The 60,948-nt window shown below is 42.3% G+C and overlaps 2 protein-coding genes across 3 annotated transcripts; one reads left to right on the top strand and one right to left on the bottom strand.

The window, feature by feature from the left end:
* The first annotated feature begins 22,073 nt into the window (after window positions 1-22,073).
* Window positions 22,074-42,920, top strand: CTSB (cathepsin B). The gene is made up of 10 exons (XM_083348457.1): window positions 22,074-22,207; window positions 30,797-30,949; window positions 33,351-33,436; window positions 34,367-34,481; window positions 34,812-34,930; window positions 35,776-35,861; window positions 36,638-36,784; window positions 37,791-37,907; window positions 40,196-40,324; window positions 41,728-42,920. Exons 2-10 carry the CDS (start codon window positions 30,824-30,826, stop codon window positions 41,823-41,825), a joined length of 1,023 nt encoding a protein of 340 aa, XP_083204583.1. The 5' UTR covers window positions 22,074-22,207; window positions 30,797-30,823; the 3' UTR covers window positions 41,826-42,920.
* Window positions 42,921-44,874: 1,954 nt separating this feature from the next.
* Window positions 44,875-60,616, bottom strand: FDFT1 (farnesyl-diphosphate farnesyltransferase 1). Of its 2 annotated transcripts, XM_083350742.1 has the most exons (9): window positions 60,493-60,616; window positions 60,143-60,260; window positions 57,472-57,569; window positions 54,850-55,033; window positions 53,726-53,854; window positions 52,875-53,066; window positions 51,276-51,452; window positions 49,521-49,673; window positions 44,876-48,223 (listed from the first exon to the last, which is right to left on the bottom strand). In XM_083350742.1, exons 2-9 carry the CDS (start codon window positions 60,242-60,244, stop codon window positions 48,005-48,007), a joined length of 1,254 nt encoding a protein of 417 aa, XP_083206868.1. In that variant the 5' UTR covers window positions 60,245-60,260; window positions 60,493-60,616; the 3' UTR covers window positions 44,876-48,004. The 2 variants fall into 2 exon arrangements, with proteins under 2 accessions (XP_083206867.1, XP_083206868.1); XM_083350741.1 differs by lacking the exons at window positions 60,143-60,260; window positions 60,493-60,616 and adding an exon at window positions 58,319-59,045 and having other exon boundaries at window positions 44,875-48,223; window positions 57,472-58,154.
* Between the last annotated feature and the right edge of the window lie 332 nt (window positions 60,617-60,948).

A 60,948-nucleotide genomic window follows, 5' to 3' on the forward strand; every position in this document is an offset into this window, starting at 1 on the left:
AAAAAATTAAGGAAAGAGATGTTGAATTATTTTTTGGCCATGGAATTCAGTAGTAAATCTTGCATTGTCAACTATAGTCCCTTCCAATTCTATGTTTTTTTAACAAACTATGTTTTCTAACAAACTATGATTTTGGTAGTCTCAATTTGCACAAGACACCAAATACTTGACACATGGGATTTGCCCAATATGTTAGGCTAAAACATGGCTGCCCTCTTTGTGGTTCCCTATCATGCAAACAAGTCTCTCGGTTCTTACCTTATAATGCAAAGTTGCACTTTTATTTAATGTACAACTCCATGGAAAGCCATGCAAACTGTTGCTACTGAGTACTATAAAACATTATGCATATAGTTTATTTTATGGAAAATAATTAAGATATGAAGTAGCTTTGAACACATTCAACCAGTTATTTGAAAGGCTTCTATTCTGCTTTAATTTCCAGTTACATGACCCGTGGACCTCACCACCATCACCCCTGTTCTAGTTACAGCAGCCTGCCTGACTTCATGGCCAAGAAATAACACAGATGTAAATTTGACATTGGGATGCATGGGAGGGGATGGGGGAATGGAAGAGTGGGGCAGTAGAGAAGTAATTTTCTGAATGGAAACTTATCAGCTTGTTCCTGTCTAGGGCATTCAGTTATCAGCATTGCTATTTCAGTAAGAAAGAGTGGAGCCTCCCCTGAATCCATGCCAGATTGTAAGGACCTGGATGGGAGGGAAAAAGGAGGCAGAAGACCAGGAGGGCAGTGGGAAAGGGAGGTCTCTGCCGTCAGAAAACTGGGATTCCTGCCAGTATCCTGGAAAGTCACAAAGACAGGAGTCAGTTTCGACCTACTGGTTCCACTTCAGTCCCCGGGTTGAGCAGGAAGGGTGAAAAGTTACACCAGTGGAGATAAGAATGGGAAAGGGTAGCCAAACTCCCACGGCCTTTTTTAGCATCACTGTGTCATCCAAGGGATGACATGGACAAATCAATCTGTGGGTAGCCTTATCTACATCACAGTATTACTGAGTATAAGGTCTAATTCAAGCACCTTTCTTAATATGACTTTCAAAAAAAATAGCAACAAAATTGGGCATTGAGAGCTCAATCTTTCGTTAAATTGAACATGCTGTTTCAGTAAGTGTGTTGTTTTAAAAACCCAACCTGTTTCTAGATGACTGAGGCAAGCTCACAACGTAATTTAAAAACTATTCTGCCATGAACCAAGAAAGCCAATACATGTGTTTTACATTTAAATCAGAGACAATTTGAAGAAAGCCTTTTTGTCCTTCTTCAATAAAAGAGACATTTTATTTAAAAAGGAAGTGTTGCAAATATATATATATAACACCACATCACATCACCACCACACAACCATTCAAAAAGCAAATCCGAACCCACAATGATAACGAGACACAACCACAAAACAGAAATCTAACTACAGCTGCAACATCAGCCACTTTAAACCCCTCCAAACCACACAATAAGCAAACTGACACCCACTATAAAAACATGGCACCACCACAAACACGAAGCCAAACAAAAGCAGCACAACTCACCAGCTCAGGTCTAAGGCTGGCAGCTGAGACCAGCCCATACACTCAAAACACACCTCCACCCAATCAGAACACACCCACCATTCAAAACACACTCCCACCCAATCAGAACACACTTAAACTCCCACCCAATCAGAGCACACCTCCACCCACTGGCAGTTTAAAAAAGAGGAACAAACAGCCACATGCTTCTCCCAGAAGAAGGAAGCAGAAGCCACCAGCCTGATGATGACGGATGGGATTCCGTCGAAACGTCGCCCCTACACCTTTAGTTCTACGCGGGGAAAAACCCGAATAACCAAAGATCCATATATATATGTGTGTGTGTGTGTGTGTGTGTGTGTGTGTGTGTGTGTAAATTTTTTAGATTGCTAACAAAGAATTAAAGGGAGACTGATATGCATTTCAAACTTATTTGTTTTCATCAGTCAGCCATACCCTTCTGAGATTCGAACCTCAGAACCTTAGGCAGTTGTTTTTACCTCTAGGCCACAAGCTCCATCTCAGTTTGTTAGCTGAGAAGCAAGGGAGATATGTGTTAACCAAAAAAAATTTACACAAATATGAGCTGTCACTGTTGTGACTACTGCCTGTCGATGGCCTTCGGTTAGGCTGAAACAGGAAATAAAGATTTGTCCCATGTTTGGGGCCTAGCAAGGTAATCTAAATAGTTAACAAGCATTTCACACACACACACACACACACACACACACACACACACACACACACATATATATGTGTGTGTGTGTGTGTGTGTGTGTGTGTGTGTATGTATACAGATATAGTATTAGGAGCTATGGTGGTGTAGTGGTTTTAATGTAGTATTGCAGGCTAATTCTGGTGACTCCCAGCAGTTCAATTTCCACCAGCATAAAGTTGACACAACCTTCCATCCTTCCAAGGTCAGTAAAATGAAGACCCAGATTGTTGGGGGAAATATGCTGACTCTATAAACCACTTAGAGAGGGCTGTAAAGCACTATGAAGCAGTGTATAAGACTAAGTGCTATTGTTATTAGGGTTGCAATTACATACTTTACTTTTATTTTATTGTATTACACCTTATCATTACAACTCTGGGTAGTGTATAATATACAATTTTTTGAATAAACAATAGTGTACATACAATACAAAAAGAATGTCCAAAGGCAAAGTTACCATGTCATACACCACATAATTCACAAGGGGTTCACTACCACTCTAGTGTAGTCCAAAGCTCAGGAAAAGAGCCAGGTCTTCAGGGATCATCCAACAAAGTTAATATGGGAACTTATAAATAACTGAGACACTGTCATTCTACAGGACAGTCACACAGTAGAGAAGACCCACTCCCTGAACCTAGCAGGTGGCATTGTTTAATCAATGGGACCCAGAGCAGGCCGACTCTCCTAGATTGTACAGGATAGGCAACCATTCTGGAAGGCAGGCAGTCTCCCAAGAATCTATTGCATTAAGCTTTCAAGATGATCGTCAGCACCGTGAACTGCACATAGAAGCCCACTGATAACCAATGCAGCCCCCAGAAAGGGGAGTTTGATGGACATATCAAGGCATGCCCATAACTCATTAAGCTGTTGTGTTCTAGGCCAGTTGCAGCTTCTGGGAGGCCTTCAAGAGTAGCCCACATACAGTGTATTATGGGGGAGGGTGTTCACATGCATGTGCACAATTAGGTCTGTGCTGTGAGAAAGTTTTAAATTTGCCTCTCTTTTAGATACCTGGGCGTGAATCTCATTTTGTAGATACAGGTGGAGTTGGGAGCCTAATATTTCCTTGACCCATCTAAGTCGTCTTGACTGTTTCCTCCAACATCACTATGTCTGCCCTGCAAAATGCAAGAATTTTGGTGTCTCTCTTCATTGTAAACTATCTCCTCCAGGCACTTTTCCTTATCTTCTTTCACTTTCCTGTTTTGCTTCCTACATGGTCACCCTTAAGCTGCACAAAGAACTCTCATTGGCTCCAACCAACACATTTCCTCTAGGGATGGATGAGTTCACTGATACAGCCACCGACAGGCAGTCTGAGGACAGAGTTCTAGTGATTCCTCCATCAACATCCCATTGGCCACTGACAGAGCCTTGAAGGAAATGGGTTCTGGCCAAAGGCTACTGTACATCAGTAGGAAAGCCACATGAATTAGGTCAAAGGTTTGGGAACTCAGAATATCCCTGCAAAAAAAAATAGTGGGTATGTGTATAAATACATACACAAGCACACATATATGGAGCACAGGGTCTAGGGTAGAAAATGATGGATTCCAGAAAGAATATGAATCTTTATGCTGGTTTCTTAAGATAACATTGCTTCCTGTTCCTGAATCAATCTGGCTCAAATTAATAAATCATCTTCCTGGTGGTAGTGCCTAATATTAGAGTTGTTTTGAGTGCTACATGCCTTTTCTGGTTAATGGCACTTAAATCCATTCATGTTTTGACCACTGACTTGCTACCATAATGATGCATTCTGCTGTTTGTCAGTGCTTTGCAGTATGGAAACAAGTTCCACCTGTGTAAATCATGAGTTAGGAATGAAACAAGTTGTAAAAATGTGATTACCAGGTGATTCTAGTGACAAGGTAACTAAAGCCACTTCTAGGAAAATTATTCCAAGATAGTCATAAGAGAGTTGTGCTAACCTCATAGTTTCACAGAGTTTAGGCTGTCTTTCAGGAGTATCTTTTGTGCAGTTGATTGCAGGACTCCATATTATAATGGAAGAATTGAGTCATTCTGTGCCATCAGGTTAGTTTTAACTCTTAGCAGCAACCCAGATGGACTTCCACAGGAATACCATATTCAGAGTTGCAGCTACGAATCTAAGCTAACACAAAGATGTTCTGCAGATGGAAAAAATGTACAGTGATGTAGTCTTATCAATTTGGAATCTATATGAATCAATCCTTATGCACACATAGAATCATCTTACAGATTTCATTAGGATCATGAAGGGACAAGATGGGTGACCTTGATGATAATGTACCCATTTCCTATATTGAGTGTTTGGAGATGTACAGACCAATACCCAGAATTCGGGATGGGGAATTCTGGCACAGGAAATCCACATATCTGGAGTCTGCCCTGCACAAAAGCACGTATGCACAATGTATGATCCTTTGAAACAACTGTGATAGTAATGGAAAATGAATCACAACTGTCAAACGTACCACTAGATGTCACCACTTATTAATCTGAAAGAAAATGATATAGTACAGGTAGTCCTGAATTTACAACTATTCATTTAGTGATCGTTTGAAGTTACAACAGCAATGAAAAAAAAGAGACTTATGACTTTTTTTCACACTTACAATCATTGCAACATCTCCATGGTCACAATGATCAAAATTTGGATGCTTGGCAGCTGGCATGTACTTATGATGGTTGCAGTGTCCTAGAATTATGTGATCACCTTTTGCAACCTTCTGACAAAGAAAATCAATGAGGAAGCCAGATTCATTTAACAACCATCTTACTAACCTTAACAACTGTAGTGATTCACTTAACAACCTTTGTAAGAAAGGTCATAAAAGGGGTTAAAAACTCACTTAACAACTGCTCACTTACCAACAGAAATTTTGGACTCAGTTGTGGTCGTATGTCAAAGCTTTACAGCTTTAACATCCAAAAGGGGTGCACAGCTACCATTTGCAGCACCAAGTCATTCATGCTTGTGCATGTGTGTGTCTATAATTTCAAGGTACAAACTGATTTCTTCACTATCAATTGTTTTCCTCACTGGTGTACAGATAGCCATATACTGTAACTTCAAAATTATAAGGATGAAAATATATTAGCTAAAAGTAACAAACTTTATTTATTGATTGATTGTTCACATTTTTGAACCACCCATCTCCCTCAGAGTGGGACTCTGAGCAGTATACAGATAAAACATCAAAATATAAAAAGTATATTACATTTAAAAGATGAGGATGAATTAAAAATCAATGTGAAAATAAATTAAAAGGCAGCAAGGAGGTTTTTGGGCTATTAGCCAACCCTATGGCAGCATAGTCCTATGTGAGCCCCAAGCAAGGAGGGCCCCAGAGCCATATTTTACCCTTTTCTGGATGGCCAGGACAATGGAGGCCCACCTCACTTCTGGGAGAAGAATGTTTCACAGAGATGAATGAGAAGGTTCTGTTCTTGGACCCCACCAATTGGAATTCTTTAGCTGACTGGGTCACAAACACCTTCTCTGCCTAAGAGGACAGGACAAGTCAATGTAATGGGACAAAAATGGTTCTGCAGATAACCTGACCCATGAGCTTTATAACTCATAATAAACACCTTGAATTGGACACAAAGCAAATGATAATGCTCAAAGTAAATTCTTAAATACAACTTTAGTTCAGTGTAGCAGTTTTTCTTCATCTCATGGATGAAAGATCTTATAAAAATAAAAACAAAGAAAAATACAATGAATTGCAGAAAACAATTAGAAGAAAAATTTGACTGGCAAAAGAAAAGTGGTTTACAAAGAGATGCAAGGAAATAGAAGAGACAGAATGTATGCATGATAATTTCAATTTACACAAAAATAAAGTGAAGGAAGCAGTAGGCCTCTACAAAAAGAAAACCAACAACTTAGTTGACAAAGAGGGGGAAATTATCTTAGATGAGGACAAAAAACTAAAAAGATGGAAGGAATATATTGAAGAAATTTTGAGGACACTAGGGATAATATAGATATGGGAAGTATAACAACTGGATCAAACATCACTATGGAGGTGGTTGAACATGCAATAAAAATAGCAAAAACAAGAAAAGCCACAGGACCTGATGATATCCCAGTAGAAATTTTAAAATTGCTGGAAGACAATGGGAAGAATTTTTTACTGCAGCTCTGCAAGTGAGTATATGAAACAGGAAAGATACCAAATGATTGGCTAAAATCAACATTTGTGACAATCCCCCCAAAAAATAAATGCAAAGAACTGTACTGAATACAGAACAATAAGTTTAATGAGTCATGCCCTGAAAATATTCCTGAGAATAATTCACACAAGAATATACAAAATTGAGGAGCGGCTAGGTAACACACAATTTGGTTTCAGAAACAATTTTGGTACACGAGATGCGCTATTCAGCATCCAAGTACAGCATTGTAGAGATGTCAATCACAGTGTTTACATGTGCTTCATTGATTTTGAAAAACACAGCAAACTATTAGAAATCCTGAAACAAGGGGGACTAGATGACAAAGACATCCAAATCAGACATCAGGTAGCAAATGTGAGGCTAGGCCAAAAATACTCAGCTGATGCAGACATGTGAAGAGGGGTCAGACAGGGATATATTCTGTCTCCACTGTTGTTACAATAATAAGTAAGTTGGAAGGTACCTTGGAGGTCATCTAATCCAACCCCCTGCTCAGGCAGGAAACTCTATACCATTTCAGGCAAATGGCTGTCCACTCTTAAAAACTTCTAGTGTTGGAGCATTCACCACTTCTGGAGGCAGGTTGTTCCACTGGTTAATTGTTCTAACTGTCAGGAAGTTTCTCCTTAGTTCTAGGTTGCTTCTCTCTTTGACTAGTTTCCATCCATTGCTTCTTGTCCTGCTTTCAGGTGCTTTGGAGAATAGCTTGACTCCCTCTTCTTTGTGGCAGCCCCTGAGATATTGGAAGCCCCTGAGATATTGGAACACTGCTATCATGTCACCCCTCACCCTTCTCTTCATTAAACTACACATACCCAATTCCAGCAACCGTTCCCTACAGTATATGTTTTAGCCTCCAGTCAATATCTACTCTGAATCAACCTTCAATGAGGCACTGGAGAACATAGATGCTGGCATCAAAGTAAACAGTGTTTGGATCAACAATTTAAGATATGCTGACGATACAGTTCTGCTTTCCAGTAAGCATGAAGACCTTCAGCTCCTCATCAACAGAGTCACAGAAATATCTGAAAAATACGGCTTGATCATGGTAATCAGCAAACAACCCAATAAATTCAGAAGGAATACCATTAGAAAAAGTTGAAAGGATCCCGCACCTCAGTTCTAATTTACATGAAAGCTGGGACATGACCACTGAAGTAAAGACAAGGATAGAGAAAGCTTGAACAATATTCTTCAAAATGAAAAAGGTCTTCTGCAGTCAGAACATAAGCCTAAGATTAAAAATCAGCCTTGTCAGATGTTATATTTTTTCTATCCTGCTCTATGGAGTAGAGAGTTGGTCTCTGACAGAAGGCCACCTGAAGAGATTAGAAGCATTTGAAATGTGGATTTACAGACGGCTGTTACATATAAGCTGGATTGACAAGATCAGAAATGAGGGGATGATAAGCCACCTGGGAAAGCCAAGGGAAATCATCAAAACAATTAAAAATGAAAATTAGAATATTTCAGACATGTGATACCACACCCAGAAAAATATGGCATACTCCATTTAATCCTCCAGGAAAAGATTGAAGGCTAATGAGGTCCAGGCAGAAGAAGAACATCATGGCTTCAAAATCTAAGGAACTGGTTTGGACAAAACTCAGCAGCACTTTTTTGTGTGCCTGCTGATAAAAACAAGATCACCAACATGATCACCAACGTCCGATAATGGATATGGCACAAGAAGAAGAAGAAGCCATTTGTCCCTCCTGTACCCTCCCTCCATTCTGCTTAATGCACTCTACTATATATCATTTGCTAATCAAGGATCTATCATTATTTGATTAAGCTCCTGGAACAGAACTTCTTGCCTTTCCTATCTAGTGGTAAGGTCTGCCAGGCAGACAAAAATGCCAGAGTCAGCAAATAATTGAGGCAGGATTAAAGTAATCTTAGTGCCATAGATTGGCTTGCATTTATTTTAAAATAGGATTCTTTTAATCCATGGCCTGCTGAGCAACTCCAATTGTGTAGTTTGCACCATGGTACAAATGCAATTGTTGGGTTCACATCAAAAACATAACTTGATCAATCCACATAGAGTAATGGTAAAGTGAGATTTGTGGTCAGACCCATATTGTGCTTGACTGCCTTAATATTTTGTTAATGGGCTATATCACTAAGATTGACCTCATCCACCTGATCTCCTAACAGGGACAAGATCTGGAATATCTTTGTAACCTCTCAACCATCAATATGAAGGAGGAAAACTAGAAGAGAGATGGACAAAGATAAACAGCTTTCAAATTTCCAAATGCTTTACAATAAAATATCATACCTACCAATAAGGCCCTGGTCACCATCCAGTTCTGGTTTTCAAATTTAGATTCCTGAGATCAGATTTTTAAAAGTTGAATCATGCGTCATTAACATCAAGGTCATAGATTAGGGTCTTGAGAAAGGAAGTAAAAGCAAAGAGAACAAGGCTAAAATCTGAACAGACTTTAGACAGGCAGTCACTGGGATTTGAGGTATGTAGAATAAAAGTTTTAACATGGAATTGGGTTTTGTTGGGTTCCTGTTCTCTCCCAATAGGTATTAGAGACATGGATATTTGTTGCTATGGTGTAGGTCTAAGCAGGTACAAGCAGTCTGGGACTCAAATCCATTCTCAACCACACAAAAAATAACTGGATGACTTTGAGCTGACCACCCATTTGATCAGGAAAATAATGGTGCTATGTATGATACCATGAGCTCCTGGAAAAAAAGCAGAATCTAATCTCAATCAATCAATCAATCAAATAAATTAGGAATATATTAAATCCTTAATAACAATAACAACAATAATAATACTATTATGATTTACTATTATGATTATAATAATAATAAAAAGTTGGAAGGCACCTTGGAGATCATCTAGTAGTCCAACCGCCTGCTCAGGCAGGAAACCCTATACCATTTTAGACAAATGGCTGTCCAGTGTCTTCTTAAAAACTTCCATGTTGGAGCATTCACTGCTTCTGGAGGCAGGTTGTTCCACTGGTTAATTGTTCTAACTGTCAGGAAGTTTCTCCTTAGTTCTAGGTTGCCTCTCTCCTTGATTAGTTTCCATCTGTTACTTCTTGTCCTGCCTTCAGGTGCTTTGGAGAATAGCTTGATGCCCTCTTCTTTGTGGCAACCCCTGAGATATTGGAATACTGCTATCATGTCACCCCCTAGTCCAGGGGTCGGCAACCTAAAAAAGAAAAAGAGCCACTGGGAACCGGTTCCATCACAAATTAAAAAAAGAGGGAGCCGCGTGCGTGTGTCCATGCACGCGCATGCGCAAAAAGGTTTTTTGCGCATGCGCGGACGCACGCGGCTGCCATTTTTTAAAAAATGAGATGGAACCGGTTCCCGGTTGCCCGATGGCGACGGCCCGTCTGCAAAGCTGCCGCTTTCGGCAGCTTTGCAGACGGGCCGTGGCAGCTTCCGCAAAGAGCGGCGCCCCTGCCCATTCCGAGAGGTGCGCGCGCACCTCTCCGAACGACCGGAGGTGCGCGCGTACCTCCGCGCGAATGGGCAGCGGTGCCGCTCTTTCAGGAAGCCCGCCGCAGCCCGTCTGTGAAGCTGCCGAAAGCGGCAGCTTAGCAAACGGGCTGCGGCAGCTTCCGCAAAGAGCGGCGCCCCTGCCCATTCCGAGAGGTGCGCGCGCACCTCTCCGAACGACCGGAGTTGCACGCGCACCTCCGTGCGAAGGGGCAGCGGCGCCGCTCTTTCAGGAAGCTGCCGAAAGCGAAGGGGCAGCGGCGCCGCTCTTTCAGGAAGCTGCCGAAAGCGGCAGCTTCCTGAAAGAGCGGCCCGCTGCCCGTTCGCGCGGAGGTACGCGCGCACCTCCCCAAAGGTTTGGGGAGGTGCGCGCGCACCTCCGGTCGTTCGGAGAGGTGCGCACGCACCTCTCGGAATGGGCAGGGGCGCCGCTCTTTGCGGAAGCTGCCGCGGGCCCGTCTGCTAAGCTGCCGCTTTCGGCAGCTTCACAGACGGGCCGCGGCGGGCTTCCTGAAAGAGCGGCACCGCTGCCCGTTCGCGCAGAGGTACGCGCGCACCTCCCCAAAGGTTTGGGGAGGTGCACGCGCACCTCCGGTCGTTCGGAGAGGTGCGCACGCACCTCTCGGAATGGGCAGGGGCGCCGCTCTTTGCGGAAGCTGCCGCGGCCCGTCTGCTAAGCTGCCGCTTTCGGCAGCTTCACAGATGGGCCACGGCGGGCTTCCTGAAAGAGCGGCACCGCTGCCCATTCGCGCGGAGGTACGCGCGCACCTCTCCAAAGGTTTGGGGAGGTGCGCGCGCACCTCCGCCCATTCGGGGAGGTGCGCGTGCACCTCTCCAAATGGGCGGTGCCACTCTCCATTTGGAGAGGTGCGCGCGCACCACTGCCCGTTGGAAGAGGTGCGCGCGCACCGGGCGGCTGGGAGCCGCAAGAGACGGCTCAAAGAGCCGCATGCGGCTCCGGAGCCGCAGGTTGCCGACCTGTGCCCTAGTCCTTCTTTTCATTAAACTACACATACCCAATTCCAGCAATCGTTCCTTATATGTTTTAGCCTCCAGTCCTCTAATCATCTTTGTTGCTCTTCTCTGTACTCTTTCTAGAGTCTCAACATCTATTTTACATCATAATGACCAAAAGTGGATGCAGTATTCCAAGTGTGGCCTTACCAAGGCATTATAAAGTGATATTAATACTTCACGTGATCCTAGACATTACACTGCATGGGAAAGTGGATGTGTACACATGCCCCCATTCTATTATCTTTACATTGCTCTGTTTTTTTCTTTCCATCCCTTGAGAGAATAAAACAAAACATGCTTATTGCTTTTCTTATCAATCATAGCTGACTGCTCTCTATTTGTCCACACCAAAAAGTATGATTAATGTAATAATGCAGGCTTGTATCCCTCTGTAATACTGATCACAAAGATTTTTTTGCTTTGCACACAGTTTGTGTTGGATTAGGCGTCAGTTATTTTAGTTATTTTTCTGATTCACACAGCTTCCCCTGTACCCAAAAGTACTTCTCAGAACTGCTGTGTTAGCACTGAGTGCAACAATGTCACAACTGTTAACTATTTACCATGGAGCAATATCTAAAGAACAAGTCAGCAACATTGTTGTCTTAAGCTGAAACTTTGTCAGCTGAGAGTGTCTTGTGCTCCAGATTTCTTGCTCTCAGTTCCTCTCTATAGACTTCAAAGATCTGCTTGGTCACCAAGAAAAAAAAAGAGGCAGGATTTATCAGCATTGATCTTCTCACAAGAGAACTCAGAAATGCAACATGTGTGATTGCAATACTGCCCATAAGTACTGAATGTCATGTTAGCTCTCCAGGAAACATTTACATACTGAGAGACGCTTTGTTTTGCCTTCTTGCCTAATTTGTGCTCTTAAGTAAAAAGAGTCAACATGCTTCTCACTCGGTTACATTTCAAATGAGTTTTCCCATTTTCTTTCCAAAGAGCTCCTTTGAAAAGAAATCTGAAAACTTTTCCTTCTCCAATTTCATGATTCAAGCAATGCCTTGGACTTGAATTACTGACTAGAGGCCAGATTTCCTAGCTTGGGTGATGAAAGGTCTTCAAGAAAACAAGCAAGCTCAGAGAGAGCACCAAGGACCTCTCAGATTTCTATCTTACCGCTTCTCTAGTTGCACATGCCAGTTTACACGGGGAATCTCTCTTTTTTCACCCAATGGGAATTCTCTGAATTTTATTCCCAAAATAACAAACCTATGAATAAACTGGGATGAAAGGAAGTGGCTTACAGGGGCTTGCTTCAGTTCTTTCCCAAATAAAGGAAAGAGGAGGTAGAAGAAAGAGAGTTGCAGTTAAGGCTAGATCTAACTAAGCAGAGGAACCACATAGAAAATATGTAAAATGTGTGTTTTCAATTCCCTTTTAAATTCTGGCTTTTAAATTATCTCATCTGCTTTCATAATAGTTATTGAAGATGAAAATAAACTTAAGGACAATAAAATACAAAGGAAGGTAAATTAGACATGTTTTCTTTATGTTTCCAGAAGCTGAGCCACAATCCAAACCAGAATTAAATGCACTAAACCAGGGGTGTCAAACTCAATTTCATTGAGGGCCGCATCAGCATTGCGGTTGCCCTCAGGGGGCCGGGTGGGTGTGGCCTGGGTGGGTGTGGCCTACTGGGTGGGCGTGGCTAGAGTGTGTATGGCCTACTGGGTGGGCATGGCCAGCTCTACATCGTTCGCATCAAGGGTGCCTATTTGGGACCTGGGCAGCAGTGGGACAGATCTGAGGGTCTCTGGCAGGAGGAGGGTCTCTGGGCCAGGGCCAAGGCAGTGGGGGCCGTTCCATCACTGTTTCCAGGATGGCTTCGCGGGCCGCATGAAACCACTTCGCGGGCCGGATCCGGGCCCCGGGCCTTGAGTTTGACATGTCTGCACTAAACAGTGGCCTGAACTGTACTTTCTTCAGGGTTGAATCTGCAGTTGCCAACTGAAGGGGGCAAGGAGGGCATTTGTCATGTGCATCATGTCACCATGGAAATGCTGCAACTTACATACTCTGCTGTTGAAGGAAAAGTCTTCATCGTAGTTCAGTCCAAGCCAGGAATAAACAACATGGCGACTGCTTTAGAAAGAAGCTTGCAGTTTATTGAAGAGGAGAGCCAGACAGAAAGATGGCTCTGGAAAAAAGAGAGAGCATATGTAGGGAGTGGGTTTTTAGAACCTCTGGGGCTTTTGTTTGGAGTTGTTTCCTGTTCCTGTTTGAGGCTTTGTATTTCCTGTGTCATGTATTCTGACCTGAGTCTGGGTGTGCCCTTTGGCATCTGTGGGTTAATCCTATTATGTCCTGTCTTAGAGTTTGCTGGGGTATGTAGATTTTAGGTGTCTTTGTCTTCTTAATCTTTGAGCTGGGGGCCTCCAACCTTCCTGGATTTATATCTGCATTTGTACAGAGCTGGTTTCTGCTTGGGGGAGGGAGACTTGGGGCTATTAAGAAAACTGGACATGCTTTTCTGCCTCTTTAAGATCCTTCGAGGAAAAATAATAATAATAATAATAATAATAATAATAATAATAATAATAATAATAATAATAATAATAATAATAATAATAATAAATAAATAATAAAGTTGGAAGGGACCTTGGAGGTCATCTAGTCCAACCCCCTGCTTAGGCATTAAACCCTATACCATTTCAGGCAAATGGCTGTCCAGTCTCTTCTTAAAAACCTCCAGTGTTGGAGCATTCACCACCTCTGGAGGCAGGTTGTTCCACTGGTTAATTGTTCTAACTGTCAGGAAGTTTCTCCTTAGTTCTAGGTTGCTTCTCTCCTTGACTAGTTTCCATCTGTTGCTTCTTGTCCTGCTTTCAGGTGCTTTGGAGAATAGCTTGACTCCCTCTTCTTTGTGGTAGCCCCTGAGATATTGGAACACTGCTATCATGTCACCCCTCACTTTTCTCTTCATTAAAATACACATACCCAATTCCAGCAACCATTCCCTATATGTTTTAGCCTCCAGCCCCCTAATCATTGTTGCTCTTCTCTGTACCCTTTCTAGAGTCTCAACATCTTTTTTACATCGTGGTGACAAAAACTGGATGCAGTATTCCAGGTGTGGCCTTACCAAAGCATTGTAAAGTGGTATTAGTACTTCACTTGATCTTGATTCTATCCCTCTGTTAATGCAGCCTAGCACTGTGTTGGCTTTTTTGGCAGCTGCAGCACACTGCTGGCTCATATTGAGGTGATTGTCTACTAGGACTCCGAGATCCCTCTCACAGTTACTACTATTGAGCAAGGTACCACCTATACTATACCTGTGCATTTGATTTTTCCTGCCTAAATGTAGAACCTTACTTTTTTCACCATTGAATTTCATTTTGTTAGATAGTGCCCAGTGTTCGAGTCTGTCCAGATCCTTCTGTATCTTAAGCCTATCTTCTGGAGTATTGGCTATTCCTGCCAGCTTGGTGTCGTCTGCAAATTTGATGAGTTCCCCATCTATCCCCTCATCCAAATCGTTAATGAAGATATTGAAGAGCACTGGGCCCAGAACAGAGCCCTGGGGCACCCCACTACACACTTCCTTCCATGTAGATGCAGTTCCATTGAGGACCACACGCTGAGTACGGCCTGTCAGCCAGCTATTTTTCTGCCCTTTTAATATTTCCTTCTCAGGGAGGGGGGGTGACTTTCCACACTGCGTGATGTGACTGACACGTTTATAGAATTCCCACCATCTGTGAAATGTCATGATATATATGACAACATCATAGCTTCTATCAAAAGTCTGTGGCTGGCCTTACCTGCTTCTGCAAGCATTTGATTTCAGTAGAAATTTTTTAATTTTAATCCTACTATCTATCTCCTTTAACTAAGGAAACTATTTAAAATGGAAGAGATTTAATTCACTTGCTAAATCATGGCATATTATGACTTAGAGTGATGTTAAAACCCAGATTCTAGATGAAAATATGACAGCCAGAGTACCTATATAGTATGGTGAATTTTATGTGAATTTACCAAACATGATTTCCATAGAATGTTCAGTACACTTCCTTTGATTATAGAGCAAGAAGGCAGGAAGACCTGCAGAATAGGACTTCTTCATTGCATTACTTCAAATGTTTTGGGCTTTACTTACTTCCCTCTTGTGGATGCACCTGGCAGAGCATGTTTTTGTGATGTAATGAAAGATGATTGGGATGCATTAAAAACATATTTCTCTTTGCTTTGCCTTTTATAATCTGAACAAGCATCCTTAGATTGTTTCTTGCACAGAAATTACAACTCTTAAAAATGCATAATTAAAAAATACTATCTATTCCAGAGACTGCTATAAAAACCTGAGACAGATAAAACGTGAGCCACCTGTTATGAAAATAAACACTATTAACAGATAATAGAGTTCAGACTCTGTCTATCGCAAAATTAGGATGGCCCACAGAAAAGGTTCTTTTCCCACAACTTCTTTACAAAGCATCTCACTGGGAATTAGTTGCAAACACTTCAAGAAGACCGAGAGCCATATTGCTAAAGGCATTGTTGGAAAAAAGCCGTTTTGTTTTTGTTTGTTATTTACAAAATGTATATAGCTACCCATCTCACATACATGAGATTAGCTAAGAATTGGAAGGAATCATTTTATTATAAGATATAAGCTTTCTTGACATACAGTTCCTTTGTATCTGATGAAGTGTAACTTACTGAAATATTACGCCTTTTAATAAAAATTCTTACTCTATATTGATTAAAAGGGGAATGTTTTCTATCTCCCTCCCTTAACAAGGAGAAGGGGTCAAGCACTCTTAAAAGAAATCAAAAGAGCAAGGATCTAGTTTGAAAAACATTAAGGACTGGGGAGAAAGAGGGGAACCTTTAAATTATCTTACCTACAGAATTTTAGGATTCTCTAATTCCCTCCTTCAGTGCTGTAGGAACGGTGAACTTTGGCTGTTTGTTGGATGTTTGTGTTTTGAACTCTCTTGTGATTTGGTAGATAAACAAAGGGTTGGAAAGCACATTAGCTGCATTTCAAATAGACTTCCTAAAAATAATGGGATTCAATTGCTAACCAGTTTCATTCATTCAGCGGGTCTACTGTAACTAAGGCTGTGTTTGGATACAAAATAAATATTTCAAAATATCAAGACGTTTTCACTTTCTCAAAACATATTATTATTATTTATTTATTAATTTAATTTCTATACTGCCCTTCTCCCAAAGGACTCAGGGCGGTGTACAGGGCAATGCAATAAAAATACAATATACAAAAATTAGAATGAGAATTAAATAGAATAGCCCAATTGCAGTAAAAAGTTAATTAAAATTACAATTAAAATACCCCAAACCCATCAGACCAGGCCGGCTGGTTCAAATAGGTGAGTTTTCAGGTCACGGCAGAAAGAGCGAAGGTCAGGAGCCATCCAGAGCTCAACCAGTAATTGATTCCAAAGGTCTGGCGCACCCACAGAGAACGCCCTCCCCCTGGGGGCCGACAGCCGACACTCTCTGACCGACGGCACCCTGAGAAGGCCCTCCCTGTGGGAGCGCACAGGACGAAGGGAACTTGATGCCGGCAGCAGGTGTTCCCTCAGATATCCTGGACTCAAGCCATTTAGGGCTTTATAGGTCATCACCAGCACCTTGAATCTCACCCGGAGGGCAACCGGAAGCCAATGCAGCTCACGGAGTAAAGGTGTTACATGGGAGTATCGGGAGACCCCCAACACAACTCGCGCAGCCGCATTCTGCACCAGCTGAAGCCTCCAAGTGGTCCTCAAGGGCAGCCCCATGTACAGAGTATTGCAGTAGTCTAAACGAGAGGTCACGAGTGCATGAGTGACTGTACGCAAGGCATCCCGGTCCAGATAGGGTCGCAACTGGCGCACCATATGCTGCTTTCCATTCCTTTGGTTTATAAAATTGACAGTGATACTCTGTAGTTCACAGAGCAGGTATTTCCCTACTGTTCGTTGTGCTGTTTCCTATGGCATTTAGTCATACCCCTTCACTCACTGTGTTTTAAGATTCTAAGAGAGCAGGATGATTTTTTACAAGAGTGTGTCCTAAAAATAGCTCTACAGTAACCTGCATCTGAAATTATTAAACTAACTGCTACAAAGTGCTTTCCAATTTAACAATAGGACATTATTTAGAATGAATAACTAGAATGAAAGCCTCCATACCTGTTTTACTGACAAGGCACTGATGCTACACTGGCTCATTTGCAAAGATGGGGGCCTTATAAAGGATTTCAGAGCTGACCTTGGGGAAGATATGAAAGAGCTTTTAAAGAGAGACTTGGATAAGAGATTGCAGGAAGAGTAAAAAAAATAAAAATAATCCCATCTTGATTTTTTTTAATATGACACGAGAAAAAAAAAAGAACAGATTTTCAGAATTTTGTTATTATACCATACAATATGGTAGCATTTCTGAAATCTCTATTTTTCTTAACCTAGCTTAACCTGAAAGTCTGGCAAGCCTTCTGGAGTTAGGGTAGGGACACTTATGAAATGGTCTATTCCTGAGTTTCACACACATACACACACACACACACACACACCACACATACACATACAAATGTCCTGGCCCAGGTTACCCATTGATTCAGACAAAGCATAGTGGTAAAGACATAATAACAGTGACAGCACCACACTAATAGGGCTATCATATTTGGATTGAAAGAATCCATATAGTCATAAAATGGCAGCAAACACAGGCTCCCAATTCTTCACTTCCATCAACTAATTTTATGTGAGATTTGTAGTGTAAGATACAGTACTTCTACAAGAGAGGAAAAAGAAGCCTAGGAAATTTTTTTAAAGGAGGGGAAAAAAGTGAGTCCACCAGAGATTGGAAGTGGACAGAAGGCAACCTTTAAAAAATCCAGAATGTCAGACATAATTCGTAACACTACTCTGGTTTTCAAGATGCAATGGCTGGTTGCACATAGACCACTTAGACAAATCATACAAGAGCTAAAACAGTTGAGTCTTACTTCTGAAGACAAATATACTTGTGCAGTGTTACAGTTGCTGTTGACTTATAATAGTCTGAAACACTGTTCAAAACTGTACAACTTGGCACAGTTTAAACAAAGTATAAATAAAATTTAACAATAGCTCTGACTTTTTCTGTTACCAATAACTTAGTGGGGACTGAATAATAAAGAGTCTCATTAGGGTAGACAACCTGTAGTGGTACAAGGCAGGATTTTGGGGGAATGTTGTGGGACATTGTCTGTATGCCACATGAAATGACAACCCAAATGAGTGGGACTGCTGGAGTTTCTAGGTCACTGTTTCTTGAACTTCACAACTTTAAGATGTTAGCTGAGGAATTCTGGGAGTTAAAGTCCACACATCTAAAAGTTGCAAAGATGGAAAAAACATTGTTCTAAGGAGATGTTTGCAAATTATATATGTTTGGATGTCATTCCTTTTTTTTGCCAAAAGAACATTGAAAAATTATGCCTCCATTTCTTAAAAAAAGTTCTGAAAACTATTTAAAAAAATAGAATCTGGGCCACATGCATCCTATGAGCTAATGAATATTCTGTTCTAAGTTCTTAATGAATGAATATCATCATCATCCATTTTAGATTTCACAAAATCCGAATCCAAACTCTTAAGGGATCAAATTAGCTCCCATCTGCCCAGGGCAGCAAGAAGAGTCCCCCTGTTACAAGACAGGCTTATTCTCTGTATCCAATCAAGTAAAAACTGAATTCTCCTAATAATCAGTTCTTCTTTCTATTATTGAAAAAGGGAAGCAGCATCAACAATAGAGTTGCTCAGTCTAAAATTAGATTATCAGATACAGAGCAAAACCACCAACCAGCCCAAGCTTTTTCCACATTAATGACTTTTTCCCCATTCAACATCTGCATAGATCTGCACCTGACAGTACTTACAGACTGTAAATAAACCATCATCTAATGTAATTTAGCTGCCATGGACCCTGGGCCAAATTAGTGACCTTGTCAAAAAATCATGTGATCCATAAGCAATTTGAAAGCAAAACCAATTCTTACAGAAGAACTAGCAAACACAACATTATTTGTTTTGTACTAGTTCACAAACAACCTACCAGCCATTCCTCATGATGCCAGGACAATTAACTAAAAAGACATGAGAGTTCAAAAGTTTTACTGTGTTTTAAAATCCAAATTCTACTTTACAGAAATAATCTAATTGATCTCTTGGGGATCTATCTTCCCTTGATACTTTATCTAGAGGCCAGTTATACCCAGCATGTTTCTGCAGAAGTAGTTGGTAGGAACAGATGTCATCTCTATTCTGCTTTCAAAAATTCTGCAGATGTTGAAATTCATTAAGAGGAAATGTATGCTTGGATGATGTTTTCTTAGGCTGTTTCAGTTCATATGAGTAAGAACATGAAAGTGGTCCTGTAGTCCTATTGCAGGATAACTACAAATCTCCTTCATTTTATCCAGTGAAATCACTTGTTTGATAATTAGGATCCAATTTACATTCTTATTTATTGGACAATTGTTAGCCATAGTTCAGGAGTTCATAACATTTCATTTTTAAAAAGGCACTTCTTCAAGACCGTGGCTACAGCTGGACTTTGATGGGCATGCTGGTGGCCTTATTATAAAATTTATGCAAAATCAGAACATTTTTTATTTAATTTCATTTAAATTTAATAAAATATTATTTACGTAATTATTCCCAGTTAAACACATTAAACTGTGTTTAATATACCTTTCTTTCAGTCATATTAAACATTACACCTCATTAGCAAATTTCTGATTGGTTCAGCCTCTGGGGCATCATAAACAAAGGGATTATGAGTCATGCTGCCCTTTGGCTTATATGCTTAAAAGATATGCTGCCTTTTAAAGTATCATTCTCACAAGGTGGCTGATGTTGTAAAAGTATAAGCTAACAAGAAGATAAGAAGATAAGAAACAAAGCAACACAATAGCATTTGAAAAAGAATAAAGTAATTCCCAATCAAATCAAAGGCAGAGTTGATTGAATCTGGACCTTAACAGTAGAAGAGGCATCAGGCAATGGACTGGGAGATAATATTACAAAATATTCAGTTGTATTTTTCCTCAGGCACAGCCAAAGTATCATCAAAAAGATACTATATTTACACACAGCTTTTGTACAGCAAAAATGGTCATTGATTGAACAAAGCCATAGTGTCCTTGTCAGTCACACATTATGTAAACTAAAAGTAGACAAAGTATTGAATGGCATAACAGGATACATCAAGCAGGCTAGTGAGCAAGCATTGCTTAAAGTTCCCTCTAAGCTATGGAGCAGGGGAGTCAAACTGCCAGCCCGCAGGCCGGTTGCATCATGCGGAGGCCGCGCCCACCCCAGCTCCCGCAATGCGAAAACAGTCGCGATATGTCAGGACACATCACTGCAGGCAGAATGAATTTGTACATGGTTTTTGTAGGCATCAGGTTACACCTATGGTTTTGGGACATAGGAGCAATGGCAAAAATTTTTTTTAAAAAAAGTAATAATCTGAGAGCATTTCATTTATTTATTAAGAGACCACACTCCAAAAACTAGGAGGAACCAGGATATAAAAGTGGTTGTGCCTAGGTCAGGGGTGTCAAACTGCCAGCCCGCAGGCCAGATGCATCATGGCGAAACTGCGTCCACCCCATTGCTAGCAATGGGGAAAAAGTCACGATATGTCATGACATGTCACATGACATTGGGCGTTTGACACCCCTGGCCTAGGTTAAAAACTAATGTTATTCTGTTGTAATTTAAAATGAATTTAATTATTGCCTTTGCATTTAATAATTTCCTCCATCCATCTTAATTTTAAATAGGTGGCATCTTTAGAAGACCCCTGGATTCGCAGGCAGGGCAACTTTGCTACAGATTCACCTTGATTAGGCAGAAAAGGCGAAAGTATAGGAAAATGTTCCTTATATTATCAAAATATTGTGCCCTTCCCAGGTTTTCCTTCCTGAAAAACATGGTTGCCATAGAAGCTTTTGTTCAGGTCCTTGTAAAATCTCATGTCTCAGGCAAGGAAACTGTGCAATGAAAGCTTCGCTTAGCAGTGATACAAATACAGATGCTGGAGCAATCTGGTTAAGGAGTGCAGCGGTTAGAGCAATAAGATGGAAGAGATGTGGCTACATCATACATATGGGGTTTTCCTTGCCTTTTTTCCATTAAGAGATTTTTGAAAAAACGTTTGTTCAGATGCTTACAAACACCAAGTGTCTGTGGGTTTTCCATTTAAGCGGCTGCGGCTTTTGACAACACAGCAACATTTGGCAGAAATCAGATTGCACTTCTGTTGGTCATACACATTTCTCGCTTACCACTTAAAGGAAAAGTTCACAAACACCCAAAAGGTTTAATAAAATGTTTTTATCAAAAATCCCCAAATCGCAAATTGGCTCACTCTTGTTAAAAAAGAGACACTAAAAAACCCTATGGCAGCTGTGGGAGCTTCATCACTGGAGGTTTTTAAGAAGAGACTGGACAGTCACATAAATTAAATAGATAGATAGATAGATAGATAGATAGATAGATAGATAGATAGATAGATAGATAGATAGATAGATAGATAAAACAAATAAATAAATAAATAAATAAATAAATAAATAAATAAATAAATAAACAAACAAACCTTTATTGTCAAAGTACAACATGTGTACATTGAGATTAGCTGAGCCTCCCCCTGTGCTCTCTCCCCCCAACACACAGTGACAACAAACCCTCCATCCCACCACACCATGTGAACCAACTACACCACACACCGGCCTCCCAGTCACATGTCTGAAATGGTACAGGGTCTCCTGCTTGAGCAGAGGGCTGGACTAGAAGACCTCCAAGGTCCCTCCCAGCTCTGATTCTGACTCTTAGATTTACATTGGTCCCAGTCGGGCAAGGTGGAAAGCAGCACGATTGTCTAACTTAAATTCACCATTTCCCCACCTCACCCGACCCCCGGCGAACCTCCCGAAAACAGATTTGCCGGGTTAAAGGAGGCCGTGTGCGTGTGTGTGTGTGTGTGTGTTTGTGTGTGTGTCTGTGTGTTTGTGTGTTTGTGTGTGTGTGTGTGTTGGGGGTGCAATGGATCAGGTGATTCAGGGAAGTGGGAGGGAATCACGTGGCCCAGGATCAGGCGCTGCTGTTGCGGCTGTCTCTGGCGGAGCGGAGCAGCCACGTGGGGGTGAGTCAGCGCGGGGAGGAGCGGCTGAGGGCAGGGCTGTGGAGACGCGGCTTTCGGGGGGGGCGGGGAGCGTAGATAAGGCGAGCAGAGCGGGCACAGCTGAGGCCTTTGGTGACTCTTCCAGTGGTGGAAGGTAAGGAAAGGAAAGGAAGGGAAGGGTTTTATTGTATTCCGGGAAGCCGGAATCCAAGGTTAAACTTACTTAGAATCTGGAACGAAGGTTCTTCACACGTTTACAGGAAAGGGAGAAGGAGGGGACGCGGCCGATACGGTGGCTTTTCCTTCCCCCCCCCTCCCAAGTCTGGTGCCCCTAGATCAGGGGTAGGCAACCTCGGCTCTTTTATGACTCATGGACTTCAACTCCCAGAATTCCTGAGCCAGCTTGGCTGGCTCAGGAATTCTGGGAGTTGAAGTCCATGAGTCATAAAAGAGCCGAGGTTGCCTACCCCTGCCCTAGATAAGTTTTTTTGGGGGGGCGGGAATAGGGCCCCGTTGTTTTCCAGAGCCAGTCGTCGCCGCCGCTGATTTTCAAAGGTGGCCAAGGAAGGGATGGACCGGGTTCGCACGTCGCGCTCTTCCCAGGCTTTTTCAAAATTGTTGTTATTCTTCTCGCGATCTTCACCGCTAAAGAGGAGGTCTTCTTTTTTTCACGACCCTCGCGGCTAAAAACGAATAGCTTGTCTTTTTGCACGAACAGAGCCGTTTTCTGGGTAATTGGCTCGAAAAGGAAGTTCTTTGATTTCTGCTTAATAGGAATAGAGCAATTAGGGAAAGATTTCCTGTTCCTGGGCGAGCTGGGACGAAAGGAGGCAAGCAGAGTCCGTTTGGTTGAAGTGCAGACGAGATCTGTTATGGATCTTGCAAAATCTTGGCCAGAATTTTTGAAGACAGCCCGTTTTTGTGTCTGTGTGTGGGTTTGCATAGTCGCCCACTAGTTTTGCCCCAGATTCCACTCGATGGGCCTTGGCTTATGGGTTTATGTTTGTGGGTATAAGCTTTCAAGTACCTTCTTTTCTGCCCTGTTCAGATTATGTCAACCATATGGATTGACTCATCAAAGGGATTGCAGTGGAGGATAACCATCCTCCATCCTGGCCACTTCAGATCGGATAGGAGTAAAACTCCTGTAGCCCCAAACCAGTGCAGCGATTAGTGTGTGTTTGTATGTGGGTGGGTGGGTCCCATGGAGGAATGAAGGAGGAACAAGTTCATTGCTATGCTGGACTCAAAATTGAAATCAAAACCAGTAATCTACTCCTAGCCAAAGCTTATTTATAAGGAAATCCCCAATGACATCCATATGCTGGTAAAGTACCTTAAATTGCATCAGCTGAAAAAAGATGTAAGATGCTTCATTTATCCAAAAGGTTTTGGATCTTTTTGTGGTCAGAATGGCACCAGAGGTCAGAAGTACAGAAGGGGAAGTGGAAATGGCATCAGTTCTTCATGGCATTTCAGAAAGAGTTGACCCCTTTCTGGAGAAGTTTCATGCATTCTTAAACTGGCAGAAAAATATACTTGGGGAAGAATTTGCTTCCTCACTATTGATACCTATCTTGCTTTTTCTGAATTGGTGCCAAATGAGATCATCCTTATTTACTATGTGTGCAGAACATATAAAAAAAACTAGATGGATGCCCTGCCCATGGCTTTGCTTCCCTCTCCTTCCCTCCCATCAAGCACCACCAGCCAATGGAAACCATACATCAGCTGACCAGCTCAGATGGGGGGGGGAGAGAGAGACACAGAGAGAGAGAGAGAGAGAGAGAGAGAGAAGATGAAAGTAGATGAAAGGTGGATTGATTCCACCACTCCTAGGGATCACCTGACTGCTGTTGACAAAGCAGGGAAGTGTGTCAATTTGTATTAGGTGTAAACACTATTAGGGAAATAGTGGGCAATATTTCTTCAACACTTAAACTTTGAAGTGTGAGTTGAGGATCAGATGAGCAATGCCATGTGGATGTGCCAGGAAAAAAAGCTGCTCAGGAACATTTGTTCTTTGGTTAGGTGCAAGTACTGTAAGGAAAAGTCCTTAGCACGACTCTAATAACAGAAAGAAATTTGTGTCTTTTGCTTTTCTACAGAGACTTGAATTAGAGATTGAATTGGTGCTTTGCCATATAAGCAAACTCTAATGCAATTTCCCTGAAATAAGAGACTCGACAACAGAAAGAGACTGGATATTTTAACAGTGTTCCTTTTTGAAGTGGTCTCCTAATAATATATGCAAGCATGTTATCCCTTTAAAATGAATAATGACTTGTATTTTTTATCATTATGGAAGCTGGAATACGACTATGGATGGCCTGGGGAAATAAAGGAAAATTGACTTCAGTGGTTTTAAGTATAGTAAAATGTAGGGAAATCCAATTGGAATGTTCAGTACTTGGGCTGTAAGAGTTGAATTCTGGGTTGACTTATACATCTCTAAGGGAATGTTCTTTCAAACAGAAATGTACTGTGGAGAAATAGGCCAGAGTTTATTTGGGAATGTAGGCACCTAATATTTTTTAGATTGCTAATCAAGCTCATTTAAAAAATACCTCTAGTGTTGTAACATGTTAAACTTCTTGCAATATCAATTCTGTCTTTGTTGTAAATATTGGTTTGTTTCTTATGGTCTGCAGAAGAAATAGTAATCTTAGAATGCAGGACTGAACATGCAGTATGGGGGGATCTCAAGAATTAGTCCAAAGAGTTCCAGCAATTAACATTATGCCAGAATTTACTCTTTTCCCCACTTCTTTTGCTAAATCCATGTCCTGTAGGTATGAATTTGGTTCTAATTTGTATGACCTCTTCATTATCAATTTTTAGAGAACTTTAGAGTAGAAGTAGAGTAGGGATCTTTCGGTAAGTAAGTGTACAGCAGTGATGAACATATTGCATTCCACACCTGGTGCATGGATCCAGAAACAAGTGACATTTCCCCCCATTTTGAGAAAGGATAAACACAAAATATATAAAATATATCCTTTGTTGTTGTTAGTTGTGAAGTGATGTCCGACCCATCGTGACCCCATGGACAATGTTCCTCCAGGCCTTCCTGTCCTCTACCATCTTCTGGAGTCCATTTAGGCTCACACCTACTGCTTCAGTGACTCCATCCAGCCACCTCATTCTCTGTTGTCCCCTTCTTCTATTGCCCTCAATCTTTCCCAGCATTAGGCTCTTCTCCAGTGAGTCCTTCCTTTTCATTAGGTGGCCAAAGTATTTGAGTTTCAACTTCAGGATCTGGCCTTTTAAAGAGCAGTCAGGGTTGATCTCCTCTAGGACTGACTGGTTTGATCACCTTGCAGTCCAAGGGACTCGCAGGAGTCTTCTCCAGCACCATAGTTCAAAGGCCTCAATTCTTTGGCGTTCAGCCTTTCTTATGGTCCAACTTTCACTGCCGTACATTGCAACTGGAAAGACCATAGCCTTGACTATATGCACTTTTGTTGGCAGGGTGATGTCTCTGCTTTTTAGTGTGTTGTCTAGATTTGCCGTGGCTTTCCTCCCCAGAAGCAAGCATCTTTTAATTTCTTGGCTGCAGTCCCCATCTGCGGTGATCTTGGAGCCCAGGAAAATAAAATCTGTCACTACCTCCATTTCTTCCCCATCTATTTGCCAGGAATTGAGAGGGCCAGATGCCATGATCTTAGTTTTCTTAATGTTTAGTTTCAACCCAACTTTTGCACTCTCCTTCACTTGCAACAAGAGGTTCTTTAGTTCCTCTTCACTTTCTGACATTAGAGTGGTATCATCTGCATATCTTAGGTTGTTGATATTTCTTCCGGCAATCTTAATTCCAACTTTTGATTCATCTAGACCTGCCTTTCTCATGATGTGCTCTGCATATAAGTTAAACAGGCAGGGTGACGGTATACAGACTTGCCAGACCCCTTTCCCAATTTTGAACCAATCAGTGGTTCCGTGTCCAGTTCTCACTGTTGCTTCTTGACCCGCATATAGGTTTCTCAGGAGACAAATAAGATGGTCTGGTACTCCCATCTCTTTAAGAACTTGCCACAGTTTGTTGTGATCCACACAATCAAATGCTTTAGCATAGTCAATGAAGCAGAAGTAGATGTTTTCCTGGAACTCCTTAGCTTTCTCCATGATCCAGCGTATGTATATCCTAACTTAACTTAATATATCCTAACTTAACACAATTTTTAAACAAAAAAAGGAAAAAAGCCTAAATTAGCCCCAAACCCAGTTTTTAAAAACCAGAAAATCCTGGTAGTATTTGCTTATCATCAATCTGCCCATACCCACTCACAGAATGTTGTTTTTGATCCCTACACATCAGATTGTTTGCCTACAACAGTGTTGCTCAAACTTGGCAATTTTAAAGCATTTAGACTTCCTACAATGAAGGCAAAACTTTCCTGAAATATATAGTGATTAGAGCTCAAGTTAACTGGATGGGATTCAACCAGCCTTTCTTGTCCCCAGATGTTTTAGGATTGGGGCTCCTAGAATCTTCAGCTAGTATATAAAGGATCAGAACTGGTCATGACAATTGAGGCTGTTGGAAATTGCATCTCAAGGTAAAGAACAGTTTTTCTTCTTAAAGGAAATCATGTTCTTGAAAGTCCAGTTTTGATGCACGAAAGACAAAACAAAATATAAGTTGCAGAGGCCTCTGACCCAAGCAACTTCCAGTATGTCTTGTTTTTGAAGAGTTGAAACATTCTGTGCATCTAAAAAACCTTATTCAAGTTATGCATTGGACAAGGAAGAAATGACCCTTGGGTCAATGGCAAGCTCCAAATTGCCTCTTGCTGGGTGAGATTAACAAGCCCTACGATTTTAGAAATAAATCAGCAGTAATCATAAAACATTTCCAAATCTTTTAGTGGTAGTAACTCCCAAGTGGGCAACTACTGTTTTATATTAAAAGAGGAAAGAGGTACAACCAGTTTCCTGTCTTTCTGTTTATCTAAACCAGTCTGTTGTCTTCCCCTCTCCATCCTATTGATTGTGCAACCAAGTGCTTTTTCTAATTCTGTCAGATGAATATCCAAGGAATATTCCCCCTTTCCATATCCCAAGGACATTTATCATGTAAAATTACTGCATGTCACATCTGTATCCTATCTTTTATTATGTTACCTCACTGTTTTATGTATGGAGATCCTTCTCTAGATACAGAACTGGAATCTCATGAAATAGATGAGCCTGTTCAGAGCTTTGTGGTTGAATAGGGCTTTGAATTTAATTTTAATTTAATTTAATTTAATAATATTTATATACCGCCCTTCTCCCTGAGGACTCAGGGTGGTTCACAGGGCAGAATAACATACTAAATACAAACGTTAAAAAGAGATTAAATAATTGCCCATGTTAAAACAGTTGAAATAGAATTCTAAAACACCAAGTAAGAATTAAGACAATAAAAAACCCCACCAATCCCCATCAGGCTAGGCCGGCTTGTACAAACAGAAACGTCTTGAGATCGCGACGAAAGGAGCGAAGGTCGGGCGCCATCCGGAGCTCAACCGGCAACCGATTCCATAGCTCCGGGGCGCCCACAGAGAAGGACCTCCCCCTGGGGGCCACCAATCGACACTCTCTGATCGGTGGCACCCTGAGGAGGCCCTCTCTGTGGGAACGCACAGGGCGCAGGGAGCTTGATGCCGGCAGCAGATGTTCCCTAAGGTACTCCGGCCCCATGCCATGGAGGGCTTTGAACACCGTTACCAGTACCTTGAATCTCACCCGGAAGACAACTGGCAACCAATGCAGCTCACGGAGCAGCGGTGTAATGTGGGAGTATCGGGAGACTCCCAACACAACTCTCGCGGCCGCATTCTGTACCAGTTGGAGCCTCCGGGTGGTCCTCAAGGGCAGCCCCATGTAGAGAGCGTTGCAGTAGTCCAGACGAGAGGACACGAGCGCATGAGTGACCGTGCACAAATCATCCCGGCTAAGATAAGATTTAAGATAAGATAAGATTTAAGATTTCCCTAAAATGCAAGTTCAACTAGGCAAGACTTATTGCTTTGGTTTTAGTAATGAGATTCCAGCCCTCTCAAGGGTATGAGTGGGTAAGATAGCTAATAGTAGAGTTTCTGTAATTGTGTAATAGTTTGCAGAATTGGAAGGCCCATTTTCTGCTGTTGTTTTTAACAAACAATAATAGATGCTTACTATAGCATCTGGTTTTCTTTCAGGCTCCCTCCCCACTCAACATGTCTATGGAGATTCTCAGTCATCCAAGTCAGGGTTGTCACAAAGGTCCTTTTCAGGAGGTATCTGGACTTGTTTTCTTTGAAGATGCTTTGCTTCTCACCCAAGAAGCTTCTTCAGCTCTGGCTGGATGGAGGGGAATGGAAGGATTTATATTCCTTGCAGACAGCTGGTCATTTGCATTGTTTTAGAGTCCTAGAGACCATTTGGAGGTCTGTCTGTGTCCTCAGCGTCACCTGAGTAGGGCAAATGTCTGTGGAGGCTTCCTGGCTGCAGGATGTTTTCTGCCCTGTGTTCCTTCAGTGTTGAAGACAGGCGTAGGCTCTTGGGGATGAGTCTGTGTTGTCTACCTCTCAAACTGAAGCACAAGTGGCTCCAGTAGTCTGCAATGGAAATCTGTTCATACTTCCACACCATTTGAAGGATGTTCATCCCAAAGTGCATAACGAAATGTCTGTGGAGATTCTTAGTCATCCAGATATGGTTGTCCCAAAGGTGCTTTTCAGGAAGCAACTGGACTTTCTCAATACTCAACACACACTTCATTATCATGTCATGAACTGTTGGATCTATCCTGATAGAATTCAAGCAATAACAAACAATAGGTGGAAACAGGCATAAAAGAAGGGAAGGAAGTAAGAATTGTAGCCGCATTCTAGCCCATGACTTGTTTAGTTAACTGTTGGCAGGGTTTTACTTTGGGAGGGTTTGGGGATTGTTTGGGGTTTTTTTGTATCAGCTGCCTAATATGTTGAAATGCAGGAATTTGGTAGAGGTTTCATGACAAGTTTCTGAAGCTAAAAGCTAGTATAGCTATTTGAAATTCTACAAAAGAAAAGTCAAATATTGGGAACATTTGTCTCCCAGCAATAAGATTTTGCAAAGTTGTTTAAGATAACTTTAAGATCAGCCAGAAGATTGTATTTGCTTTCTGTTGTACCATCTGAAACAGGTTTCTTACTTCAGAGAGAGCTAAAATGTGGATCATATGTTGTACAAGTGAAGAGTTATATAATACTTATAGTGCACTGATACTAAAGATAGTCCTTGACTTACAACAGTTTCTTTAGTGACCATTCAAAGTTACAACAGCACTGGAAAAAATGACATTTTTCACACTTATGACCATTGCAGCATCCCCATGGTCACATGATCAAAATTCAATTGCTTGGCAAGTGACTCATATTTATAATGGTTGCAGTGTCCTGGGGGTCATGTGATCCCCTTTTGCGACCTTCTGACAAGCAAAGTTAATGGGGAAGCCCAATTCACTTAACAACCATGTTACTGACTTAAAAACTGCAGCGATTCACTTAACAACTGTGGCAAGAAAGATTGTAAAATGGGGCAAAATTCACTTAACAAATGTCTCAGCAAGAGAAATTTGGGCTCAATTGTGATTGTAAGTTGAGGACTATTCATATAATGACCTAAATAACCATTATTTACTGAAAAGACTACAAATATTTGTACTCTCATGGCATGCAAAACTATGAGTCATAGTTTACAAAGTACACTGACCAGGTTTCTGCAACATGTAGGCCTCAAAATGTCAAGTTTGGTTTCACAGTCTGAATGCAACATTCAATAAGTTCTTGACGCATTGCCATAGCATGAATGTGCTAGCTTTCTAGAATGAAAATCATTCTCATTGACTTCCAAAGAGCATCTAATTGGTGCTATATGTTGCAGAATTCTGTTTCAGATGCTGTGGTTTGGCCCTGGAAGAGAATAGGCCTACATTTCTCCCCCATCCTGAGTCATATCTAAAGTGAATGTAGCAATATTTTCTTTTATGACTAATTAATCTTAATTTTCTGGCTTGGTAGATGGTAAGCTGATATATTGGTAAGATGGGCAGCATATAAATTAAATATAAAGCAAATTGCATTTCTATCTTGGTTAAGTTTTTCCCTTTGGGTTGTACCCAACAGTGTTTTTCTAAGCTTGCTGGCAGCCCAAATTTCTGTACTGAAGCTGAACCAGGGGAACAAAGGGCAGGGCCTCCACAACCTAGCTTTTAGGATGCAGGTTTAAAGCATTGGACCTTCTGTTTGATCCTCTGACATTTGAAAATGGGGTGGGAGAGGAAGATCTTTCATTATGAACTCTAGAGTGATTTGGAATTGGACACTTTCATGAGTTCACAGCCTTTTGTGTTTTTGTGGTGTATAATGTTAGACAGACAGATAGAGACTTCTTCATTCTGTGCTGGAAGTGTGGCAATTTTCCTGTTCATATAAGTCTGGCAGTGCTTGCACAGAGGTGGATTTGAAGTGCACGCAGCATCTGTCAGGAATATCTTAAATCCTCAGAACCAGCTGCCGGTAGTAGAAGGCATCTGCAGAAGCCCAGGAAAAAACATGGCTGCTTTACTCATGTTGCATATTTGAATCGCTTTATAGGACTAATTTTGTCAACACTGCAACTGTGTAAATTACTAATCTCTCTCTCTCTCTCTCTCTCTCTCTCTCTCTCTCTCTCTCTCTCTCTCTCTCTCTCTCTCTCTCTCTCTCTCTCTCTCTCTCTCTCTTTCTTCCAGGTGGCACCTTAAGCATCCATTATCAAAATGTGGTGCTCTGTGGTAATTCTGGGCCTGCTGGCGGTCTTCACGAGTGCCCGTAATGTTCCCTACTTCCCTCCCCTCTCTCCTGACTTAGTGAACTATATCAATAAGCTCAATACCACATGGAAGGTGAGTAAATTTTGGGATAAGGGCCAGCTATGCAAGGTGGTGGCAAGTGGTGACTGCTGTCTTCCGAGATACAGCTTGGCAAACTTAATATTAGTGGATTGATTTCTCTTACAATTTGTTGACCTGGGATTGAATAGATAAGTTGTGGCATTTTCCTTTCTGGGTGATAAAATATTTTATTAACTCCTTTCCCCCCGTCCCTCACTGTCCTACAGTCACAGAAGCAAGATCGTAATTGAGCTGGTACAATAGAGATGCTGCTTGCTGAGTGGCTATTCTGTGGTCATCTTCTTGGGACAGGATCTCTTGGCCTTGGTCATAAGATTCAGTTTCTGTTGGGGCCACCAATAGCCTTTCATTAGAGGACACTGACCAAGATTTTTAAACTTCCAGTTGACTGGCAAATACTATATTTCCACCCTCCCCCCAAAGTGTCAGCTGACCCACAACTAGAAGATGAGCCTTTTCACAGTAGCCCCTGCTCTGTGGAATATTCTCCCCCCACAGATTACAAGGGCCCCAACTCTGCTGGCCTTTCATAAAGCTTTAAAACGGGTGTCTAACCTTGGCAACTTTAAGATTTGGATACTTCAGCTCCTAAAATACTTCAACTCTTAAAATGTATATGTCATGGGCTGGGGTGGCTTTGGGCCAGTCACTCAACCCAACTCTCATTATATGTGGTTAGCATAGGGAAAATAGGAGGAGGAAGGCGTATTAAGTATGTTTACTGCCCTGAGTTATTTATAAAAATAATAAAGGTAGGATTAAAAAAAAACTATTCTGCTTTAAAAGTAAATTGTTAGCAGTGGCAGGAAGAGAGAATCTAGCCTTTCATCCAAGTAAATGCAGCATTTACTGAAGACAGTATCTTATCAGACATATATTTTATCTCTGCCTGCCGTAAAGAAATAGTGTGAGTGTGCAGATTGTGGGAGCATGAGTTCATAATCATAATCATAATAGTAAAGTTGGAAGGGACCTTGGAGGTCATCTAGTGCAACTCCCTGCTCAGGCAAGAAATCCTATACCATTTCAGACAAATGGCTCTCCAGTCTATTCTTTAAAACTTCCAGTGTTGGAGCATTCACAGCTTCTGGAGGCAAGTTGTTCCACTGGTTAATTGTTCTGTCAGACCTCATTTGTACCAATGTGTTTAATTATGTTTTTAATTAGTAAGCCGTAGTTGTGGTTGGGGTGAAAGGTCTAGATCAGGGGTCGGCAACCTAAAAAAGAAAAAGAGCCACTGGGAACCGGTTCCATCACAAATTAAAAAAAGAGGGAGCCGCGTGCGTGTGTCCATGCACGCGCATGCGCAAAAAGTTTTTTTGCGCATGCGCGGACGCACGCGGCTGCCATTTTTAAAAAAATGAGATGGAACCGGTTCCCGGTTGCCCGATGGCGACGGCCCGTCTGCAAAGCTGCCGCTTTCGGCAGCTTTGCAGACGGGCCGTGGCAGCTTCCGCAAAGAGCGGCGCCCCTGCCCATTCCGAGAGGTGCGCGCGCACCTCTCCGAACGACCGGAGGTGCGCGCGCACCTCCCCAAACCTTTGGGGAGGTGCGCGCGTACCTCCGTGCGAAGGGGCAGCGGTGCCGCTCTTTCAGGAAGCCCGCCGCGGCCCGTCTGTGAAGCTGCCGAAAGCGGCAGCTTAGCAAACGGGCCGCGGCAGCTTCCGCAAAGAGCGGCGCCCCTGCCCATTCCGAGAGGTGCGCGCGCACCTCTCCGAACGACCGGAGTTGCGCGCGCACCTCCCCAAACCTTTGGGGAGGTGCGCGCGTACCTCCGTGCGAAGGGGCAGCAGCGCCGCTCTTTCAGGAAGCTGCCGAAAGCGAAGGGGCAGCGGCGCCGCTCTTTCAGGAAGCTGCCGAAAGCGGCAGCTTCCTGAAAGAGCGGCACCGCTGCCCGTTCGCGCGGAGGTACGCGCGCACCTCCCCAAAGGTTTGGGGAGGTGCGCGCGCACCTCCGGTCGTTCGGAGAGGTGCGCGCGCACCTCTCGGAATGGGCAGGGGCGCCGCTCTTTGCGGAAGCTGCCGCGGCCCGTCTGCTAAGCTGCCGCTTTCGGCAGCTTCACAGACGGGCCGAGGCGGGCTTCCTGAAAGAGCGGCACCGCTGCCCATTCGCGCGGAGGTACGCGCGCACCTCTCCAAAGGTTTGGGGAGGTGCGCACGCACCTCCGCCCATTCGGGGAGGTGCGCGTGCACCTCTCCAAACGGGCGGTGCCACTCTCCATTTGGAGAGGTGCGCGCGCACCACTGCCCGTTGGAAGAGGTGCGCGCGCACCGGGCGGCTGGGAGCCGCAAGAGACGGCTCAAAGAGCCGCATGCGGCTCCGGAGCCGCAGGTTGCCGACCTGTGGTCTAGATTGTAATATGTGTTGTTATTATTTTTACTTTTTTTAAAGGCTGGACACAACTTTGCCAATGCTGATATGAGTTATGTGAAGACTTTGTGTGGCACTTTCCTGCATGGCCCCAAATTGCCAGAAAGGTGGGATATTTATGTGCTCTGTTTCTAATCTTGCTGCATATGTGTTCTTGAATGTTTGGACTCTTCAGATAATGGCTATCTTGCTTTCTACTCTCAGGAATGGCTGTATTAAAGTTGCTATTGGATATAAAAGAAAAGACTTATTTTAGTAATATAACAACTGTTTTTATGGAGAAAACGTGACTGGGAGACACTACTGCTGAAATTCTGAACTGAACTGTTGTTATTACTTTTATAGTTAAAGATTAAGGTAGATGAAGGCCAGGTTGATGTATTTGTTAAAGTATCTCACTGGAAACTAGGAGACTTTGAGTTCTACTCCCACCTTAGGCACAAAGCCAGTGGATGACCTTGTGGCAGTCACTCTCAGCCCTAGAAAGGAGGCAATGACAGATCACTTCTGAGAAATATGGACAAGAAAAGTGCAGGGACTTATCCAGGCCGTCTTTAAAAATTTGAGCTAGGTAGATCCAGCAGTGTGAGTTGATATTAGACAGCTTTCCTATGTTTTCATTTTTTAAAAAATAAAAGAGCGAGGAAATAGTATGCCTCACATTAAAATAAATGTAGTTGGCATTTATATACAGTCATCCTTTTCAAAATTTGGGTGGCTATCTTGAAATCTACAACAATAATTTGTTGATAGTCTTGTTTTTTAGTGGAATGAATTAATCTGGACAGATGTAGTTCCAGATCAAAATATTACTAATACGTTCATGAGGAGTAAACTTTGACATTATTAAATAGATCCCTTTTATATACAGTGTCAACTCTGAATCATATGTATGCTAGTATTTTGTCAACATGCTGGAAGCAAAATTGGAGGTCTGACATAAAGAGATTAAATCCAAAGATTTTGGTTGAAAAAGACCTTAATTAGAGGATGATTCTGTCTCTTTTTCACTCAACTTCTTCCATATTGCTTGAAAGGTTTGAATTTGCTGGTGATTTGGTCTTGCCAAAAAGCTTCGACTCAAGGCAACAATGGCCAAACTGCCCAACCATTAGTGAAATCAGAGACCAAGGCTCTTGTGGTTCCTGCTGGGTAAGTTCCTTTCCTAAGTCTAGAATTGATCCAAGAAGACAAGACATGGTGCCTTTGCCACAGGCCAGAATTCAGCAGATGTAGTAGTTCGTATCCAGTTCTCCAGCCTTAATAGAAGCATCTGATGCTTGAGAAAACGCTAAATTCATGCATGGCACTAATTTATGCTTGGTGTGAACTCAGTTGTAGTGGCATACTCTATAAACTACACACACACACACAGACACACACACACACACACACATTGCTCGGTGGTGGTCGGAATGGGCATTAGGATAGTCTACAGGTCTCAAGAGTCCCACTGACCAAACTTTTGGATTGTTTTTGTAGGCATTTGGTGCGGTTGAAGCCATGTCAGATCGTGTTTGTGTCCATACTAATGGCAAAGTGAATGTGGAAATTTCTGCTGAGGATCTGCTCTCTTGCTGCGGATTTGAATGTGGGATGGGGTAAGTCACTTCCAACCTTGTCACTTGTTTTTTCTGTTCATCTATTCAGGAATGACACTGGAAAGTTCAGTGAGAACACCCACATATGTCTGATCAGAAGGCTTTGTTTTGGAAGGTTGATTTCTAGCAAGCCCTCAGACCGGTCCAGAATAGCTGGAACTGTGTGGTCTGAGATTAAAAATGAATGTCTAACATTTTTTCAGATTATTCTATTCCCAACACAGTTTGTCTTCTACTTCATAGTAGGCAACAAGAAGACTATACAAAGTAATCGGGAGTCAAGCTCAACTTGAAAGAATTTTTTTGTTTTGAGGCTGCATGATACCATGAGCCCAAAGATCACAGTAAACACTTTACTTGGTGCCTGTCAAATTTCTTCCCTATTTCCTTAAAAAACCCTCTTTTAATTAAAAACATTGCAGAAGCTGTTTTGCCTTCTAGTTTTAGCTTTTAGCATTATTTTTATTTTCAGAATGCTTCCAGGCCCTATAGAAAATTTTAAAAGTGGGTGCCTGCTGCACAGTGCTGTATGGAGAAATCAGTATAGAACAAAAAGAGGTGGCAACTAGAGATGAGAGCAGCCTCACCATTTACTTCATGGTAAATGGGTATTTTGTGAATGGGCCATGTCTGCTGTGTCACTTCATGGGAGCCAGTTTTTAAATTACAGTGTGTTGCCAACATTTTGGAGAAGTTGCCTTTCACATCTCTATTAAATACCTCTGGATATCACATGGATAATCAACACTCCAAAGACTCTTCAACCTTTCAGACTGTAACCCCCAGTTAAAATGCATTTCCCCTAAGGAGTTATTTTGTGATAGTTGTACATCATTTTCTTGCAGTTGTAATGGAGGTTACCCTGCAGGAGCCTGGAAGTACTGGACTGAAAAGGGCTTAGTGTCTGGTGGCCTTTACGACTCACATGTTGGTGAGTTTTCTTCTGAGCAAAATGCCTGGGACCAGCATTGAATGGTGACAATGGACCCCTCTAAAGCTAGTTATGACCAGATTTTGAAGTCCTGACATTTCCTTCCCTCTCTCACATGACCATATTTTGGACATTCGGCAGTTGCCTCTCATTTACAGCAGTTTGCAGCACCTCATGGTCGTGTGACTGTTATTTACAATGGTTCTGCCAGAAACTGGCATTTACTTCTGGTTTCCCGCAAACTCAGGCCATAGTGAACAATGTCTTCACTTTATGACCATTATATGTCTTCACTTTATGACCATTATGGGTGCCACAAAAAGGTCATAAAATTGGGTCAGTCACATGATGACTCACTTACAAATGTCATGACTTAGAACCATAGTTGCCAGGCTTAGTTAGTCATAAATTGAGGTTTATCTGCAAGCTAGTTCAGATTTTGGAGTGAATGCAGAGAGCCTGGTTCAAGTTCCCAATCAACCACGGTACTCACAGGTGGCTTTGGGCAGGTCACCAGTTCTAGCATTATATTTGATCTCAAAAGGTTACTGTGAGGATAAAATGGATGAAATAAATGGAACTCCCAAGAGAAAAGCAAGGATGAGCCATTATCTAAATTAGTGGTTCATAAGAGGGAACTGCAGAATGAAATATTTTTGAATATAAGTGAAATTCTGTAGATTAGCATGGTTTACTTTGAGCTTAGAATAGAGACTTTAACTGTCCCTTAAAAGATTATTTTCAAATGGCATTTTATTCTGTATTGAATCCAATAGGATGTAGGCCATACTCTATTCCACCCTGTGAGCATCACGTCAATGGGACTCGCCCCCCGTGCACTGGAGAAGGTGGTGACACCCCTAAATGCATCAAAACATGTGAAGCTGGTTACTCTCCTTCATACCACAGTGACAAACATTATGGTAATGCATATATGAAACTGCATGTTCAGGTTTATAAGAAACCTGCAGGCGTTAAGTTCAGAATGTTTAAATGATAAAAATTTAATATTCTGTTTTAGATACAATAGACTTTGAAATGTAAATAAAAAAATAGCAAACAATAAGATCAGTATGAATTGCTATTATTATGGTTGGTCGCATATGCAGCCACATATTATTTTTTATAAGAGGAAACAAAGTGGCTCCTATTGGGGGGAGAAGAGGCAAAGCTTTGCACATGGCCTTTCATATGGATATTCTAGGTAAAGTCTGCAGCCAGGATGTAGACCCCTTTTCAAGCCAAGTGTTACTTTGGCCTTTCAACAGCATAAGTAGACAAGGGTAAAATTACGGTATTTGTACTTTTGTACACTTAGAAAATAAAATTATTTGTACATTTTTATTTTAAGTACCTCCCCAGGTACTTACTAATTTCCCCTTCTGTCACACTGTTACAAATCTGCAACTTTTTGAAGCTCGCTGACCAGGGATGTACTCAAGGCTTTGGTGGATATTGATTAGGCTGAAAGCTGTGAAACCATGGCTCAGGACCATATCGGTTTATAACTAAAATTTTATAATTAAGTTAAAGATTCCCTATTGCCACTCTAGGATGGTGTAGCAGAGATGGGTGGTATATAAATTGAATAAATAAATTACAAATCAATACAGATACAAAAATCAGCTGTAGCATAAAAAGTACAATGTGCTGTACAGGCTGGATTCCATCTACGGCACTGCCAAAATTTGTAAACCAGGGTTTCTTAAGTGGCTGTTGACTTTCAGACAACTTAGATCACTTCACATAAAAAATTTAAGTTAAATCAGACAGATTATATTCTTGTTATAAATTGATGTTTATTTTAAACGTATTCTTCTCTGATTCATTGAATGACTGTTAGCATCAGATTTGAAAACTGATCAAATCTTAAGTAAGCGATTCAAATGCTTTCTAATATAGAGATCACTTTCCCCTTTCCCTGCCTAGGAATGACTTCGTATAGTGTCCCTGGCAATGAGAAAGAAATAATGGCTGAGATTTACAAAAACGGACCAGTGGAGGGAGCCTTTACTGTTTATTCTGATTTTCTCATGTACAAATCAGGTAAGTGTTTTTTATGTAACTTCTTAAAGTAGACATATTTTTTAAAAAGAACAGTTTTCATTTTTTAAAAGTCTTGAATTACAGTTGTAATTTGTACAGTTGTAATTTGCTTTAACTTCAATTTCAATGATTTTGATTTAATGTTCTGATAGGACTGGCACTGCTTCTGATTAAATGTGATATTCGGAAGGTTTCGGTCATAAAAAGTTGCTTGAATTACCTTGTGTTTGCAAGGCTTAAAGCTTGAGATCTCAAGTATTCCCGAATATACGTACGTACGTACATACATACATACATACATACGGTAAAGGTAAAGGTTCCCCCGCACATGCGTGCTAGTCGTTTCCGACTCTAGGGGCCGGTGCTCATCTCCGTTTCAAAGCCAAAGAGCCAGCGCTTGTCCGAGGACGTCTCCGTGGTCATGTGGCCGGCATGACTGGATGCCAAAGGCACACGGAACACTGTTACCTTCCCACCATAGGGGTCCCTATTTTTCTACTTGCATTTTTACGTGCTTTCAAACTGCTAGGTTGGCAGAAGCTGGGACGAGTAACAAGGCGCTCACTCTGTTACGCGGCACTCGGGATTTGACCTGCTACATACATATAAATACATAATGGAAATATCAGCAACATTGTGTCATTGATGAATGAAGCCCAGCTTACCTTTCTTAAGGTTTTTCTTAGATCACCTCCTCAGAATTTGTTAAGTTTATCTGTAGTAGGTATTCCTTGAATTCACATTTTCCCCTTCCTAGCATTCTAGAGTTGGAAGGAATCTGGGAGATTAATTAATCCAATAATTTGGAACAAAGTTATGTTAGGACTATTGGACAGATAACTGTCCAGCTTCTGTTTGAGGACCTTCAATGAAGAACAATACAGACAGTCCTCAATTTATAACCATAATTGGGACTGGAACTTTTATGGCTATTTTGCACAATGGTTATTAAGCAAATCATCATGGTTAGGTGAATCATGCAATACTTAAATGAATCCGGCTTCCCCCGTTGACTTTGCTTGTCAGAAGTCAGCTGGGGAAGGTTGCAAATGGCAATCCTGTGAGACCTGTAATTGTTGTAAATGCGTGCCAGTTTCAAAGTGCCTGAATTTTGATCATGTGACTGCAGGGTTGCTCCAACTGGCCATAGGTGCAAAGAGCAGTCCTAAGTCACTTTGTAGGTGGGGCATGGTCAAGGCAAAATACAGGTAGTCCTCAACTTACAACAGTGACTGTTCAAAGTTAGAACATTGAAAAAGTGACTTACGACCAGTGGTGTGATTCAAATACCAGAACAACCGGTTCTCTGCATGGATGCAGGCCTGGGCCTCTGAGACCTAGAACAGACTTCTGGAAGTAGCATCCACACACTTCCAGCGGTCCCTTCTAGGCCAGGGAGGCCTCCTCCAGGCCTCAGAGCCTAGAATGGACTTCCGGAAGTGGCATCCACACACTTTCAGTGGACCCTTCTTGGCCTGGGAGGCCTCCTCCAGGCCTCCAAAGCCTAGAATGGACTTCCGGAAGGAGTATGCATTCAGCCGGTTCTCTGAACTCAACAAAATTTAACTACCGGTTCTGCTGAACTGGTGCGAACTGGCTGAATCACACCGCTGCTTATGACTATTTTTCACACTTGTGACTGTTGCAGCATTCTCATGATCATGTGATCAAAATTCAGACATTTGGCAACTAATTCATATTTATGATGGTTGCTTCTAACAAGCAAAGTCAATGGGGAAGCGATTCATTTAACAGCCGTGTTACTAATTTAAGAACCACAATGATTCACTTAACAACTGTGGCAAGAAAGGTTGGAAAATGGGGCAAAAATCACAACTTTCACTTAGCAACAGAAATTTTGGGCTCAATTGTAGTCATAAGTTGAGGATTACCTGTACGTTGCATTTGACTTAGCAGCTGCATGACCCTCTTGACTCAGTGTGCATGATATTCCTATCACTGTGTAAAAGCTAGGAATATGGAATGCAATGAAAACCAATTATTTTGAATTCAGAACAGAATTAACAATTCCTGAATTTTTCAAGCTTAAATTGGCTCCATATTTCATTCTGCACTTGAAATATATATATTTGAGCTACGCCTCACAGGTTGCCTGAGTCTAAAATGTGAAAGTTGGGATTCAAAGCAAAAGGCTCTCACAAGCCATTTATATCTATGGTTTCTTCACAAGTTTAAATTCCAAGCAGAATGTTAACTGAGTAGTGATCTTAGCAAGGAAATCATAGCATTTATATTTGGGAATAGAGTTAATGGTTTTTCCCCTGCAGGTGTCTATCAGCATGTCTCTGGTGAAGCAGTTGGTGGCCATGCAATCCGAATTCTTGGCTGGGGCGTCGACAATGATACACCTTACTGGCTGATAGCTAATTCTTGGAACACAGACTGGGGTGAAAATGGTAGGTGATCTCTCTTCCTTTGATGGGTCAGTTCTCTTTCAGGGATGCCTTTGCTGTAGAACTCCCAGGAGCTGTGGATGAGCAACATCTGGAGATCTAACGTGCTCCTTTTCAGTTATCATGTGACCTGAGCGATCATGTTGTTATGCATATCAGTACAAATAATCCTCAAATTACAAATATAATACAGCCTGCCAATTACAGTAGTACCCTGAGGTTCACATTAAATGAATGCATTTGTTAATTGAATGCACAGTTTGTTAAATGCACGTGAAGTATCTAAGGATGGGGAAGACCATGGAAGAGCCTAGTGCTGGAACAGGCCATCTACTTCTGATCACTCAAGGCCTCTCTCTACCCAGAGATATCTCATGCTCCGCTTACAATCCCTTGGGGTTCCCATGGTTGCTTCCCTCCCATCCTCCCCTACCGGATCTCCACAGGCGCTGGGCCTGCTTTGCTAGCCCTCCAGATTACACTTGCTCCTCCCCACCATTTCCAAATCGCTCATCTTTCGAAGATCTTCAGAGTGCCAGAACAGGCTGATCCACATGGCAGAAAAATGTCCTTCTTTTACTCAGAGGCTGATGAAGTTGTAAGGATGCGAGATCCAAGGAAAACAGCTTCCCCAGCATCTGAGTAAAAGACAGATGCTTTTCTATCACAAGGCCAGCATCCCCACAGGCCTCATTAGGTTCCAGCCTGGGCAGGGCTGTGGGCATCTTCTGCTTGCTGCTGGGGGCTGGTTTGAATGAGTAATTTCGTGGATTGAAGTGTGCAGGCAGCAGCGGCAGCCAATCAGTGTGGAACTTGTTTCATTTATCTCATTGGGCTGAAATCCGCCAACTGCAAGTCCAGAACCAAATGAGGCCTGCAGGCATACTGGCCTCGTGGTAGAAAAGCAGCTTTTACTCAGATGCTGGGGAGGCTGTTTTCCTTGGATCTCGTGCTTACCGCTTCACCAGCACCTGAATAAAAGACGGCTACTTTTCTACCACGTGAGTCAGCCTGTTCTGGAACTCTGGAGATCTTCCAAAGGTGAGGGATTGGAAACAGGGTGGGGAGGTGGGTAATCCGGAGGACTAGCAAAGCAGGGCCAGGGCCTGTGGAGGAGGAGGGAGGATGGAGGGTGGGAATAGGCAGGGGCCATTTGCAACATCTCTGTGGTCGGTCATAAGAGAGAATGACCACTGGGGTGCTGCAACGTATATAACTTCAGGATCAGGTCATATTTTTTGCAGGGGCAGGTCGTAATTTTGAACCATTGCTAAGTGAACTGTTGTCACTCAAGGAATATATGTACACACAAAAAATAAATACAGACAAGCCGGTTGGCCTGGATTTGTTTCATTTTATTTAGTCTTGAGAATTTTTTGCAAGATTTTTCTCTCAACATCTTCTAGGTCTCTTCCGAATCCTCCGTGGGCAAGATCACTGTGGAATTGAGTCTGAGATTGTAGCCGGAATCCCTCGCACAAGCCAGTACTGGAAGCAGCTGTGAGAATCCTGCCAGTTGAGTGGCACATAATCATACTTATGAAGTTAGAAGGCATGGTGGCAATCCTGTGATTTTTTTTTAAAGCCTTTAATATTTTTCATTTTTTAAAAAAATACAGAATAGATGTCTCTGGGAGGCTGTCTTTGTGTCTGAAGCATGAGGTTTTCTAATTTTCACTCAATAATTTTTCATGTTTGGCAAGACAGAATGGCAAGCAAGTTATTGAGATGGAACTGTATTAAATGAAATACCTCTAAAGGAATCAAAGTACATTTCACCAATAGATGGGCATGATTAGAAACAACCATCTTAGGATGTTGAGGATGCTACTTGCAGTGGTATTTAACTTTACCTTCCACATATTGATGGCACCATCCATGTAGGATCATGTATCACAGGGGAGGATTGTTGTGAGTTAAATCCTTAGTAAAAATTATTGTGCAAAGTGGTAAAGAGGATTCTCCCTCTCCCCCTCCCCCGCTTACAACCACAAATTCACTTTCAGAAAATAGAAAGACTGAAATAGTAGCTTATTTACTATATGGATGCTGAGGTCTATGCCTAAATTTTATTTTTTTAAAAAAAGATGTTCTCATGGCGGTAGCAGTCCTAATTCTTCTCTTCATAAATTCTCAATTTCAATGTATGCCTCCATAGTTAGGCATATACCGTATTAGAAAAGATAAAAAGTAGAGGGAGGGTCCTTTTGAAACTGAGCAAATAGTCAAAGCAGACAAAACTCCTGAATCTGTCATAACTCTATGCATTGAATTTCAGTTCTCTGATGGACGTGGCTAGGTGGGATTATAGGACATGAAATTTCACATTAAATTTACCTTGAATTTCAGAAGCAGAAACAAAAAAGTATATATAGACATAAAGAGAGAGGCTTTATGTGTGACTGTTATTTAAGCTTGATTCCTGAAAATATTTGGGCAATTGCACTAATTGGTCCTGCACATATGCATGAATTATTTCATTATTTTTTTATAACTGTGGAAACAGATAAGCAATAAACATAAAAATCTTACATGTAAAGGGGACTATGAAAATGGCTCAACTCTAAATCAACCTCAAATTAAAGGAACTTCAGTTTGCTGTCATTAGTCTTTCTGACTTCAGTGGTTCTCACCTAGACATGATAGAACTGGATTTGCTGTTATAGCAAGCCATTAAAATGTTTGCTTTGCCTAGGTAGGCTTAGTTTCAGCAAACTTTTTAAAACAAAACATGGGTTATTTGAACCCAATCTAAAATTGAATCTAACCCATATTATGTGATTGGCTTCTGGCTTCAAATACAAAGCTATTGTTAAATGCAGAATATTTTATACACTTAAGACTTATGATCAGAATTTCATTAGTGTACTTCCAATTCCTATCTCCAGTAAAGTATGTCTCACTTTTCTACAATGTATGCTCTCATTCTTCCCCCGTGGACAGAAAGGATTGCATTGGGGGAGGGGGGAGGGTAGAACACATTTATTTCTGTATATTTTATAGTATATCTTCAGTATAACTGACTGCTTCAGTTTGGAAAATAGACCCAATGCATATTGTGTCATGGCTACGAGATAAAACTTTAGCTGGTGGCTGTTTCACAAAATATATTTTACTGATCCTTGAAGTTCTGCATTCTTTGAATTTGAGAATATTGAATTTGTGTGTATTGCTGAGATCAAATGTAATGGCTTTGATAATATACATATATATATATATAGGTTTGCATCCTGCGCTACAGTATCTTCACTATGTACCTTGAAGGTTTGATGATTAGAAGCAATAATGGTTTTATGCACATCACAGGGTTCTAAGCTTGAATTCCATACAGCTTGGAGATACTTCTTTCCCAAAGTCTAGCTCCTATGTAATTCTGATTTCTGGACTGGGATTAGAATAATTTATATTAGTTTTGGGTTTAGTTTACATGCCTTAAATTGCTTTAAGGTACTTTAAAAAGATAGATAGATAGATAGATAGATAGATAGATAGATAGATAGATAGATAGATAGATAGATAGATAGATAGATAGATAGATAGATAATGTTCCTTCTTGACCATGAAAGTGCCTAGCTGCCTAGAATCATTCTTCAAAATCCTCTATGGTTCATGACTCAATCATCCACCATGAAGCATTGCTTCAGTTTAAGGCAGAACAAAATTTTGCCTTCCATGGTCTTCCATTGTTTTAAAAATGCTTTTCTGTAGTTCATTGCTGTGCTTCAAAGGGTGCAAAATAGACTAAAATATACACTGTTAAGGTGTTCAATATATACAGACTTAAACTGTGATGCCTTTGTGGAAAGCAAATCAAGAGCTATCTAGCTCAGAATTATTTGCAAAAATCCCAGTAATCCGATCCAGCTTGTTTGCCTTTTAGCCCAGGGGTCACCAAACTTCTTGGATTGGCGGCCCTGTGGGAGAGGGAGGAGCAGGAGCCTTAGGCGTGCATGCGCAAATGTAAATGTGGCCACACATGCAAATGGGGCTGCGAGCGTGCACGTGAGGCTTTCGATGATGGTGGCATCTGAGGCTTGTGGCGCTACTGCTGCCAGGCTTGTGGCGATACTACCACCAGCGCGAGGTTCATGCTGCGGCCCGCAACAATCCACCACGGCGCAAGGTTCACACCGCCACCCCTGCACAAGTATCACACTGCAGCCCGCAGCAATCCCACCCTGGCACAAGGCTCACGCCACGACCCCTGCCAACCTGCCACTTGCAGCACTGCCGCTGCCCACATGACGTTTGTGGCAATGCCACCTGCGCACCACCACCCACCTGCCACTCGTGGCACTACTGCCCCCTACGCTAGGTTCATGGCAACACTGCTGCCCACATAATACTAGCAGCACTACCACAGCCTGCCCATGACAACTGTGGCATGGGGGGTGAGCATGCACGCGCACACACCCAGATATTCCATAGGCTGGGGACCTTTAGCCTCTTGTCAAGTTGCATAGAACAAAGCCTCCAGAATCTGCTCTGAAGGTTATTCACTATATCCAAGAAATGGCTTTTAAGTATTAACTGCTGAAGGCCATTACAATAGGCCCTCTAACCTTCATTTATAATTCAAGAAAATTCTCAAGTGATTTCCCCTTCATATAATCAGGGCCTCAGGTTGCAGAGAAAACAAGAATTCCATGCTACAGGTGAAACTTGAAAAATTAGAATATCGTGCAAAAGTTCATTTATTTCAGTAATGCAACTTAAAAGGGGAAACTAATATATGAGATAGACTCATTACATGCAAAGCAAGATAGTTCAAGCCGTGATTTGTCATAATTGTGATGATTATGGCTTACAGCTCATGAAAACCCCAAATCCACAATCTCAGTAAATTAGAATATTACATGCAATCAATAAAACAAGGAGTGTACATAGAACAATATCGGACCTCTGAAAAGTATAAGCATGCATATGTACTCAGTACTTGGTTTGGGCCCCTTTTGCAGCAATTAATGCGGCGTGGCATGGAAGCTATCAGCCTGTGGCACTGCTGAGGTGTTATGGAAGACCAGGATGCTTCAATAGCGGCCTTCAGCTCTTCTGCATTGTTCGGTCTCATGTCTCTCATCTTTCTCTTGGCAATGCCCCATAGATTTTCTATGGGGTTCAGGTCAGGCGAGTTTGCTGGCCAATCAAGCACAGTAATCCCACGGTCATTGAACCAGGTTTTGGTGCTTTTGGCAGTGTGGGCAGGTGCCAAGTCCTGCTGGAAAATGAAGTCAGCATCCCCATAAAGCTCATCTGCGGAAGGAAGCATGAAGTGCTCCAAAATCTCCTGGTAGATGGCTGCATTGACCCTGGACTTAATGAAACACAGTGGACCAACACCAGCAGATGACGTGGCTCCCCAAATCAACACAGGCTGTGGAAACTTCGCACTGGACTTCAAGCATCTTGCAGTGTGTGCCTCTCCATTCTTCCTCCAGACTCTGGGTCCTTGGTTTCCAAATGAGATGCAAAAGTTGCTCTAATCAGAAAAGAGGACTTTGGACCACTGAGCAACAGACCAGGTCTGTTTTTCTTTAGCCCAGGTAAGACGCTTCTGACGTTTGTTGTTCAGGAGCGGCTTGACAAGAGGAATACATTTGAAGCCCATGTCCAGGATCCGTCTCTTGTGTGGTGGCTCTTGATCCACTGACTCCAGCCTCAGTCCACTCCTTGTGAAAGTCCCCAACACTTTTGAATGGCCTTTTCCTGACAATCCTCTCCAGGCTGTGGTCATCCCTGCTGCTTGTGCACCTTTTTCTTCCACTTTTCCCTTCCACATAACTTTCTATTAATGTGCTTTGATACAGCACTTTGGGAACATCCAACTTCTTTTGCAATTACCTTTTGAGGCTTTCCCTCCTTATGGAGGGTGTCAATGATGGTTTTCTGCACAACTGTCAGGTCAGCAGTCTTCCCTGTGATTGTGATTCCTACTGAACCAGACTGAGAGACCATTTAAAGGCTCAGGAACCCTTAGCAGGTGTTATGGCTTAATTAGCTGATTAGAGTGGGACACTTTGAGCCTAGAATATTGCACCTTTTCACAATATTCTAATTTTCTGAGATTGTAGATTTGGGGTTTTCTGAGCTGTAAGCCATAAACATCACAGTTATGACAAATCATGGCTTGAACTACCTTGCTTTGCATGTAATGAGTCTATCTCATATATTAGTTTCCCCTTTTAAGTTGCATTACTAAAATAAATGAACTTTTGCACGATACTCTAATTTTTTGAGTTTCACCTGTAATTCCAGAGCAGATGGGTGATCTTCAAAATGCTAAGTAGGGTTGATTGTGGTTGGCTATTGAGACCACCTGGAAATACTGGGGCTTTAGATTAGGAAGTCAACCATTCTAGAACAGACATGTGAAACTTGCGATGTCATGTGATGTCAGGCGGCGTATTGGAGCTTTTTCTCCATTGCCGGCAATGGGGTGGGCGCGGTTTCTTCATGATGCATTTGGCCCGTGGGCCGGCAGTTTGACACCCGTCTAGAAGGCAATAGTAAACCAATTGTGAGTTTGTTGCCAAGAAAGTAAATGCATACATTCCAGTGACACCAGGAGTAGAGCTCAACTTGGAGTCTTATTATCAGAACTTGTAAAAGCTCTGCATCAGTCCACATAACTATTCCTCACTGCCATGGACATATACTTTTCTAGATTGATTTCTTCATTTTTGAGATTTAACTTTATGAATCTCATTCTAAAGCATTTGAACAGATGCTTTGTAAAGCACCCTTCTTGGGCTTCTTTGGGACAGTGCTTTAGTGTTTGCATGGAGACAACAGATTATTGGGAGAACTAGCGAAACAAAATTGTAGGCCACGTGTTTGGGCAGATACCTGGGATGAAACTGCAAAAGGAAACAGCTATGTGAAGATATTGGGAGGATCTCTGGCCTGCATCTTCTAAAATTCTCAGCCCTATTTTACATGTTATCCCAGACTAGATCTAGAACTTCTCCAAGGTTGCTACAAAAGCTGTTAAAAGTATACTGATTCTCAGTGCCAATCTTTGCTTCAGGAGCAGGCAGCTTTACTGTAGATGACGCCAGAGTTTTGTCCTATCTCACAGATTTATACTATTTTCCTCTCTGTTGACTCCCCATATCCCTTGCATATTACAATATAGAAACCTTTCCAAGAGGCACAATAACATTTATGGAAAGAAAAAATAACAACCATGTAATAAGACAAATATCTATCTTCAAAGTTAATTGTCAGGAGAAATTCCTAAATTAGTGCAACGTAGGACAGTACAGGCTTTGGAAATTTTTTGAACAGAAAATGCGGTGCTTGAATTACAGCAGGACTTAGAGGAGCGGTTTTATCACCACATTTTTACTGTCAAAATTCACAAAGACTTCAAAACATCAGAGTTAAAAACCATCCTACATCAAAAAACAAACGCAGATCAAACTGCAGAAAAGAAAATATTACGTAAGACTCAAACAAAATTGGCTGTAGCTAGTTTAGCTGGAAAAAAAGCAAATGTCTCCATGGGAAACTCTTTGTTAGAGGCTTCAAAACCAGCAGCAGATGCTTTCAAATGAAGGCTTCCAGTTCAATCAGCTTGCAATGAAACATTCGCCGTCTTGTTCCTTACATTCCTGAGACTCCAAAAAGTTCTCCCATTTCAAAATATTCCCCTTCCAAGCGCAGTACAAGAGAGCTCCACCCTCAGTTCTCACCAGTGTGCACATATTCTTCTGCTTTTGAGACAGTGTTCAGATACTGCCAGCTCAAGGCAGCCAAAATCATAATGCAGGAAAAATAGAGGGGTGAATAATGGGTCTGGGAGACCAGAGTACCACTGGGTAAGCTCATGGATTGGACAGTGTTGACAATCTGTTGAGTTTTGGCAGAGGAAGGGTCTGTACTTGGCACCTTCTGGTAGATCTAGTGAGAGAAAGAAGTCATTCAGGATAACATAGCTACAGAACGATAATAGAAACTAGAGATAAAACAGACTAATCGGTAAGTTAAAAGAAGGAATTTCAGTAAGACTTCAAATACAGTTGTCACAAATAACACATCACAGATTGATGGAACGATTCCAGGTGGCTTTTCTACTAAAAATACATCTGCCAGTTGGTGCCATCTCACAATCTAATTTGAAATAATAAAATATTAAGTTTGCCATTTTTAGATCATCGTTAGAGCCCCATTTTGGGTTTCCATAGGCAAAGCTTGGCATATTTATAATTTTGTTAAAGAGTGGAAAAAGAAATTGCATTACTAGGAGAAGAAAGAAAGGAGTTGTTAAACAAGCCTGTACACAGGGCTCTGTGGGTTTGTGGTACTCTTTAGGTTTTTGGCCAAGCCAGAGCTTTTGCTATGTTTCCATTACATGTCTGTGAAACAGTCACTCCCCTCCCTCTCCCTTACAAACAATTCCTATGAAAAAACAGCAACCCTTTTCCATTTCTTTCTTTCTCTTCCTCTTCTTAGCTAGTAAAAAAAAGAGAAGCTGCATAGGGAAGGAATGAACAGATAGCATGGAGGGGATTCAGGGGAAAGAGGACTTCAGCCCTTTTTGTTCAATGACTTTTCCAAATCCCATATATACTGAAACATTTTAGTTTGTTTTCCTTTGAAGAAATTCATAGCAGCAAATATATGGAATAGCCCAACAGATGGTCCTTGCTTAATGATTGCTCGTCAGCACTATTTAAACATATAATGGTGCTAAATCAATGGTGGTTCTGAGGAGTCCTCATATTGGAGCAGAGTTCCCAGTCACACAATCGCCATTTGCAACCTTTTTTGCCAGTTTCTTACAAGCAAAGTCAGTGAGGAAGCTAGCAGGAAGTCACAAATTAGATTCAGTTTCAGCATGTTATGCAAATCCAACCATCTGAATATCAAAGCCAGATCATCCTAGACCAGGCATGTCAAACTGCCGGCCCATGGGCTGGATGCATCATACTGAAACCACGCCCACCCAATTGCTGGCAATGGGGGGAAAGTTGTGATATATCATACGACGTCACATGATGTCTTAGACCAAATCCAATCTCCTAAGCCTTACATCATGTTGTGCAAAATTTGCTCTCCCACTTCACAGTTTCAAAGTAAAAAGACGGGTCCTGGTGATTACCATAGATCTGTATGGGAATACATGCTAACTCAAGTAACGTCTCCCACAAAAAGGCATTTACATCAGGAATCGAATATCTAGACTCTTCAAACTCACCTCTTCCATATATTGGTACATGATGGTTTTGACAGCCTGTATGTTAGTAGCATCCATCATCAATGTGACTGCTTGTCCCTTTCTAATCTTCACCACACCTTTGAATATCTGTTGGTTGTTGTAGCAAGCTGCCAAGGTGGCTATAGCCATCACCTGGGCAGGAAAGAGGATAATTAAGAACAGCAGGTATTTGTGTATTTGTACACAAGCAGACTCCAAAGAAAAACACAGAGCTATTTTTTTAAAAATAATTTATAAAGATCAGCATGCTGCTTAAAGGCTTTGAGTTTTATAAAATAGTCTAGTTATGTCACATATGTCAGAAGGACAGCAATATAAATGTGATATTTTTTTTCCCTTCTGTTCAGTTGTGTCCAGTTCTTGGATACTGCCTGGATTAGTCCCTGCAATTTTCTTGGCAAAGTTTTTCAGAAGTGTTTTGCTACCACCTTTTTCCTAGGGCTGAGAAAAAATGACTGGCCCAAAGTCATCCAGCTGGCTTTGTGCCAAAGGTGGGAGTAAAACTCAAGTCTCCTGGTTTCTAAGCCTGATGACTTGACCATTACAACAAACTGGCTTTCGATATACATACATACACAGAATACCCATGGCAACAGTGAATTAATGATAAATGGCCCAGATGTTCAACATACAGAAAGGAAAGCTGTGTTCCTGGAAAGGGAACATGGGCCTGCATGGACAGGGCATCATCATCATCATCATCAAGTGCCTCAAGAGGAATGTACCTTCTTACAACAAACCAAAAGCCCATAAAAGTGTGTCTGGTTGTTTTGATATCACTTCCTAAGTAAGGCAAAACCAGGTCTTTTTCAGCAAGTTGTAGGAATCTAGCAACTTTCTTAACAAATTACATGAACCAAGTGTTATACCATACAAGGTTTTGTATACACAGCAACTATTTTTAGTTAACTTAGTTTTACAAAGGTAATCCCAAGAATAGTGAAAAGCAGAAAAGACTATCTACAAGTGTCACTCAAAAATGTATACCCAATGCATTTTTGCATCCTTTTTCACTGTTTTAGACTGACAAATGAATAAACTAATGGTTTATCATACTGCTATGACAATGGGTACCGATCACATGATGAATCTCATATTATCCAAGACTATTTTAAAATAGCTTAATTAGTCTTCTAATTCAGTGATGAACAAGCTCATTATCTACGAGTCAAATTATTTGCTGCCTTTTTCCAGGATATTTCTCAACCTACAATCCTACCCTTTCCAGCAATCCTTCATTTAAAATACATTAACTAAGTTTGAAGTTCAAAGCTTTTTAAGATCAGCCAGGTTAGGCTTCATCTAGCCTTCTAGGAGGCATTGTTGATTGGCGCTCACTCATTTGAAAATGAGATTAGTCCCTTTTTTTATTCATGATCCAGAAGATTGTTAAGACAGAGCTATTCCTGAAGGCATTTAGTAATTAATTTTGGTATTACTCCTACTCATTATTACTTTATTTACTGTGATTATTTTAACTGTGTTTTTTGAACTATTGTTGCTTTGTTAATTGTGAACTGCCAGGAGTCCTTGATAGATTTGACAGGGTGTAAATGTAATACATCACAGGCATCAAACTTGATCACGACAGTGGACGTATTGTGTATCGTGACTTTTTTGCCTTTGCGGAGCCGGGGTGGACGTGGCCTGCATGTGACGCATCTGGACCACAGGCCGCCAGTTTGACACCCCTGTAATAAGTGAACAAAAAGAAAAAAAGACAATACAGTTTACCTGTGGAATAGCACAGAAATTGAACACACTTTGATTCTTCAAGTGGGACAAATATGTCAAGACATCAGGAACATGATGTAGGGCGTTGGTAATGAGCTCATTCATACACTGGACGGCTTTGTCAATGTTCTCTGGCTTAGCAAGATCTGACAGCTTCTTCACATACTTGCTCCAAACCTAGGAACACCAAGAGGTCAGGGTTGCTGAAGCCACTTTTGCAGAATTTCAAAGAAACTGTTACTGAGCAGCTGAAATTTGCTAGTTTTCACACATTAGTTTTGCAGGGATTATGCTTATCCAATATGTCTTGTAATGAAGGCTGTTTGAGCATATCACTGATGCTACTAACTAGCAATGAAAATTTCCAACGGTGTCCCAACGTTATGTAAAGTACAAGATTAGATCAGAGCAATGCAAAATCATCCATGCTTTGTCTAACTGGTTATTCCACTCAACTAAGCACAAAAGGTTATGCTCATCCCAAGAGCAAAGTTACTCTTTTGTTCACCCTCTAAAGCTTGCATGCTTTAAATCAGGGGTCCCCAATCCCCGGTCTGCATCCCATTGGGAACCTGGTCATGCAAGTGGGAGGCGGATACACAAAGCTGCATTTGTGCAAGTAGCACATGCACATGCAAAATCATCCCCTCCCCCCTCCCAGCTATCAATTCGCAGAGCCAGAAAGGTTAGCGACTGCTGCTCTAAGTCAATGTTTCACAATTTCACCAATTTTAAAATGTGTAGATTTCCAGCCATGGGGCAGGGAGAAGCAGCTACTAAGAAGGCTGAGACTCCAGGACCGTGGCAGCTTAGCAAGCACTGGTGGCCCACCTGAAACAGTTGAGATGTGGGAGAGAAATGGGGGGGGGGGTATTACAGCACTCATAGTTATAAGGGAAGGTATGCTGCCAAGTGCCCAAATTTTAATAAAGTGACCTCAGGGATCTTGCAGTGGCCATAACTGCTGTAACTCCCTTCATTCAGCACCATTATAATTTCAATCAGTCACTAAACAAATGGTCATAAGTCAAGGACCATCTTGATTAGTAGCCATTCTGGGAGGTATTAGGAGACCACTATGATCAATTACTGAGTTTTCACAAAGTGCCTGCCAGAGCAGCTTCTGAAAAAGGTTTCTCTGACTCTTGTGACTGTTAGAGAAGGCTCTATGATCTATCAGACTGTCAAAGCGCCAGTCAATATATCCATCTCAAGGACTATGCAAACCTATTAGCAGCCATAATTTAATAACAAAAACAGCAGTAATAACAGTTATAAAGAGACAGAGGATATTTCCCTGCTGCAATTAAAAATAGGGAAGCATTAGTTCTGACTGCAGGAGACAGAATTCAATCTTTCTCCACCAATCTTGGGGACAACTGGAACATCTTACATGTGAATGAGACCACCTTATGTGTAGATATATGCAGCCTCAAGCTATCACTGCATAGGATCCTTGGGCAGAAAAAATTGCCCACGCATTCCACATCAATTAAACAGTAATGATCAGGATGGAACCTAGCAGCTTTTGCATGCTGTACACATTCATACCACTGAGTTAAGATCTCTTTCTCACATCTACCATACTCTTTCGTTTACCTCTTTGGGCCAGAATTCTCTGCCTTCAAGTTGGTCCTCCAGATAATCCCTAATGATGTTGGTTTTCTGCAGAAAAAGTCCCATGGAGTTGGCCAGTTCTACATCTTGACCGACAACAGGATCTTCTAATTCTGAGGCAGAGAAGAGCCGGGAGAGGCCAATTCCCACCAAGCCAGCAACGTAGTGGCAATACTATAGGTTGGAACATTCAGAGCTTTATTAAGATGTTTTTTTAAAAAAAATCTAGTTCACTCCATAAAAGCTGCAGCTACTGAACTTTACAATTTCTTTTCTTGAATTACTTTTGCTAAAGCAATATATATCATGAAAGAAAGAAAAAAACAATGTAAACTGCTAGTAACATTTTATAGCCACTGTTACAAATGGGGTTGTTTTGGAATGAGTTTAAGGGCCAAAAGTTCAGCATTTAAAACCCCAGAACCTTGACCATATAATTATTAGGCCTGTTCATTTTAAGAGTATGAGGTTATATGTCACTCAGTCTGCAACAGATTTTGAGTGATGAAATTCTTTATGCCAGCCTTATCGTTATGAGTGAATGAAATCCATACCAAAGACCACTCCAGTTCCAAGATACCTAAACTGCAGAGATCAGCTCCTCTGAGCTAAAGAAACATCCCTAATATCAGTCTGAGTACCACTTTTCCCTTATGCTATAGAAGCTATTCACTTTTACTGTTTCTTCTTAAATATTCTGTCCCCATGCTGATGGGCATTATACATTAAAAGCCTCGTTGAACAGAAGTTTTTGAGGGTCTCTGTACTGTAAGCTTAATGGTTATAGCTAACATACAGGTTTTCCAGAATTCATACCTCCGCAACTCACTCACCTTGTCCCACTCTTCGTTAGAATTCACCTTCTTTTCCAAAAACTCTGCCATACCAAGCCCCATCTTGTGACAAATGTCAGCAATCACATCTTGATAGACTTTTGCCAAATTCCGAAACTCCAGGGAAATCTAAAGGCAAGAAAAGAAACAGGATTATAAAAAATGATACATGTGTCTCTTCCTGCCACCCCCCCCCCAAAAAAAAACTTCTGAATTGATAAGGAGCTCAAGAGTGCTAGCACATTTCAGATTCCATGCATGTAAACTTAAAAATATGATTTCAGCAGTCCTTTAATCTTGAATTTACCAACAGTCAAATGTCATATATATGAGCAATACTGGAAATATCCTAAGAAGAAGATACTTGGGCAAGTTATTTCTATCCAGGAGGACCAAAATCAATGCACTCAAGTTTAAACAGATCGTATTACTTCCAAATAAATAATGGCGAAATGCTATGTGATTTTTCTTAGCTATATAATTAGTTCTGCAAACTTCACTAGCAAGGATACATAACTATTTGAAAGCTATTCCTTAACTGTTACTTCCTTTCCTCTTGAGCGCAATACATACAAAGCTTGATCACCTTCTAAAGGGCTACAGTTATTTAAAAGATTAAATGCGTGTCAGAGTTTAATTTACACAGAACACATCTACACAGCATGTTTTTGGCAGTTTGCCATGAAAGTAAGAAACTGGCAGCTTCAGGCTAACTAAAAGCCCATCTAGCAACCAGCCACAAATATTCAAGAATCTCCTAAGTACAAGCATGTATTTCAGCTGTTGCCTCCTAGCAGTTGTAATTTAACATTTACCTAGGATTCTGAGGCTGGCAATAACCTTTAGATTAAAACCACTGCTAGCCCAATTCTTCATACATTTATCCTATTTACTTTTCAACTGAGAACCCTACTACACCAATGGTACAAATATCCACCTAAACCCTGTGATGAAATATCTGTCTCCTGTATCTTTTAGGACAGGAAACTTCCAAACAGATGTTACTATATCTGATTTTAAGACTGATCCCCTCCCTCTTACTTACTAAAGTCAGAGAAAAGAGCCTTAGAGCTCTTTATACCTTAACTGCATAAATGCATGAAATTTGGAGAAGCACCACTCACCGTTGGAAAGTCTTCCAGCACCTGTCTGTCCTTCTCTTTGCTCTCCATAAATTTCCAGTCTGGCTGATATAAATAGGAGTGAAAATTGTGTAACATGGGGACCTTAGCTTCAAGATTGATAGTCATGTCATCTTCTACAGTATCCAGAGCTCGGAGAACCAAATAGAAAATGCACACTGCATGGCTACAGAGAAAAGGAAAAGGATTGTGACTTAGATGCCAGAGGAAAGAGAAATTTGTCCCGTTTGTGATAGATGAATCGTATTTTTCCAGGCACCCACAAAGGATTAATAATAAGAAGCATATGTTCTTCCAGATCAATGCAATAGGTATGAAAGAAAACAAAGGAAACAGCCTGCTAGTATTTGGCTCTGATCCTGTTAACTGTTGCTAATAGATTGTACACTAAAAGAATTGTAGCCTCTGCAATGAAACCTTTCTTTAAAGTTCTGTGGATCATAAACTATAATAAATACAGTGGTAGTATATTGCATATACTATATAATATAGTTTTATAATAAAATGTGAACATCACAGTAATAATAAACACTGAATTTGCTTTTTATGAGTTTTATATAAGCATTCTCAATTTAGAAGAACTGGGAAAGGGTGGACTGAAGTCCACTGACTACTTTTTGAGCACCCAAAAGTTACAGTTGATGAGGCTTCAAGATTCTAAAAGGCTTTTTTTCTTATGGGTAAGGTCATGGGAGACATAATAAAGTAATTTATTTTACAGCAGACAATAGTGGGAAAGCTTAAAGTCGATGGATAATAACTACAGCCAGAGCTAACTTCAGGAGATGCATATAGCTTATGTTTCTGACTCTTATCCTAGGCCAGATATGTCAAACACAAGGCCCAGGGGCCGGATTCAGCCCGCGAAGTGGTTTCATGTGGCCCGCAAAGCCATCCTGGAAACAGTGAGGGAACGGCCCCCGCTGCCTTGGCCCTGGCCCCGGCTGGCCAGGAACCAATGTACAACTTCATGGTGGTCATCTATGCTGAAATACATTCAGTCTTAGCTCCACAAGGCCATCTGGAAACAGCGAGGGACTGGTCCCTGCTGTGTCGGCCCCGCCTCCTGGGCACACGCTGGGGAGGTATCACCCTTTGTGAGGAATGAAGAAATGAACCATCGCCTGGAAGTTGCCAGCACATGGCCCTGCCTACTTCAGGCAGGCTAGGGGCTGGGCTGCGTTGCACTTCTCTTCAGATTCGTGCCACCCAGCTCAACCTTTCGACACTGTGAGGAAAGTGCCCTGCTTCCTACCAAAAATGGGCAGGCTAGTAGCTGGGCAGCATCTAGCTTTTCTTTTGATTTGCACTGCCTGGCTCAGCCTCTTGGCGCAGTGAAGAGAGTGCCCCGCTGCCTGCTGAAACTGGGCAGGCTGGGGCTGGGCGGCATCGCACTTTTCAGATTCGTGCTGCCTGGCTCAGCCTCTAGGCATTGTGAGGAGAGCGCCCCGCTGCCTGCCAAAACCAGGCAGACTGGGGGCTGGGCAGCACTGCGCAGGTAACATCACCTCTCACGTTGCTCATGGCATCCTCTCCCCCAGAGCCCACCAAGCCGGATATGTGAAGTAGGTGAGGGCCATGTGCTGGCCACTTCCAAACGATGGTGCATTTCTTCATTCCTCGTGAAGGATGACACTTCCCCAGCTGCGTTTCTTGCCTGCTTTTCTCCCTCCCTCATCTCAAATATTTTCCCACCACTTTGTTCAAAGGAAGGAAGGAAGGAGAGGGAGGGTCTGAGGGAAGTCCTGCCTTAGTCCTGCCCTGCTGCCCTTTCACCATCCCCTTGCACCCTCCTTCTGGCCTATCCAGGGGGGTCTCCCATCCTATTGCTAAGGAAGCTTTGGATACAAAGCTGGGTCTCCTCACTTTGCCCTCGTACCCATCATGAGCAACCTGGCTAAGGAGAGCAAGCACAGCAGCTGGGCGCCCCCTTGGGGAAGTGGGGCTGGGCTTAGTGCTGCGGGTGCTTGAGGGCCAGTCTGGGCATTTGACCCCTGCGCCACTGTCCACCCCCCCCACATGGCCTGAGAGGAACAGTGAGGCTCCTCCAGTGGACCATGCCTTGGCACTTGCCCTGGCCCCATCTCCTTCTGCCAGAGACCCTTAGATCTGTCCCACTCCTGCCCAGCCCCATAGGTAACCTTGACCCGAACCATGTAGAGCTGGCCATGCCCAACCCAGTAGGCCACACGCACTCCAGCCACGCCCACCCTGGCCACACACACCCCGAGGTCAACCGCAATGCTGATGCGGCCCTCAATGAAATTGAGTTTGACACCTCTATCCTAGGCAAAAGCTCTAGCATCTCCAGTTGAAGCTATGCCAACACCAGTTAGCAAAAACAAAGCTGGTACAAATCAGAATGGTCCGATCTTGTAAAAAGTAGATGTTTTGCTTTTTGCTATGAGCAGTCCTTCCCCATTACAATTAAACCTTTTCAGATCATTTTCTGAGCTGCAACTGGTTTAGCTTTCCTCCCCAGCCGTGGATTCTAAGTGATGAGAACCTCAGCATCACGTCGGTGAATAGTGTCCCAAGTTTCCTAAAGTCACTCCAAAGTTATTTCCTTTTCCCAGCAAGGAAGTAGGAATCACAAAAACTCACCGCAACTCCCCGTCCAGAGCTTGGATGACCGCGGCGAAGCTCCGGCTGGTTTGGTTCAAGTACTTGTAACATACCCGGAGGCTGTCGCTGAGCGAGTCCTGCAAAAGGAGCACAGGCGGAGGGGCAGCCTGAGCAATCAGAAAGCGAGGCCGCGAGCGCTGCGGGAGCCGAGGGGTGCCGCCGCCGTTCCGCAACCGGCCGCTGCCGGTCCAGCAGGAACTCGACCCGCCGCCACCTGCGCGCGGCGGAGAAAAGGCCAAGGTGCGCTTGAAAAGGGACGTGGCGGCCTTGGAGCTGCAACTGGCCATAGAAAACGGATTCAAGGCCGGAGAGGCGCACGGCTAACTGGCCGCCACCCCTACGTCCCTCGCAGGACCCCCCTGAGCCTGGGGGCTACGGGGCATTGAATTGGTTCCGGGGCGCCACCGAAGCGAGACCCGCCCACCGCCCCCTTTCACGTTTGGACTGTTTTGTTTTCTTCTCCAAGCGCGCAGGCCCCGCCCGCCAGGCAGGCCGAAGGGGAAGTTCCGCGAAGGATCTGCAGGGAGCGGGCCGCAGTCCAGATAACCGGAGCGAACGCCGTACGAGCGCATTGGGAGGGAAGGCTCGATACGCGCTTTTATCCATTCCTTTGGGGGCAAATCCCGCTAAGCCCGAAGTACCTCCGCGTCGGGGAAAGAAACCTTACCGCCTATTGAGTTCACATCACGTAGAGCAGCGTTTCCCAACCTTAGGAACTTGAAGATGCGTGGACTTCAACTCCCAGAATTCCCCAGCCAGCTATGCTGGCTGGGGAACTCTGGGAGTTGAAGTCCACGCATCTTCAAGTTCCTAAAGGTTGGGAAACGCTGACGTGGAGGCTTACTGAATATCGTAGTATTTTTTTTATTGAATAAATGCAACGAGCAAGGTTTTTATCATAAAGCACGGTTTGCCAACCACAATGCCAGTCCTTGTGATGAATGCTAAACCATAATGTGCTTTGTTCACATTACTTGATGTGGGGTGTGAAGCTAGTAGCCATGATGGCCTTTTCAACAATGAATAAAACAAACCTATCTTAGCACGGTTTGTGAACTGTGCAGTCCAAAACGGTTAAGGACTGATCAGCAAGCCCAGGGGTCTTCAAACCTGACCCCTTTTATGAGTTGTGGCTGAGGAATTCTGGGAGTTGAAGTCCACAAGTCATAAAAGGGACAAGTTTGACAAAAGCCATCGTCCTTGAACTGTTCGTAAAGGCATACTAGAGTATACAGGAATAGAGTAATATTTTTATTGTCACTTTAAATGTACACTAATCAGCATACATTAAAATGAGATTTCGTTGCATACAGCTAAATAGTCTAAAAAACAGGGGTGTCAAACTGCCGGCCCACGGGACGGAGTGTCACGGAGAAACCGTGCCCATCCCATTTTCGGCAATGGGAAAAAGTTCTGATACATCGTGCAACGTCACGAGTTTGACATGCCTGGTCTAAAAGGTTGTGCGCAAGGAGATGAGCTGTTTTCTGTTGAAACTGACAAAAGAATAAAATGCAATCTGTTGAAATTAAAGGATATCACCATTGACTTTGGGAGGAATTTTACCTCGTTGCAAGTAATGATGTCTTTTATGTTTATTTCAGTGATTCTATTAGAGAAATCATATTTTCTATATCCCGCACCCCTAGAATGCTTCTGATATATTCTCACACCACTTACAAAAGTTCAAAATAATGGCAATGAATTATGCATATAGACTATAATTTTGAAACTTCTAAACCCAAGTTTTCGCACCCCTTGGAATATCGTCTCGCACCCCTGGTTGGGAACCTGCTCTAAACCCACCTTAAATAACATTCCAAGTCAGTATATTCATACTGCATTTGAAAGCATTTTCATTACCTCATTTTCTCTCAGTATTATCTCCTTATGAAGAGTAATGATCCTGCTATGGGATTGTTTTAATAAGAAATTATATTATGTTTATGTTATGTTATATTAATTACATTATATTATATATGTATGTAAGGACACGGTGGCTCAGAAGGTTAGGACGGTGAGCTTGTCGATCAGAAGATCGGCAGTTTGGCAGGTCAAATCCCAAGTGCCGCGTAGCAGAGTGAGCGCCTGTTACTCGTCCCAGCTTCTGCCAACCTAGCAGTTCGAAAGCATGTAAAAATGCAAGTAGAAAAATAGGGACCACTATGGTGGGAAGGTAACAGCGTTCCGTGCGCCTTTGGCGTCTAGTCATGCCGGCCACGTGACCACGGAGACATCCTCGGACAAGTGCTGGTTCTTCGGCTTTGAAACGGAGATGAGCACCGGCCCCTAGAGTTGGAAACGACTAGCACGCATGTGCGGGGGAAACTTTACCTTTTATATATGTATGTGTATTTATGCATATCAGCGAACTTGAGCCACCATGTCCCATATATATACATACACACATACACACACATACACACACACACACATATGAAATAAAGGAATGGTTGCATGAGAGGACAAGGCTGTTTCCCTTCTCATGCAACTATTGCTTTATAATCCATTGTCATTCTGCTTTATTTTTTCGTTTCTCCATCTGCCTTATCCATTAAAAAAAGAAAACCTCTTGTTCTTGTGCCACAGTAGAAAACAAAATGAAAAAATAACCAAAGGAATAAAATATTCAACAAGAAGCCCCACTCACTTGGTCCATCTTGGGCATCACTGTCTTGTATCCACCCATTTTAAACTTCACCAGATTGTAGATCTCCTCTGGGTGACCGAGCCATTTCTTTAGCAGCTCCATTGACTTTTGCGTCGACCTAACAAGGCAGGGACGGTGTTGCTGTTTCAAGAGCAGAAGATTCCTTCTCCCTTCTCCTAACCTTTTTTTCTAACTACCTTTTCCACCTGCCTTTGCTTTTCCAGTAATTCCTTCCTCTCGCCCCCACTTCTAATTTTTGACGTGTCCGTCCCCGCTCAATTTATTCCTCTCTCTCTCTCTCTCTCTCTCTCTCTCTCTCTCTGTCTTTATATAGCTGCTTCCCGATTCACCTTGCTTCTTTCCCCGCCTAGGGGTTTTCAGCAGAGAGGTAATTCCCCCCTCCACGACACGCCACCTGTAATTTTATTCCACTTCTCCGGCCGTGGGGATACTTCCATACAAAGGCATCTTCCAACCCACACCGGTTCCACTTCGTTGCCTCTCTGCCTGCGTTAGTCCCCTAGCAGCAACCAATCAGCAGGCAGCACCCCCGATTCGGTAGGTGATAGGAAACTGAGTAGCCGCGCGGTTCTCGCACCAGGAAGACGACAGCCAATTAGACCATTTCGGGCTGGTGTGACGATCCGTCGCTTTCTCTTGGTTGGTCAGTGTTCGGCCATAGGCGACGTAAAATGGCAGGATTGATTTCGAATCGCCGGGTTTCTTAAAGGTGCCGTACGATCTTTTCTTTGTGCAAGGAAGCCCTCAAGGTGTCATCCTTACAAGTCCGGTTTGGTTACTGTCGT

Source organism: Vipera ursinii (assembly GCF_947247035.1).
Source record: "Vipera ursinii genome assembly, chromosome: 1".
Lineage (NCBI taxonomy): Eukaryota > Metazoa > Chordata > Lepidosauria > Squamata > Viperidae > Vipera > Vipera ursinii.

What these genes read in the sequence shown, in the direction of transcription:
- CTSB (XM_083348457.1), top strand. Translation starts at nt 30,824, where the DNA reads ATGTGGTGCTCTGTGGTAATTCTGGGCCTGCTGGCGGTCTTCACGAGT. An exon ending in GGCCCCAAATTGCCAGAAAG is followed by an intron (nt 33,437 to 34,366) that starts GTGGGATATTTA and finishes ATTGCTTGAAAG; the next exon opens with GTTTGAATTTGCTGGTGATT. An exon ending in CCTTTACGACTCACATGTTG is followed by an intron (nt 35,862 to 36,637) that starts GTGAGTTTTCTT and finishes TGAATCCAATAG; the next exon opens with GATGTAGGCCATACTCTATT.
- FDFT1 (XM_083350741.1), bottom strand. Translation starts at nt 57,779, where the DNA reads ATGGCCAGTTGCAGCTCCAAGGCCGCCACGTCCCTTTTCAAGCGCACC. An exon ending in GCTCTGGACGGGGAGTTGCG is followed by an intron (nt 55,034 to 57,471) that starts GTGAGTTTTTGT and finishes TTTTCTCTGTAG; the next exon opens with CCATGCAGTGTGCATTTTCT. An exon ending in TGCTGGAAGACTTTCCAACG is followed by an intron (nt 53,855 to 54,849) that starts GTGAGTGGTGCT and finishes TCTTGCCTTTAG; the next exon opens with ATTTCCCTGGAGTTTCGGAA.